At 40.9% G+C, this 53,339-nt stretch overlaps 1 protein-coding gene across 11 annotated transcripts; it reads left to right on the top strand.

Annotated features, from left to right (window-relative positions):
• Positions 1–11,719: 11,719 nt before the first annotated feature.
• LOC146260376 (plexin domain-containing protein 1-like) lies at positions 11,720–37,221 on the top strand. 11 transcript variants are annotated; one of them, XR_014729588.1, is made up of 15 exons: positions 11,720–12,167; positions 23,297–23,454; positions 25,652–25,795; positions 25,886–25,955; positions 31,531–31,653; positions 32,725–32,843; positions 32,994–33,093; positions 33,303–33,398; positions 33,506–33,587; positions 34,336–34,396; positions 34,525–34,651; positions 35,253–35,300; positions 35,730–35,890; positions 36,455–36,653; positions 36,762–37,221. XR_014729588.1 is itself a non-coding variant. In XM_084670831.1 (14 exons), exons 1-14 carry the CDS (start codon positions 12,092–12,094, stop codon positions 36,578–36,580), a joined length of 1,479 nt encoding a protein of 492 aa, XP_084526957.1. In that variant the 5' UTR covers positions 11,720–12,091; the 3' UTR covers positions 36,581–37,221. The 11 variants fall into 11 exon arrangements, 10 of the variants coding, with proteins under 10 accessions (XP_084526957.1, XP_084526956.1, XP_084526959.1 ...); XM_084670831.1 differs by having other exon boundaries at positions 35,253–35,288; positions 36,455–37,221; XM_084670830.1 differs by having other exon boundaries at positions 36,455–37,221.
• Positions 37,222–53,339: the final 16,118 nt, after the last annotated feature.

The following is a 53,339-nucleotide window of genomic DNA, read 5'->3' as shown; positions in this document are numbered from 1 at the left end:
ATACAAAAGGTATAAAGTCTAGCTAATACTAAGGGGATTTAGAATAAAATATAAACTAGCCATAATTTACTATGTAAAAATACACAAAATACAAATATTACAAAAGATACAAATAGTGTAATATTGTGCAAATTGTGGCAAGGTGTCATTGTGCAGATTATGATTAATGTCATTTGAGTCAGTGTGAGCCCTTAACCTTGTTGAAGAGGCCAACAGCGGATGGGAGTAAACTGTTTTTGTGGCGTGTGGTATTAGTCCTGATGGACCGCAGCCTTCTGCCGGAGGGGAGTGGCTGAAACAGAGTGTGTTCACAATCTTCCTTGCTCGCCCCAGGGTCCTCTCGGTGTGCAGGTCTTTGAGGGTAGGCAGATTGCAGCCGATCACCTTCTCAGCAGTGCGGATGATACGCTGCAGTCTGTTCTTGTCCTTGGCAGCAGCGTACCAGATGGTGATGGAGGAGGTGAGGATGGACTCAATGATGGCTGTGTAGAAGTGCACCATCATTGTCTTTGGCAGGTTTAATTTATTTTGCTGCTGTAGAAAGTACATCCACTGTTGTGCTTTCTTGGTGAGGGAGCTGATGTTCAGTTCCCACTTGAGGTCTTGGGAGAGGATATGTGCCCAGGAAGCGGAAGGACTCCACAATGTTCACTGGGGAGTCGCACAGGGTAATGGGGGTGAATGGGGCTGTATTCTTCCTGAAGTCCACAACCATCTCCGCTGTCTTAAGAGCATTGAGCTCTAAGTTGTTCTGGCTGCACCAGGTCACCAGTTTGTCAGCTTCCCAGCTGTAATCAGACTCGTTCCCGTCAGAGATTAGCCCAATGAGGGTGGTGTCGTCCGCCAACTTCGAGTTTGACGGATGGATGACTGGAAGTGCAGCTGTTGGTGTACAGGGAGAAGAGCAGAGGGGAAAGGACGCAGCCCTGAGGAGATCTGGTGCTGATGGACCAGGAGTCAGAGACGTGTGTTCCCAGTTTAACACACTGCTTCCTGTCAGACAGGAAGTCTGTGATCCACCTGCAGGTGAAATCAGGCACATTCAGCTGGGAGAGCTTGTCCTGAAGCAGGGCGGGGATGATGGTGTTGAAGGCAGAGCTGAAGTCCACAAACAGGATCCTGGCGTAGGATGCTGGGGAGTCCAAGTGCTGTAGGGTGAAGTGGAGAGCCATGTTAACTGCGTCATCCACAGACCTGTTGGCTCTGTAGGCAAACTACAGGGGGTCCAGGAGGGGGTCTGTGATGGTTTTGAGGTGTGCCAGCACCAGGCGCTCAAAATACTTCATTACCACACCATCCCATATCTTGGGAGTATAATATCTGACACACCCCCAAATAATTTTGATGGCTCCTCATGCCATGTACAGTGTGCCATAAAAGGCTTTTAATACTAGTTGCAAAAATGTAAAAGTTAGGAGGGGAGTAGGATTTTGGCAACATTGTTTTTCGAACCTGCCGAAATCCTCCCCCCCTCTTATCTTGGGACCGTAAGATCTGACACTACCCCAAATTATTTTGGTGGCTCCTCATGCCGTGTAAAGTGTGCCATAAAAAGCTTTTAATACTAGTTGCATAAATGTAAAAGTTAGAAGGGGAGTAGGATTTTGGCAACACTGTTTTTCGTACCTGCCGAAATCCTCCCCCCCTCTTATCTTGGGACCGTAAGATCTGACACTACCCCAAATTATTTTGGTGGCTCCTCATGCCCTGTAAAGTGTGCCATAAAAAGCTTTTAATACTAGTTGCATAAATGTAAAAGTTCGAAGGGGAGTAGGATTTTGGCAACACTGTTTTTCGTACCTGCCGAAATCCTCCTCCCCTCATGTTTTGGAATTGTAAGATCTGACACCCCGCCAAATTATTTTGGTAGCTCCTCATGCCCTGTAAAGTGTGCCATAAAAAGCTTTTAATACTAGTTGCATAAATGTAAAAGTTAGAAGGGGAGTAGGATTTTGGCAACACTGTTTTTCGTACCTGCCGAAATCCTCCCCCCCTCATATTTTGGAATTGTAAGATCTGACACCACCCAAATAATTTTGGTAGCTCCTCATGCCCTGTAGAGTGTGCCATAAAAATCTTTTGATACTGGTTGCAAAAATGTAAAAGTTAGAAGGGGAGTAGGATTTTGGCAACACTGTTTTTCGTACCTGCCGAAATCCTCCCCCCCTCATATCTTGGGACCGTAAGATCTGACACCCCCCAAAATTATTTTGGTGGCTCCTCATGCCCTGTAAAGTGTGCCATAAAAAGCTTTTAATACTAGTTGCATACTAGTCCCCCCTCCCCCATATCTTGGGGCTATAAGATCACACCCCAACTATATGGGGATGAGAACAACCTGGATGGTGACACTAACTGGGTGATAGCTTGTCAACTGGTATTGAATACAAAACTTTTTTCACTACTAGAAACATTTATAATGAAGCATTGGTATTTCTTTGTATAAGTGGTCATGTTATTATTGGTGACAGTGACAGTTTTTGCCATTCCTAATGTTTGATCATTCATTATCATTCCACAAATTAATCTTAATGTTTATCCAAAATCGCAGGTTGGCTGTGACAGCTGTCTCAGAAGGTTCCATCTCTGTTGTGCTAAAATTCAACTGAGAGGAATATGTCTGTGCTGCCTGCCGTATATCCCTGCTCGTTGTCATGGTCAAGCCTCAAACTTGTGAAAACTATTTTTTTCTACTTTTTGTTAAATATATCATTATAGTTTTTTGTTTGGAAATCAAATCACCAATCAAAATGTCATCATTTATTAGATGTTTTCCACTAGCCATTCACAAAGGGAAGGTCCAGGCTTTATCAGGTACTAGAACCAAGCACTGTACATTGCAAGTTAGAAGATACTATACAAGGCTGTGGGAAGCAGGGTCTATATAATGGATATGGTTGTAAACACAAAACAGTTGTGTGGCAAGTAGTTTACTGAGAGGGAAATAGGAGTTGAATTCTGGTATGAGGGACCCGTGAACAGGGTCCTTTTTATATACATTTGTAAAATAATGTAGGTATACTCATGTAACAGACGATTATATTACAATTGGCATATAGTGCATTTAGTAAGTAGCCTATAACAGCAAGTACAACGTAATCAAGAATCAGAAGTGAATAGTTCTACTAAAAGTGATGTGTACAAATGAATACAAAGAAGAATGCTCGCTTTAACCAGACAGTGACATAACAGCAGTCGCACATAATTCACATATTACCCTCATTCCGATAATAGGACACTATAGCACAACATCGACTTCAACATGGTTTTCAAGTGCAGCTCCAAACTACGTCTATTTTCGTGAGTGAATCATTCGGATTTTACGAGTAGAATGACATACAAATCGTATCGGCAAAAACGTATATTTTGATGAAACATGAATTAAATATTCTACTGACAGTTTCCTCAAAGTCTAAGACGAGGGAATTTAGGCTTGTAAAAATAGCATTGGTTCGTCAAACTACAACTAGCACGCTATGAAGGCAATGCGTGTTCACGCGTAGGGGAGTGGGATTCTGCGGGGGAGTGAGAATTCGGTCCAAAACAGGTGTTGTATCACCCGATGCATGACTCTCTGGATTGGCACCCCCTCGCAGGAGCGCGCGCGATTCAAAGAGTGAAGGATTTCGTCTTGATATCGCATCCAAAAGAAGGGGGGACAGAAGTGTCACATGATACCGTCTTTGTTGTTGAATTCAAGAGAAGGATGTCTGTTATCTGTGTAAATATCAGATGCTATTTTCAACACAAAATCCTTAAAATTCGTCATTCGAACGGTATAGTAACGAACGCGAACCAACATTCTTGCTCCACGACATTGCATTCTGAGGAAATATACCCCAGTATGATCATGATTATTGCCACACAAAATGTATTTTGTGTAGCAGGTTCAAAGTATTTCACATGGCATGGCTCTTCATACTAATGTATAGGTTCAAAGGCATGCGATTTTAATGCAGTTAGCCTCTGCATAGGGTGGGTTACTCAGACAGGTCGAAAACAACAGCCTTCTGATCCAGAATAGGCTATCAGCTGTCCTGAAAAGTGACCAAAGGTTCACATGCCTAGCCTACCAAAGACAAGTACTAAAAACAATGTATCAACGTCAAAAGAACCATCAAATCCTTTTTTAAGAGAGGAAATATTATTCTTATTGTTTAAGTCAATGAAATAAATGAAAAAATAAAATATAATAATCCCTCACCTACCATGGACTATTCTGTTTTCAGACCTGTCCACCCTATACATACACATGTATTGGTATTCAATTTATGCTATTAAATGTACATAATGCTGGCGTAGAAGGATAGAAACGTATGTGGGGGGAGAGCTTTTCATGGTAGGTTTTCCATTAGATGTAAGTGCAATGCACCCCCTGTTACAGTGTGACATGCCTGAAACTTACTGTGCTTACTCATACTAGTGCCCTCAGTGTACAGTAAGAATCATTTGATGCTGGGATATACAGAACAGACAATAGAGGGGGGGTGCATCTCACGACAGGCTTAATGCACCCCCTGCTAACACTGACTAGGAAAGTGTCACATGCCTGAAACTTCCTGTGGTTACTCATACTAGTGCCCTCAGTGTACAGTAAGAATCATTTGATGCTGGGATATACAGAACTGCCTTGACATAAAGAAGTACTTTGTGAAGATGTACCACAATAAACATTAGTAACAAAGAAAATAACACAAAAAGGAGTCACGTATTTATCATACACTAGATTGTATTGGTTATGCATATAACTACAACATGACAGTGGTTGTCCTGTCAGCTCATTTGTACTGTTTCCCAAAATCAAAATACCTACCAGCAGGTAATATGGGACAGCAACTGCATTACAAATAATAAAAGGTTTATATTATTATATGTTATTCAATATCTTTTATTTTACAGTGTCTATTATTCACAGAGTGTGTGCACAAGATGGGGCTAGTATGAGTAAGCACAGTAAGTTTCAGGCATGTAACACTTTCCTAGTCAGGGTTAGCAGGGGGTGCATTAAGCCTGTCGTGAGATGCACCCCCCCTCTATTGTCTGTTCTGTATATCCCAGCATCAAATGATTCTTACTGTACACTGAGGGCACTATAGTATGTTTCAGGCATGTCACACTGTCCTAGTCAGGGTTAACAGGGGGTGCATTGCACTTACATCTAATGGAAAACCTGCCATGAAATGCTCTCCCCCCACATACGTTTCTATCCTTCTACGCCAGCATTATGTACATTTAATAGCATAAATTGAATACCAATACATGTATGTATAGGGTGGACAGGTCTGAAAACAGAATAGTCCATGGTAGGTGAGGGATTATTATATTTATTTTTTCATTTATTTCATTGACTTAAACAATAAGAATAATATTTCCCCTCTTAAAAAAGGATTTGATGGTTTTTCTGATGTTGATACATAGTTGATACATTGTTTTTAGTACTTGTCTTTTGTAGGCTAGGCATGTGAACCTTTGGTCACTTTTCAGGACAGCTGATAGACTATTCTGGATCAGAAGGCTGTTGTTTTCGACCTGTCTGAGTAACCCACCCTATGCAGAGGCTAACTGCATTAAAATCGCATGCCTTTGAACTTATACATTAGTATGAAGAGCCATGCCATGTGAAATACTTTGAACCTGCTACACAAAATACATTTTGTGTGGCAATAATCATGATCATACTGGGGTATATTTCCTCAGAATGCGATGTCGTGGAGCAAGAATGTTGGTCCGCGTTCGTTACTATACCGTTCGAATGACGAATTTTAAGGATTTCGTGTTGAAAATAGCATCTGATATTTACACAGATAACAGACATCCTTCTCTTGAATTGAACAACAAAGACGGTATAATGTGAGACTTCTGTCTCCCCTTCTTTTGGATGCGATATCAAGACGAAATTCTTTACTCTTTGAATCGCGCGCGCTCCCGCGAGAGGCTGCCAATCCAGAGAGTCATGCATCGGGTGATATACAACACCGGCGCTTAACTCCGAGTTGATTTAACACATTCAAATCAGCTTTTCTGGAACTGAGTGTTCGGATATTCCCATTTTAGAGTAACTCAACTCAGAGTTCAGGGTTCGGCTCAGAGTTTGTTAAACCCGCTACCTGGAACACCCCCCTGCAATCTTCACTCGTGTTATTATTATTTCGATTTTTTATCTTCCTCTAAATAGGAGTTTCTTGTTTCGTGACGACAGGTTAATTCTATTAACAACAAAGATTAAAGCAAGTGCATCGTTCCTTGTGGTTTAGAGTGCAAGATTCAGTTTAACAACGTGCATGCGTCCCAGATTACGAAACAGCTGTGCTTTGCAGGGAACATGGCCAAGTGTTGTTAGTTGGTTTGGCTCTATAAAGGTGCTGCTGAAGAGTCGGGTAAGACTAGATTGTGTTTTTTTCGGGTTGGTAGATGTTCGGGGTCAGAAGAAAGTACAGGGTAAACGTCCCTGCCTGGTAACTGTGAATTAGTCTGCTCGAGCAACCATATGTCTATTCAATTCAAAACTACAATGACCACTCAAGTGGCTGAGAGTCATCAGAGACATCATAGGTGGAGGTCTCCTCACGGTTATCACAAGGGACGTTTACCCTTTACTTTCTTCTGACCCCAAACATCTATTCAACCTGACACATGGACACAATCTTATCAACAGCAAATTGGCATGAGAACAGACTAACCAGTATTCAATGACTAGTTATATTGATTAGGTAAAGCTATATTGATTAATGAATACTTAAGTACACAGTAAATCCTAATTTCCTCCACTGTCTACTACAAGTGTGTACATTTAATATCACAGCTGACAGTTCTAAACAGGGGCGGTCTTTCCTATAGGCGGTATAGGCGGTCGCCTAGGGCGCCCCCTTTTATATCTCCATAAAAAAATTAATAAAGAATTATTACTATGCTTAAATGATTGTGGGAATGGACAGGTGAATATTTGTGATAAAAAAAACTACTGTCTAGATGCTTATATTTGGCTAAAGTGTAATGAATAACCGCTGCAAAGATGCTCCTATTTGACCAGAGTGTATCAAGCAACTTTTGCATAAATGCTTATGCTTGGCAAGAGTTCTGTGGCGTGGTACACCTTGAGGGTTGGATGTCTGTGGGTGAGATAAACTGTGTGTGACCTCAGTCTTGCATTGTGTGTAGAGAAGACCGTCCATTCATGAAATTAAGGTCTGATAAAAGAGGTAAACAGGTAGAGTGTGAACAGGGCCGGCCCAAGCCTTTATGGGGCCTTAAGCAAAATTGATTTGGGGGCCCCTCGGTGTCGCTTATCATTGCCGATAAAAAAAGAAGAACATTTTAAATACATTACATAACTGTAATTTCATGTGCTCTTGGGGGCCCTCTGGTAGCCACAGGGGCCCTAAGCAGCTGCTTAGTTCACGTATGCCTTGGGCCAGCCCTGAGTGTAAACTTTGTGCTTAGATCACAATGTGAAACCTGAGCCAGAACCTCAATGTAAGGCAGGGGCTTCTGAAACTCAGGACTGCTTCTCTGTTCGTCTGTATCTGACTGACACCTTTCCTAGTTTATGTTATTTGTTAAATTGGAGAGCAGTGGAACTCTGACACAGACAGCTGCTGTCTCAGAACCTTTTTTGTAATCAATAAGTTCTTCACAATGTATGCTTCGTGTTTTGGCTGCTTGCAGTGTTTGGGACTACCTCGTTAAAAGCGTCTGCTAAATGCATAAATGTAAATGTAAATAAATCTGTTTGAACAAAGAAGCTTTTCCCTCATCACTTTGCCACCTTGACCAACACCACAACTACGAGGAAAAACATTATCACGTTGTTGAACATTTTATTATAATATAACCAACCTTTTAAGTTTGTTATTGCCAAAACCTGTAAAAGTATTTTTTGTAAAATAAATAGAGAAAAGCTATTGACATGCCCATATTATTTTGGCAAGAGTCACTGTGAAACAAACTCATACCAGTGAAACGTCAACCCCTGCAGCTACTGGTGCAGACTTTTGTGTTAGTTCTTTTAGATTTTATCGTTACACTTCTAAAAGAGGAAGTCAACACAACACCAGTCTTAACTGAGAGTATTAAATACTGTATGAAATCGGTCATGGCTGACTGTTACAACACATCAGGGAGCGTACTCTCCAGTGAACTCTACATTGCTGTCAAATCCAGGGCTGATGATTTAAAATCTTAAATTCTGTACTCAACACAATGAGAAATATTAAACAGGGTAAATTCTCTCTCATACAAAGAAGTATATATTCAAACTGAATATTTTTGCAGAATAGGGACAGGGACTCTTTAATGCAACACTCTTTGTGCCAGTAAGTCCAACCTCTTTGGAAATGATGATTTTGAGTGACAGGATCTCTTGCCTAGTCTGTAGCCTGGGCTATGTCTCCTTTCAGTGATCCTCTTTGAGGCATTCCCCTTTAGGGACTTAAAACACTGCATGCATTCACAAATCAGAACATACATGATCACACATCATGTGTTGCTATGCATATTGTGCAATTGCTGCCACCCTCCACCATCCACAACTCCTCCATACTGTTTTGCTGTGTCGTCACTACAGTATGTTGTTAATGCTGTAAAGAATTTGGACTTGCATGTTGAAAAATCTCCAAAGTTTGATTCCTGTCCACTGGGGATCTATATTCTATGCTCCATGCCTTGATATAGTATGTAGCCTACTACTTGTGCTATGCTAGCTGTTCCAAAGCCGGAAGATTCCCCCACACCCCCCAAAACAAACCTATATCCATTGGAATAAATAGTTTAGTTAATATGTGAGTGCTTTGACTGAACTGTATTCATTAATTAGGCTAGGGATGTAACCCCAGCAAACCCATTTCAGAGAAAATACCCCCTCCCTGTGATGTAAGACTACCTCAAAAAATATGTTGGAAACAAGACCGGGATTGATAAGTTTAGCAGCGCTGAGTATTTACAATTGACGTTTGACTCAAAAAGAGTGTTCAGCTACACTTTAACAACTAGGTACAAAAAGAGCTGGGATACACTTTAATGAATCATCCCAAAAATGTATACACATATTATGTGCATTGCATTTTATTTGCCTAGTTAAGTACTTCATTGTACATGCTATTATGTATAGCCACTCAAATGAGCTGGTACTGTAACTGTGTGGAGTGTTGTAATCACACCGGGAAATCTACTAAAATATCTAATGGTGGAGCTTGGTTGGCCAAGTTATTATTTTCTTTACCAAAAATTATAAACATCTAATTGGCCCCAAACTATCCACCCAGTTTTTGTACTTTTTCTCTCTCATTTTTACAAGACATACCCAGATAGGTGTTTTTCTCTTTTTTGTTTCCAGCCATAAAATTAAGGATGCCTATGTGTATGTTTGTGTTGTAGTGCGGGGAGACGTGTATGAGATCATTCATTGGGTAATGTTATTTAGTACCAAGTACGAATCTCATTGATATGCAACTGTGATGTTTTATAGCACTGACACAATAATCATGTTCCAAAACAAATTTTGTGTAGACCAAGGGCGCTAACAATTCCAACTGTTAAAATGGCTCATTAATACTTTACCTCCTTTGAAATATGCTTTGGAATATTGTACCCTAAAACAATTTCTAATGTTTATTAGATAAGGTAAGAATCCCATTAAGCATGTGTACATCTAATATTACACAGGTATTACACATTTAACAATAATTCCTACACTAGAAAATAATTGCAATACACCTTCAAAACAACTTGTATATGACCAAAAAACTAAACAAAGATGGTGCAAACCATATCTGAAACATATTTGTGTACATTTTATAGTAAAGATCTTACGTTATGAAAGACATCTAACAATACCCAAACTGTTCACAGTACAATATCCTTGTGAATTCGTATGGTTTATAATTTTGCCATATTAAGCTTATGCAATAATTCTGGTTCCATCAAAATGACTAAACTTTATATTAATTGTGTGAAGTTTAGTACTAAACTGTCCTTTGCTAATACATTTATAAGAAGGAAAACTGGGGTACTTAAACATGCTGTTGTGAGGACCTTATCACACAACTCAACACAAGTTATTTTTCTTTCTTTTTTTACATACGCATAGTTTGTTTCTTACAGTATATCCTCTTTTAGTGAAACACTTAGATGTTCAGATTGAATTTCTGGTAAGGCTTAAATCATGTTCTCTATAACCTGTTTCCAATTGGAACAAGGCAGAGGAGTGTGATTCCTATTATAATGGGAAACAGCCCTCTGTATATTGGGCGCCAGTTTGCACAGAGGACTAAAGGAAGAAAATAAAGGAAAGAAGAGGATTTAGAGCAAGGGTCAGTGTGGCCTCCACTCACCAATCATAGTACAGCCAGAAAGATTCAGGTCATTTGGTGATCAATCTGACTGTCCCAATAAACGCACATACGTACACAAGCACACACATACACACGCACACACACACAGACCACAGTGTTTGTGTTGTTTTAAAAGCACGTTTCCAATAAGTGATCTCTTTCTGATAGTGGTTCCTAATATAATGTAATTTGACGAGAATGTGCTGAGTAATCTAATAATGGGGCAATTCATTTCAGACAACACCATAGTAATAAACATTGTTGATTTAAAGATCTTGGTATGACATCAATAAAAATGAGTTTAGGCCGGTCAACTACAGGTTTGTATTGGTTCATTTACGGCTTGATCTACTAAATATACTGCTGTATGTAAACATCTTGTATTTGAAGCTTGTGGGACAATTAGTCCCAATAAAAAAGCATTATATGATATTACTTGTCCACTATATATACAGAGCAAACCAATTCTTCCTCAAAAGCAGCACAGATAAATGCACTAAAAAAGAAAGCTTTTAAAGAGTTTAAAAGTGTCTTCAAGTGCAAAGGATATTTATTAAACACGATTTGGATGTCTTCTGCAGCTGCTTGCAACAGTCAGGAATAAAAAAAAACGTCTGACAGTCTCTGAATCATTGTTTAAGTGTACGTAAAAAAAATACTAAAACAAGTATAATACATTATTTATTATGTTGTTGAAAAATGTTGGTTTGACTGGATGCCAAATATGTTTTAGGTTAAGTCATCCACTTTGCCAGTGCAGTTTTATCTTAAAAACTCCCTGCCACAGCCTTTGTTATCCTACCATTCCCAGACAGTACAGAATCTAATTTTTCCCCTTTACTTGCAAACTACAATTCCTTGACCTACGACAACCTCGGTTGAAAATGATCTTCCTGGATAAAAGATTACAACTATGTAGACAGATCATAATGGCATTTGTGATCCAAGTGAAGTCATGAGGCAGTAGTTGAAATTCAGGCTATTAATAGATACTGACTTGATTGACACATTGTTGGTAGAGAAGAATTGTTGAGCATCACATTTTTTTGTCAGCATCAAAAGGGTCATTTAGCAAAATACACAGTTACATGTCAATGTGTGCGTGTTTTGTGTGATTCTATTTGTGTCTCTGATTTGCTATTTGATTATGTGCATAATCGAGTGACTTGTTTTGGGATAATTTAATTCATTTTTTATTTGTCAGAAGGAGTCAGTGGGAGTATCGACATTGATGACTCATTGGTTCTGGTTTGACATGGCCACATGGAGGCGACATATTCCCCACAAGTTCAAACCTCTTTTGTTTTGAAGGAAGGAGATTTCAAAAATATATAAATATTTCCTATATGGGGTGGTCTCAAATCCAGAGCACTGAGCACTCCGAAGAGAAAGAGAGAGAGAGGAAGACAGAAGGGAAGTAAAAATAAGATGAGAGCAAGAGATAAGGAAAGGGAAAGAAAAGGTTTACATCATAATTTCATTAGCTGTTTGTCAAGTATTTCATCACAATGACTACTACTACAACATCCCATAATTGAAACTGACCAGAACAAGTTTGAGGGAGAAAGAGAGAAGAAAGAGAAGGGAGAGCAAGAAAAGCAAGAAGACTGCTGAAGTCGGGTAAGAAGCAGAAAGAGACAAAGTGAGGTGAAAGGTGGAGGAAAGAAGGAGTGTGTGCACCTCTTGTTAAAAGTGAGAGTACAGGGAGGGGAAAGGACAGAGCATAGTCAGAAACGGAGGGGTCATCAGTTGCTTTTGTGGACATGGGGTTGTGTGCGGTCCTGTTGATCTGTCTATCTCAGGCAGAGTTGGGGAGAGTTTGGGCACAGGAGCAAACAGGTAAGACCTCCATCGGTATTCATGATGGTAACTCGCAACACACACAAATAATCTACTGTACTGTTGTGCATAGTCCTTACAATATGTATGCCAACACACAATAACACATTCTCAGCACATATATTTGACTATAATAGCACAGCTATTGTTAATTAGCATTTTTTTCTGTTCCTTTTTCAGTCTTTGTGTATGTACATGACAAACATGTACATACACAAACACACAAACATATGATCACGAGTGCACATTACAGATGGTCTTTATAGTGTGTCCAGTCTGTAAACGTCTTCAGTTTGTAAAGCATCTTCTTCCGTGTATTTGTAGGATTTTTAGGGGAACCTTTTCTGACCTGAATTCCTCATCTCTAACTCTTGGCATTCACTTTGAAGACAGACGTGTGTGTGGTTGTGTGACTGTGTGTTGTGTTTGTGAAAGTTTGGGGTCTGTAATGCCAAGCCTGGGTAATGTGAACATCTGTGTGAAGTATGTCTGACATTAATCTCAGGGATGTATATTTGTACTATGGGCAAGTATGTTTGTGAGTATTGAGCATAATTGCACGGCTGAAATTGTGAATGTGTGCACTTGCTTGTCAATTCATGTGTATATGATCATCTGGCAGTGTATGTGCGTGTGTATTTCTGTACTCCTTGGAGATGTTGTATTTTTAGCAGCCCCCGTTCTTCTGCTGCTCCTCCTCCAACCATCAGTGCTGCTCTAGTTTCTATGCCCTCTCTTGTGGTCCCTATTACTCTGATCAAGGGCCCAACTGCAGTGGAGAGCCTTTAGTAGCTATCTGACTGAGTAGTGGGAGTCACTAGTAGTGATGGGGATTTAGTTGAAAACAGAATCAACCGAATTTGTGTGTTTAATAGCAATCTGCAGTTAAATGTCTGTGCACTGTATTACTGTAGAAATATTTAAATATATATATATCAATCAAAATATATATTTCAATGTATCTAAATATATCTATATATAATAGGTCATTTTTTATGGATCTGATGGAATTGCTACAATAGTATGTCAGTCATTTAATTTAGATTGGTTAGGGTTATTAAGGACATGAGTAGAGAAGATTATGCCAGAGAAGTCAGAGAAAAGCATCTCTTACTGTATGTCCATGAGGTTTTGAGAAACATTGTGACTTTGTAGCATTGTAGTGTGCTAGTAAGCAAGCATTGACTTGGCAGAACAAGCATGTTACCATTTTGCTGCAATTATTTTCAGAGTTTTGGACAGCTGAGTTGACCCATTTAGTTCAATGAAATGTGTTTATTCCAAAAAGAATTTACACGAAAGTAAATTGTTGGTCTGTTGGTATTTAAAGCAGTATTAGGCCCCTTATCATGGTTTGGCCAACCTCCCCAGTCTAGTCAGTCAAAATGTCAAGCCGTTAAATGTTCTGATTAATTCATATCTTCACATCCCCTTCCTGTATACTGGGTCCAGCTGCTTGTGTTTTTGATGGTGTGCTATGGTTACTGCTGTGATTGTTGTAGCAAGATGCCAAATGGTCAGCCTTTCTTCACTCCAAAGATTATTTAAATACAAGCCTCCCCACCACATAAATACTAGCTGGTATGTACTGAATACTGGATATACAGTATTTTTTCTCTAGAAGATCAAATAATGTGATCGATTTATGGTCAGTGTATCTTGTTCATTTTCTCTGGATACAAGAACCTTGACACCTTTCATGGACATGGAAACATGTTTTTGTTAAGTGAGTGTATCTGAGATAAGCACAAAGTAAGAGAGGTTAACATCCTTAAGTATGAAATGAAAAGTTAAAATACTTGCCTTAGCGTTATCTTCATGGCCACTTATTGGGTTCAGTGTGTTTGTTTATTAGTGTGTGTGTGTGTGTGTGTGTGTGTGAGCATGTATGTGTGTGCATGCTCCTTTGAAAGTCTTGCCACTAGTTGAGCACACTCAATATTGTATTCATTAAAACAGAAATGTCAACAGCAAATATAAATCAAATCGCAACTGTCTCGTCCCAGGATCTGACAGGATGGACATCACATTGTGTGCTACTTTTTGTTTAAGTGTGTGTGCAAGGAACCATTTTCTATAATGCAACCTATACATACACATTAGAATGTCTGCCCTACTTTGGCGTCTCTCGCAATGTGTTTCCAACACCCACCAGATTTGCAAGGTTGTTGCCGCAATGCAGGCATTCCAGAGGAAGCTCACATGGCTGACACATCTGGTACTGGTGTTGCCTTTCTAATATGTTGGTCTGTTCTATAGCCTCTCATCCCTCTGGTGGGGGGATGTGAGGAGGTAGTGGCTGATTTAGTTACTACAATATGTGTAACTATAGATAAGGACTCGTAGACCCTGGGCAGCTTGGAACTTGCTGCTGATTTTCGCACTTGTCATTTGGTTGGAGATTGAGGTGTTGGGGGGACTAGGGACTTTGTTTCCCTAATGCACTGTACAAGCTACATGTTTGTGTCACTGTTCTTCTCTTTCTACCCAGTTCTACCTCTTTTACCAATTCCTCCTCCTCAACCTGACACCCCCTCGGATCATGAGCAGAAAACTTGACCCATTTAGTCGGCTTTTATTGTGAGGTGGCAGAAATAGATCTAATTCCGCTTATTCAAGATCCCTTATTATAACCTATAAGAGATGTATTTATGAGGGAATCTCTCTATGTGTCTGTTCGTCTGTCTCACTCTATCCCTTATAACAATGACATTTTAATGGAACTCTTGACCATTGTAGCTAGTGTGCACTGTGCATAAAAAAATTACAATCCACAATTTGTATTTAGATGACAACCAACCCACCCTTACCTAACCCCTACACCACCTGCCTCCCCTTACCATCCAATCTAGCCAACCGTTACCTACAGTATATCCTGTATTTTGAAATAACTAGGAATCTCTTCCTCTTGCCTTTAGCTTAAGACGTCTATGCCAATGTTTGGTAACCCTATACAATCTACCTCAATCTACTGTCTAGGCTTACTGTCACAGTCTTTGCAAAATGCTTTGTGGCCCTTATGTAATTTTGTAGTTGTATGTTGTTTGAAAATAAGAAAACTGTGAAATTTCAAAATGTGTACATTTGTTATAGCTGATCTTGTGTCTTTCCAAATCTGACTGTAGTTAAAGATGCAGGAAATTCCCAGAGGCACTTGCATTCCTCCCTAAAGCAATGGTGAAAACAAACACCAGACTATAATGTGTTGAGCAGATGACATATTATGCAACGAGGAACAAACATACAGAAATATATGATTAACTAAATAACTCACTTTTAAATCCAATAATACAAACATGTACTATGGATTTTATTAAGAATCCAAAGTTGGTGAGCTGAAGCTTTTACCTAAAATTGACCGACAATTACATTGCAAACAACAATGCAATTTCACTGACTGAAGTATCCAGTTTCAAAGAAGTCATGAACAGGTGACTTTCCCTGACAGTCACTCCTAAGGGTATGAAGTGGGAGCAACATAGTTAATGGGTGAGGTTACTCAAATGATCATTAATCATTTAAATGTACAGCACAAAGGCGCAATACACAGGATATGAACGTTTTTTTCAAGAGAGATTCTCTGTCTCCCTTGCTGCAGTAAAGAGGCTCACTGTGTTCCTGAGTCCAGTTCCTTGCCAATGGCTTAGATGTGTTTACTTGAATTGTGACACTATGCAATACACACAGCAAACACACATGGAGGTTGCATTGTCTTGACAGATGCAGTTAGCTGTGTCCTTTTATGGTGGATATTCTAGCAGTGTATGTTGTTTTTTTCCTCTTTCAGACTTTGTGAGTTATAAGCTGACAGTAAAGAACTGATAAACATGAATCCATGTTTGTGTGTTTATGATCAAGATTGGTCATGAAAGTTAGAGACACTGTTAAAGAGACAAATGGTTCTGTGAAGGGTTTTCACAGTAAAAACAAACTAAATAGTTTCCCAGAAAACTAGTGATTTTGTCACAGCTTCGGCGGATTTTAAATACATAAAAAAAAATGTGTGCATGATTGTCCTTCTAGCTCAATTCCCAAATGTGAAACCTCCAAACACTTGCTACTCCAAGAGTCTCAAGCAAAGTGCTTTAAAGTGTGTAAAATAGAATTTCCTACACTGTAAAAAAAAATAATATATATATATTACCGCACTTTTTCAGTAAATTGTACGTGTTTTTTCTGTATTTCTGATTTACAGGAAATACAGATAGAAAGACAACGGCAAACTGTAAATGTATAATTTTACATAGGAACTAGAGAGGGTACAATTTCTGGGGAAATTGTAGGGTGCGCTTGCTTGCGTTGGTTGCAGGGGTCCGTATCTAAATTACAGTTCGTTCACACTGCAGCGACGCAATGCAAGCGATAACCTGTTTTCCATGAATTTTCTATGGAGCCAGGCGAATCGCTTGCGTGGTGCATTGTGGGTAGCGACGCGACAGAGTTGAGATTTTCTCAACGTTATGCAAATGAGGAGCGATTATCGCTAGCAATGGGCAATCGCAGTGTTTTCTTGTTTCTCGTAACGTAGCAACCATGGTAAACATTTCTAGCTTTCAGTTAAGATGGAGAAGCTAATCGCCTGTGTGGCTACATATCCAGTCCTGTACGATACGTCCCTGTATTTGTACAAAGACTTAATAAAAAGAATGAGGCCTGGCGCAGGTTTGCCGACGTTGTTGGTGCTCCTGGTGGGTTTTCTGTACTTTCAAATTCAGTCTCTCGTCACAGTATGTAACTTTGTTCTAGCTAGTTACTGTACAGTAGTAGCCCGGCTGGAACTCCCTGGTCGTATCGACAGATTAGCATAGACTTTGAGTAATATAATAAAACGTTTTTACACATGTCAACGTGTATGTTTATGAAACAGTTTTGTATTTTGAGTATAAGTTGTACTTTGATCGATGTTGCGAGTACGTAAACCCAAGTCTGCACAATTGACCATGACAACTACAACAGTGATTTTAGAGAACTACATTCTACATAATCAGTTTGAAACGTCCCCCCAGCGTGATGAACTGTGGGAAGGCAAGCGATGGCAAGCGATTCGCGTCGCTGCAGTGTGAACGCGGGGTTGACAACTGATATTTCTGTATATTTAATATAAAAATGAATAGCCTACTTATTTATAAAGATTACATCTATTTAAAAGCATATTTTTTTCTGCTCATTTACAACTCAAAAAACGAAGAGTGAAGAGTAGAATGAAATAGTTGTCTTTTCATTTCCCCTGCAAGAGGGAATGGTGATCAGCAACCTCATAGTTGAATGAAAACTAATACATTTGGCAGACCGGTGAGAAAATTGACCTAATCTCTATGACTTAAACGTCATTGTAAGTTTTTCCCTTCTCGTGATATTTTCAGGCATTTAGCCTACTCATATTGCATTCATTCATGAATAAAATAAAACCTTTTGAAGCTTATTTTAACAACCACGTTACCAGCAGTAGCTATCTCAGATGGAATCGCGATTCAAATAGTAGGCCTACTAGGCTAACTGAAAAAAATGCCCCCAAAAAACGTAAATAGGCCTAAGCTTGACATTTATTTAGGGGAAAACCACTCATTCATAAACATGTCAGTGGTAACAATCATTGTCAGTAACAAGGCAAAATGCGATATAGCCCTGCTGTGTGGAGAAGGTGCCCCTGTAAATTGTAGGCTACTACTACTACTAGACTGTCTCGGTAGCAATTGCGTTGGTTGAATTCAATTTAACGTTACTTCCGTTGTACGGTCTAGGCTGAAATGAATTATTTTCAGGAACAGATTGACAAAGTTTAGGCTGTGGCAATGGAGTTCAGGTTAGTAGTCACTAGTACTGTAAATAGCTGTGGAGATGTTTTTGTTAGCTGCTAGACTAGGCTACAACGTTGCAGTGAGCTACACTGGTTTGAAACCACAGGTAATGATAATTTCACCCACAAATCGTTTACTTGTAATCTAATGTCATAATAAATCCTACAACGAAAATGTATTTGTGAGGAATGTTAATTTTAACGATTGAAAACAGATGCATCATAGACCGCTGTAGTATGTGTTGCCCGGGCAACAGAGGCTAATGTCATGATGCTATTGCTTCAGTGAAATAGTAGACTACTGTTTCCAAAAGTAGATGTACTTCCTTTATATTATTTTGTACATTACACATGTACATTACACATTACAATTGTGTGGCATTTCTGCAGCCGCTTTGCAGTAAAGCAGTTATCTCCCAGAAGTTAACGAGCTGCAAAACTAATGTTCTGCTAGAGATAGTCACGCGAGTTTTCGTGACGTTAGTGGCGTCAGTGACTGCAAGTTAGCCACCGTTAGCTTCACTTTTTGCCACAAAAACGTAATTTCTACTCAAACCGTGCAACGGAACATCCCAATCCCAATACAAGCAACTCAATCGCTACCAAGACGAAACGTTTGACACCTAGGTTGTCTATGTAGTCCAAATATTAACAAAGTTTTATGGGGCCAAAAAGAATAATAATAATAATATATATGTGAGACTCTCACTGAGATAACAATGGTTGTGCCCTTGACGAAGGCAAAGCACACCCAATTACAGACAAATGTTGTTACTTAAAAATGTCATTTTTTACAAATATTTATAACATTTTCACCAAAATGTTCTGTTAAAACACATAACTTCACTTTATCAAAACTAGCTATTTTAACAGTTATTTTGCAGATTTTACTTTCATCCCACGGACAAATAACTTATTAACATAGACCAGAGCTACTGCTTTACGGCAAGCTCTAGTCACTTACTCTTTTCTCTCAGGTCATCGACAACACAGCTGACAGGTTAGGCTCTCCCTGTCAATACACATGCTAAAAAGAGTTTTGGCTTGCTAATGTTGTTGCTAATGCTCTGAAATTCTGATTCCGCTTCGGATGCCATCAAGCGGGAACTCTGGTCGTATCAGTCCTTCACTAACCAATCAGCATTCATTAGCAGAATGCTAGCGTGTTATGGGCACAAACGACCTATAATCCATGTTGAACATATAAGAACTACAATAAAATCTGAGATTTCTCAACGACAATCAGGTGAAAGAGACAAATTTAGCCGTTTAGCTCCATAGACTCCCATTAATTTTGCACTCGACCGCGATCACACCCAGTCTCTGGTGGAACTGCAACAAAATTCAGTACAATGGGGCTTCAGAATCAGCATGTCAGAGCATTAGCAACATTAGTAACAACATTAGCAACCCAAAACTCTGTCTAACATGTATATTGACAAGGAGAGCCTAACCTGTCAGCTGTGATTTCGATGACCTGAGAGAAAAGAGTAAGTGACTAGAGCTTGCCGTAAAGCAGTAGCTCTGGTCTATGTTAATAAGTTATTTGTCCGTGGGATGAAAGTAAATATCTGCAAAATAACTGTTAAAATAGCTAGTTTTGATAAAGTTAAGTTATGTGTTTTAACAGAACATTTTGGTGAAAATGTTATATTTGTAAAAAATGTCATTTTTAAGTGACAACATTTGTCTGTAATTCCTTTGTAAAATTATACATTTACAGTTTGCCATTGTCTTTCTATCTGTATTTCCTGTAAATCAGAAATACAGAAAAAAACACGTACAGTTTACTGAAAAAATGCGGTAATATTAACTACTTACTAACCGAGAGTGAGGTCATGCCGGGAAATATCAAACTGAGGCTGGAACGGCAAAGCCGAGGTTTGATATTTCCCGGCATGACCGAACGGTCGAGGTTAGTAAGTAGTTTATTATATGGCATTTTTAGGTTCTTTTCATTTTGTAAACGAAAATAAATGGTACCTCTAGGCTAATTGTAGCTAGCTCTCAAGTCTTCTCACGCTGTGTTTCATTTGTTGCCTAGCAACTCATTACTTTTGATAGAAAGCGTACAACATGGTTCTGCTAAAATGGCTTTAATTTCAACACAAAATAACGACACAAGTGATTAAAAGAGTCTAGTCTTCATCCTCAGTTTCGATGACAAATCTTTTCAGCATCATCTGGATAGTAAAACCAGAGAATGTCTAATATAGAGAGAACTGCCACTCTCTGGAAACTAGCTCCATAGACTCCCATTCAACATGCACTCGCTCGCGATCACTCCCAGTGGAACTCTGGTGGAACTGCAACCAAATTCGGTACAATGGGGCTTAATAGGGAGTGGCAAGACTCTCCTTAAACAGGCTCTGGTAAAACTCAGCAGCTGACTCGTCGCTCATTTTGAAGATGAGGTCAGAGGGCAATACGGAGCCGTATTGACCGCTGAGGAGGGCATACGCGTCTGGCATGACTACCCATTAGCCAATCAGAAAGCTCGTACCGTCGTTGCCATATAACATTTTACAGTGTAGGAAATTCTATTTTACACACTTTGGCTCTGTTCGAAAACTTAGACAGCTGTCTTAATCCTTGATGTCTTAATAGACAGGTGTCTAACGAGACAGCTCTCTTCGGGGTGAGGTATCTTAAAAACCGTTGTTTTCGAACAGCCTATAAAGACAGGATGTACGTCATCGTGCTGCGTGTACTTATCTGCTCGCACTAGCGCGCTTTGTCAGACGGCAGTCAATTGCGTGAGTTTATTGTCACACTAAGTCAAGTTAAGCTGTATTTAAACTTGTGTTAGATATAGGCTCAATAGCTCATAACATTTGTGTTTGTATTTCACTCATTTGATAGGATTATGATAAAACGCAGCAACTAGCTAGTGTCTGCACTGCACGGCGATGCTAGCTACTGTACGTTATCGAAAAGTCAGAGCAAATTTACAAATTAGGAGTGTCATCAATAAAATAAGTACATTTTCAGCAACTACACTGCCCACTCTCTCGATACATTTTTATTCAGATGCTGATTTACAAGTACCGTTTAGCTGAAATATGAATTGTAAAAACGTAGAGCAATGGCGGTCAAAGGATTCTGTTTAACTTGTTGCTCACGGTAACCCCGCACACAAAGTTATGGGTTATACGTGCCGCCATTAAGACAGCAAGGCAGCTTATATGCTCTCTTAAAAAATGACCGTTATGTGACGTATTTCAAGGTATCTTATTAGACAGGAAGAGAAGATTTAAGACATTTCGAACAGACCTCGCTGTCTTAAAAGGAAGGAAGGAAGGACGCATTTTAACAGTTTTCGAACAGAGCTTTTAAAGCAAAAAAGGAAGTGACCAGAGCTTGCCGTAAAACGATATCTCTGGTCGTAGGCCTATGATGTGTATGACGTCAATTACATTTTAATAGGCGTTTTAGAACAGAAAGGCGACTTCAAAAAAATCTAACACCCAGCAGTGTGTATTTGTTTTGCCTCCCCTTTCGAATTCAAAATTCAAATTACCTCCATCAGAGCCTGTTTAAGGAGAGCCTTGCCACTCCCCATTAAACCCCATTGTACCGAATTTGGCTGCAGTTCCACCACAGTTCCACTGGGGGTGATCGCGAGCGAGTGCATGTTGAATGGGAGTCTATGGAGCTAAACGGCTAAATTTGTCTCTTTCGCCTGATTGTCGTTGAAAAATCTCCGATTTGATTGTTGTTTGTGCATGTTCAACATGGATTATAGGTCGAAAATTTAATGAACGAGTACTTATGTCCTTTTGATTTCTTACATGGTGAGTCGTTGTTGCCCATAACATCGCTAGCATTCTGCTACTGAATGCTGATTGGTTAGTAAAGGACTGATACGACCAGAGCTCCCGCTTGATGGCATCCGAAGCGGAATCAGAATGTCGGAGCATTAGCAACATTAGCAACAACATTAGCAAGCCAAAACTCTTTCAAGCATGTGTATTGACAGGGAGAGGGTAACCTGTCAGCTGTGTTGTCGATGCCCTGAGAGAAAAAAGTAAGTGACCAGAGCTTGCCGTCAAGCAGTAGCTCTGGTCGTACGATGTGTATGACGTCAATTACATTTTCTAAAGCTTTTTAGAACAGAAAGGCGACTTTCAAAAAATCTAAAACCCGGCATTGTGTATTTTTTTGGCTTCCCCTTTCAAATTCAGAATTCAAATTACTGGACAAAAAATTATATCCTGAGAAAAGTGGATTTTGAGGGGTACCGCTCCATTGACCTCCATTCATTCTGCACTCGCTCGTTAGCGCCCTCACATGGAATTTCAACCAGTTCAGAACCCGGAAGTTTCCTGAGAGTGGCAGTTCTCTCTATATTAGACATTCTCTGCCTCCATTCATTCTGCACGCGACTGTTAGCGCCCTCATATGGAACGAGGGTGGAACTGCAACCAGTTCAGAACCCGGAAGTTTCCACGAGGACTGCAAAAGAAAAATCTCCTTGTTTATGATCATTGACCAACCAATGCACTTTTAGTAAAGCTCTCTCTTGTAAGTCGCTTTTGATAAAAGCGTCTGCTGAATGAATGAATGTAAAGACGCCAGAGTAGGACGAAGGAAAGTTGATTAGACAGTTTTGTAGCGGCAACGCTGCTGTTACCCAGAGTGCCCCACGGCAAGCTGAAAACCCACAGAGTTAAAGGTTCAAGCTTAGTTAAATAAGCATTGTTTGGAGTTTTGTTGTAGTGTTTGTTCTGTTTTGATATGTGTATTGTGATGGTCTGTAGTTTGGATACATAAAGTGTTCACCCTGAGTGTAAATGTTGTCCAGTTAGATAGGGCTCTAACCTGTTTCATTAAGTATAGAATGATAAAATGTATTTCTACTTCAGCATACAATCGGGGTCACATTAGTAAACTATAACGCCGGGAATGTCAGTAGTGTATAGATGCTGATTACAAGTCTTGGTTGATTGTTGTGCGGACGCGCCGGTTAGAATGAACTTATTGAGTCATTATTACTTATTGTTCCTTGTGTAGTAAAGAGCGCATTCAATTAAAGTCATATTTACCGGCAGAGAACAGTCTGTAATGAGATGTTATAGCCTATATCTCGTACATTTGGTACTGGAAAATTACAATTAATTTACGGTTAATTCATGTTAATGAAAAATACGTAATATAATGGGTGTAATCTGGAGTCCCAGCTGCCAGATTGTTCCTGTTTTTTTACACAGTTTTTACAGTGTACGTATCCTGACCTCTTAAATTCATATTATTATGTCCTTATATATACACAGTGCCAGAGATGTGTTTTAAGTTTATTCAAACTATAAGTGTACACCTATGCATTGTTCAGATTTGCTGCAAGGATCATCACTGCAGACAGATGGGGACTCATCGAAGATCTCCAGAACCCATAGAGAGAAGGAGCCACCCCAGAAGCGTGTAGTTCGAAACGTATCAGTGGGAGGTCTAGGAATTGATACCCTACCAGACAACATGACGTTCGTTGTGGTGAGATTTTCTCATTCTTTCATTTCAACTCAATAAGTAATAATGCCTGATGAAGTGTCCATCGGTTGCGTCTGCGGAGTCCATTATTTTATGATAATGCACACAACAAAGGACATTATCCCGCTTATAGAGGGGACTGGGGGAAAAAAGTGGCCCGGGAGTTACTTTCAGACCAGCTCACTCAATACACGGCGCGCGGCCCATTCAGTACACGGCGAGTTGCCTACTCAATGTGTCCCACGTATCGACCAATCAGTGGCCTACCGGGGAAAAAAACCATACACTTAACATTATTTTGGATGATTTCAAATAAATTACATCATATATATGGGGGGGGGGGGGGGGGGGTTCACGAGACAAATGCCAATTCTGATATTTTTTGTCCGCTCAGCTCATAACACCAACAGGGGGTATCCTTAGGCTGAGCTTGCTATAGGCTAAGCCAGAAATCTAGCCAACGTTATGCTAGCAAGATTCAAAGGCAATGAATGCCATTGCATATAGTGGATAAACAATAAATTTGACGGTATGTTTCACAAGAAGACTAGCTAGCTAACCATTAATAATTGTCCCCAAATCATTATCAAGATTTTCACGAACAAATTGTTGGCCATATGTAGAGGCTCGGCAGCAGCCTGAAGGAGCGAGTTGAATAGGCGAATGGGGTTTGATGATTGCATCAAAAGTTGACATATTCTCCAAAAAGTGAATAGAATTTGACAGTATGTTTAACAATAACACCAGCCAGTTGTCCAACCATATCATATGTCATTGTCACCAAATCAATCGAGATTTTCACAAAGAAAATTATCATCCATCCGTGTAGCCTATTGTGTTGGCCGCAGCCCAGCTGATGGAGATCGACGAGAGATGAATAGCAAATAGGATGTGAGATGATTGGTTTCTTATGTGACACTGACTGTAAATTTAGAAAATTAATATTCTCCAAATAAGTTGAAAGACATTTTTGAAGTCACTCATTGTATTAAGATGTTAGCTTGTTAAAGTCTTTCGACAGTTTTACTGGAATTACTTTATCAAATCATAAAATACTGTCATAAAATAATTAGAATCAGAAAGCATTCACCCAGACCATGGTATGAGGATAATTAAAACCCTTAGCTATGCTCCAAGTCCAAGCGCAATTTACAAACCTAACTCACCTCCTAAGTGCTGGTGACAATTGTGACACAATCATCATTAGCTTTTTTTCTTGGGCTAAAGTAGACATCAATATCCATTTTTTTTACCGAACTAGAAACAGGTGGAAGGCTTTTTGTGTCTTTGCAAGTTTCCATTGATTCTTCTTTTCCATTGTGTGTGCGTGTGTTCCAAGTGTGTTTTGCAAACTAGTCTCGTCTGTCTCTTTCAACCACGTAAGTAAAGTTTCCGCCAAATAAATTGTGTTGCACTTTTCTTTGCCCTGCAGGACAAATTGAAAACAGACCATTGCCCGCCCTGCCAACTTAGTGTTTGTTTAAGCATGGCTGTTTTGTGTGTCTTTTGTGCGTTTGCACTAAATTTGTTTGTTAGAGCCATAACGTATAGCCTGACCTTGTAAATAAGTAGCCTATTAGTTTTTCTGGAGGCCTTTTTTAGCTATACCTAGCACTCATCTGTTGCTCCTACCCAAATCAATTTCTTATAGCGGTGGGGATGCTTTGAGATCTCCACGCTCAGACGTAGAGATTCCACAGAAACAGTGACTTGTGTTGGGAGGGTGGAGATGGTAAGAAAGTGGGTCATTGGCTGTATATGGAGCAGCCAGAGAGGCAGTGAGAACACTGCATTTAACTGCTCCACTTTCTCATTCTACACCTAAACCCCTGTACCATTTCTCTCTGTCATCTTGAACCACAGCAACCATGAATAATTTTGTTGAGGTTTTGAGATCTGTCAGTCTGGCAATTCCAAACTGTAGAGACTGTACATCCCCTAGTAGATGTATAAGGAAGAAGGATGGCTATGAATTACTATACACCCCTCATCATGTTTGACAGATCCTCAAAGTGATGACTTCATAGCCAGTGCTTACTACAGTGGACTTCCTAACCCGTTAATTCAACACATAAAACATCTTAATTTTTTTTAAAGACAATAATTAATTATGCATTGATATTCTTCAGTATCTGCCCAGAGAATACTTGTATTATGACAAATTATTTAAGATAGCTCAATAGCGCTCTCTGTCTTTCAGGAGGACACCCAGAAGTACTACAGATGGCAGAGTTTTGGACCTGGCGAGAGACGGACAGAGGGCCTCTGGATAGACCTGAGTTCGCTCCAGCAGAGCCAAGTCAGAGTTCACGGCATCTTGTCCAATACACATCGGCAGGCGGCGGTGAGACACACACCAACACATACAGTCACATAAACATGATGTATTTTATCGTTACATGTACAAGTTGTACTGCTCTACTTCTCTCTTCAGCGGGTGGCTCTATCTTTCGACTTCCCTTTTTATGGACACTACCTGAGACAAATCACTATAGCAACAGGAGGTAAGCAAAATGTCTACCAATAGAATACTAATGACAAAGTAAGTTGAGGAAAAATAATTGTGCAGTACCACACAGATTTCAACAATGACAAAAAGCTATTCAGTTTCTAAATACCTCAAACGGACTTCTCCAAAACAAACATAGTTCAACAATGGATGACTCACACCTTACCTTACTGGACATGGACCCGCCTTTAAATGAAAGGGGTCATTGACTGATTTTATAGGGTATTTCAGTGTTCTTAAGGTCTCCGAATAGGGTATGTAACATTGGTTGGGATGAAAATGGCCCGAGTGCTATTCTATGCGCCCTAATGCAACTCTGTGAAATAGCCCTAGAATGAAATGAGAGGTTTTCTCCATTTTATGGTATGCTTTTATGGAATATTTAGATGAGCTGCGCGTTGATTGGTTGGTTTACAACAAGCGAAGCTGCGGAGCTAAGACGCAACGTAGGCAAACATGCATCGTGAATTGTAGATTTACATGACAACACAGGTTATTTATTCGAATGAAACACAGTCAGGAAAATGAAATAACGTTAGCCCCATTGCCAATAAACTAAATCATCACACCTTCTACCTATGCTAGATAACGGATATGTTAGCATTGATAATAACTGTTAGTGACAAAAACATACTTACAGCTTGCGGTTGTGATGAGCATATGGTTGGATGTGTATGTACATTTTGGGCCGTGAAAAGGTACAGACCAGAGCCGAAAAAGGTGGAGCCACTGAGCTGACGTCAATTCGGTGGCTTTTTGGAAACCGACCGTTTTACAGCGGCAGCTTCAAATTGTGAGATTTGCATAGGGAAGAGGTGTCAATGAGACTAGAGGTTTACTGTATGTCCATTTTACCCACCGATCTGTCGTTATTCAACTATGACAAGGTAAACTCCGTTTTGCAGTCAATGACCCCTTTAATGATGTTATCTATGATCTTAGAACTTGGAAATTCTTGGTCTACAGTGTCATTTCATAGGTTGAAAACATTTTGTGAAATAATAGATGTAAAATATAGCTGCAAGCGAGGATGCGGGTTCCTCCGCAATATGGCAAAATATTGTAAACATGTATACTGCAGAAGATCGAGACTTGGACAACAAGAGAGCAAATAGACTTCATGTTTGGCCAAAAACAATTCCAGACTCTCAGTCAATGCACAAATAACTAAAGTCATGTGGGCAACTGGGCTAGGGCAGCGTTCATATTCAGCTCCTTGCAAGAATAGCCTATGACGGTTTAATAGCCGACTTTCTGGTCTCATTAAACTACATACACATACACAAACAACATACACAATCATGGTGACCAACAAGATTATATTAAATAACCAACAATAACATTACAAACATCTAATTGAACGAACACAACAACTGAAATCCCTCGCAAGGCTGTTGTAACCAAACTATTTTCCACAAGTCTTTGCGTTTTTGGACATGCCGCACTGCATGCTGGGTACCCAAGGGATCTGACGCTGATTATCTAGCAGTGCTCCGACTGCGCGATATGAGTATTCGTTTTTTGTCAGCTTTGGGACAAAGGTTAAGAAACGGTTGACATTTCAAGGTTAAATTGCATGAAATTGTGCATGGTATTTCAGAATGACGTCTGCCAGTTCAAAACAAGTAATCAAAATTATGACAGGTCATACAACTGTGCTTGGATTCGAACCTGCGACCTTATACTTTGTAGTACAATGTTTCAACCCATTGAGCTACCCGCAAGGCTGAGAAATTCTTGACAGTTTCTGTCAAAAAAATAAACCTGTATATCCTGTAGCATGGCTTGTTCGATTCGGCCAAAGCTTAAACAGCTGTAATTCAATGATGTTTTGACATATCAAGGTGAAATTGCCCATGATACTTCAGAACAATGTCATCCTGTTTAACTAAACATATATTCAAATTTAAAACAGACTCAGTGTGGCTTTATTCGAACCTACGACCTAATACTTTGCAGGTCACCGTTCCAGTTCGTTGAGCTATTCTCAGTGTTGAGTATTGGCATGTTCAGTTACTGTACAAAAAAAAGATGTTTCTCCAATGGTGAGCATTGTCAGATTTGGTCCCAGTTCAAACAGCTGTAATTCAGTCGTATTTTGACATATCAAGGTGAAATTGTGTATGCTACGTCAGAGTGATGTCCTTATGCGAACCTTATGGGTCCTTGAGGCTTTTTTGTTCTTCATGAAAAATGAGGCATGCCCACCAAGTTTCAGAAGAATTGGAGCAATGGGGTGGAAATGCAATCACTCTGAAAAGTGGACATTTGGGCGTGGCCTGTGGCGCCCCCTATTGTCTGATGTGGGCCAGTCTGTGTTTGGGCCGTAGTTGTGGCATGTGTTATCAATATGCCAAATTTCAAAAAGATTTACCAATGTGTTCATGAGATAAATTACAAGAGTAATAATAAATATAGCTGCAAGCAGCATTCAAAGGGGCCAAGCATCATTCGATATGGAAATTCAGTAGCTAAAGCAGCAAAGCAAAACTTTTCATAAAAAACGTTCATGTCATTTTGAGACAAAATGCGCTGGCTACATGTAGCAGCGTTATATCTACAAAGCACAATATATCCGCTCCTTCTTGACTATAAATCCCCTGACAATGAAACATTATCGTTACCATTATGATTATATTGCCAGACAGCAACTGTGGAATACCTGGTTTCGCTAAACAGATAATCCAGTGCCACAACATGCCTGACGACTGTGGCTGGATTTGATCCTATGACCTTGCGTTGTAAAGCAGCACGTCTTATCCCAGTGAGCAATTCTCGCTGCTTGAAAGTGCTGTGTTCGGTTACGTTATTTAAAAAAGGAAGCCGTTTCTCTCGTGGCGAGCTTTGTCAGATTTGACCCAAGAATAAACTGCTTTAATTCAGTCATATTTTGACATATTAAAGTGATTGTGGTAGGAAGATGATTAGATGACATGCTCGTGATGACATTATCAAAGTTTCGTCTCCATACGGTAAACCGTCGCAGAGACAAGGCCTCACGTCCGCTTTGGCGTCCTCTTTGTCAAAATCGTTTGCGCGTTATTCGTGAACGGTTTGACTCATTGATAACATTTTGTCGGCATGGTCTGAAGATGATCTGTTGCAATTTTCATGAAAATCGGAGCACCGGCCTAGGACTAGTTTGAAAAAGTTGGCATTTCTTAAAATACAAATGACGTAAAAACCATCATGACGACAATGACGTCACAGGATTTAATCGAATCGTCTGCATCCAAGGAATGATACCTCACTTAAGAAAAACAGTCTCATGGTTCAACAGTTATGGGCGCATTTCCAACTTTGACGCCTTGGTGGCGCTATAGTGCTTCAGGGATCAACATGAAACTTGGTAACGATAGTCAGGAGACCGTTCCAAATCAGTGTGCCAAATTTCAGAACTTCGCACCAATCGGTTCTATGGGCTGCCATAGACTCCTAGTCCTAAGTATAATAATAATAAAACTAACAATTACAATAGGTGCCACAGCAGCTTCGCTGCTGCTTGGCCCGTAATAATAATAGGAATACCAACAATTACAATAGGGTCCTCCTGACGGAGGAACCCTAATAACTAGAGAGGGTACAATTTCTGGGGAAATTGTAGGGTGTGCTTGCTTACTTGCGTGGGTTGCAGGGGTCCGTATTTAAATTACATTTCTGTATATTTTATATTAAAATGCATAGCCTACTAATTATTTATAAAGATTACATATATTTAAAAGCATATTTTTTTCTCCTCATTTACAACTCAAAATACTAGGAGTGAAGAGTAGAATTAAATAGTTGTCTACTCATTTCCCCTGCAAGAGGGAATGGTGATCAGCAACCTCATAGTTGAATCAAAACGAATACATTTGGCAGACCGGTGTAAAAATGGACCTAATCTCTATGACTTAAACGTCATTGTAAGTTTTTCCCTTCTCTTAATATTTTCAGGCATTTAGCCTACTCATATTTTGCTTTCATTCAATAATAAAGAACCCCCTTTTAAGCTTATTTTAACAACGACGTTACCAGCAGCTATCTCAGAAGGAATCGTGATTCAAATAGTACCATCTGCTGACTGAAAATATGCCCCCAGAAATGTAAATAAGCTTGACATTTATTTTGGGGAAAATCACTCATTCATAAAAATGTCAGTGGTAGCGATCATTGTCAGTAAAAAGGCAAAATGCGATACAGCCCTGCTGTGTGGAGAAGCTGCCCTGGTAAATTGTAGGCTACAACGACTACTACAGTAGACTGTCTTGGTAGCAATTGCGTTGGTTGAATTCGATTTAACGTTACTTCCGTTGTACGTTGTAGGCTGAAATGAATTATTTTCATGAACAGATTGAAGTTTAGGCTGTGGCAATGAAGTTCAGGTTAGTAGTCACTAGTCACATAGTTTCACCTATTGAAAGACTTTTGATTTAAGTAATGGTAGTGCCGAACATGTGCCGTTTGACTTCCTACGTAGGCTACTGTACTGTAAACAGCTGTGGAGATGTTTTTTTTTATAGCTACTGTACTAGACTAGGCTACAGTACAGCGTTGCAGTGAGCTACAATGGTTTGAAACTACAGGTAATGATAATTTCACCAACAAATTGTTTACTTGTAATCTAATGTCATAATAAATCCTACAACGAAAATGTAATTGTGAGGAATGTTTATTTTAACGATTGAAAACAGATGCATCATAGACCGCTGTAGTATGTGTTGCCCGGACAACAGAGGCAAATGTGATGATACTAATGCTTCAGTGAAATAGTAGACTACTGTTTCCGAAAGTAGATATAACTACTTCCTTATATCAGCTTATATTGTTTTTCATATCACAAAGTAAAATTAGTAAATAGTTATCACCCTGTCCTATTTGCTTGTGGCGTTTCTGCAGCTCCCTTGCAGTAAAGCAGTTAGCCTCGCTATCTTCCAGAAGTTAACGAGCTGCTAAACTAATGTTCTGCTAGAGGTAGTTACGATATTTCGTGACGTCAGTAGCGTCAGTGACTGTGGCTAGCAAGTTAGCCACCGTTAGCTTCACTTTTTCCACAAAAACGTAATTAAAACCTAAACCGTGCAACGGTACATAAATCCCAATAGAACCAACGCAATCGCGACCAAGACGAACCTTTTGACATCGACGTTGTCTATGTAGTCCAAATATTGACTGAGCCTTAGGGGCGCGAAAATAAACAATAATAATAAATAATAAATATATATGTGAGATTACAATGGTTTGTGCTCGCCGAAGGCAAGCACACCCCAATAATAAGAATACCAACAATTACAATAGGGTCCTCCTGACGGAGGATCCCTAATGACAATCTTTTTCAGCCAAGTACAACAATCAAATGTGTCCTCACTATGCAGGACACACAAATCAATAACCACCTAAATTGATCTTCTGATGTTTTTGACCTTCAATGAACGTTGAAAATCTGGTATAAAATATTTGGTAGTATATATTTTCCCAGGTCTCTCTGTCATCAGATCATTCTTTTGGCAGGTTGATATCACAAGGACACTGAGGCACCACTTTAAGATAAAATGCAGTATCTTATTACCTTTTGATTTTTAACCTCTTAGGATTCATCTTTACTGGGGAAATCACTCATCGAATGCTCACAGCCACTCAGTACATCGCTCCTCTAATGGCAAACTTTGACCCAAGTTTTTCCAAAAACTCAACAGTGAGATATATGGATAATGGTGAGTGAATCGTTACAGTATGTTTTTTTTTTTTTGAACAAAAACAAAATGCTTCGTTTATGTCTTCGTTTGGAAATGTGTTCACCCTTTATGTATTTTATTATCTGGTACTGCTAAACATAAATTAAGCTTGTTCAGTTATGATTGGTTTGTTTGGTTTTGTATGGCTTGGGATTTTGTGCTCCACTTCATGGGTATCAATAATTCAGAATGTAGCAATTTATGATTTACATAACCTTACAAGCTAACAGCTGCTAGATTTGCATGCCTGTTGAGTAGACCATACTGGTGAGATGGAATAGCCATTCCCATTGTCTGTAGTTTTTGTAGTGGCACCTGTCATTTGAATGTCACTACAATTTCAGTAGGCTATGCAAAGAGAAGCGCTCACTTAAAAAAAAAAGTCCATAATAGTTTTTGCTCTACTTCTGTGTTACTCTGGGCTTGAGTAACTCACACTAAGCTCACCAAGACAACAATAGTGCAAGCATTCTTGATGATAAGCATTGCTTATCATCATCAAAAGGAGGAACAATCAATTTACTTTCTATAAAGTAGACTTTCTGCATGCCTTCATACCTTGGCAGCATAGTTTTACCAAAACTCTAAGAAGACAGAGCATTAACTGGGTCCCTCTCACATAGTTTCCTCTCCTTGTGTTTATTTTTGGGGCGTTACGCATAGCTCCTTGCATTATGGGCTTTCCCCTCATGTTAGGATCTGATTTATTATTGCCTGGGTCACCTGCGTACAAGTGCACAGCGCTGAAATATTGGAACCCCCATGACCTTTCGCACCCTTTGATCACTGATGATGTGTCCAGGAGCAGCAACAGGCGCACCAATGTAATAAATTGTGTATTTTTTTATGCAGCCCAGATTGAAGCCTATGACAAAACATGACATCCAGTAGTTTTTTGTTTCCCACCCATGGGGTCCAACTATAAAGCCTAATCTGCCAATTCCAGTGGCTAGCTGTGGTTTTGGACAGATATACAGTGTTTTTATTTGTATGGTATTGGAGATCATTAGTTTAACCTTTTAACATTCCTTTAATCTTGCCCTCTGCTAGGTGATTTGTTTGTGGTACAGTGGGACAAAGTGTGTCTTCAAGGGCTGGAACCTGACGGACCTTTCACCTTTCAGGCTGCTCTCTATATTAACGGAACCATTGTGTTCAACTACCAAGTTGTGAGTTTTCCAAATATTAAAAAAAAAGTGTTTTCCAAAAATAAAAAAACAGACAGGCAACTAAATATATTAAAAGTCAAGTTTACTTTCATTCTTAAATATCCAATAATTACTTTGGCCTCCTCTCTCCACCGTCTCTGCTTTTTCAAGGTTCCTTTGCCTTTAGAGAAGATTAACTCCACTGAACACCCAGTGAAGGTGGGACTATCCGATGCATTCATGGCCCTCCTACCGTCTTCACAGTCCTCAGGTCAGTGAAATCATGGTACTTGATACATATACAGTAGTTACAGCACGAGATGGGTCATTGTATGAGCAGTCAATTATACAAACTTTAATAGATTGGGTTGGTATGATCTTAATACTTGAGAAGTCTTCACATCTGGGTTAAGCATGCTAAGTGTCATACTTTGTGAATGAAACATGTATTTAATTTAATTTTATACTTCCCTTTTTCAGATCCACGACGGAGAACTATTTATGAGTATCATCGAGTCGAAATTGACATTACTAAAATTGTCAGTGGCTCTGCTTTTGAGTTTACACCACTGTCCAGTAAGATTACTATTTTATTGACAATACATAGCCAAATCCAGTTCCTTCTGCAACTGTTGAAGGGCATGGTAATGCTTATGGTAAACCATTTTTTCTGATTTTTCTAGCATGTCTTCAACACACCACTTGTGATCTATGCCTGACTTCCAACCTGACAGTTGGCTGTGGCTGGTGCAACACCCTTCAAAGGTAAGGAAAATGTTTATGTGTGTGGGGTGTGTGTTTTGTTTGTGTGCAGACGTGAATGTGCATGACAGCTGATGTACACTTTATGGGACAACCAACTGTATTGAATGTCTCAAACATTGTCCACAAATGTCCCCTCTCTCGCTCTAAAGGCCGATTTATACTTCTGCGTCTCCGTTAACGGACAGACGCACGCATGGAGCCGGATGGAGTCGGACGGATTGGTTGAATTTATACTACTCCTACGGCTCTGCGTGCTGAAAGCGATTCACTGCTTGAACAGTAGATGGCGCTGCACTGCAATGCTCGCTAGGTTATCGAAAAGTCGGAGCAAATGTACAAATTAGCCGCTTCATCAATAAAATAAGCACATTCTTAGCAACTACACTGCCCATTTCTCGTCACATTTTAATTCAAATGCTGATTTACATGTACTGTTTAGCTGAAATATAAATTGTAAAAACTTACAACAATGGCGGTCAAAGGATTCTGTTCTCTTGTTGGTCACGGCAACCCCGCCCCCGCCCCTGACGCAAGCGGTTCTTAATACGGACCAATCACAGCCAAGGGGTATCCGTAAAATGATTGACGGACAGACGGAGAGTCAGGAAAATCAGGAGGTACACGCAGAGCTCTGCGAGAGGCTCGGAGAGGACACGGAGAGGGCGTTTCTTGACGGAGAGGGCGTTCCCCGTGTGCATGTGCATAAAAACGCAGAAGTATAAATCAGCCTTTACACCTATGTTTTCAGGTGCTCGGATGGAATTGACCGTCACAGACAGGAGTGGCTTGACTACAACTGTCCTGAAGAGGTAGGGAAAAAACAAGATCTCCTGTTGCAATGAGAGTAAGAGGCAAATACTTAACAGCGCATTACATTAACACATTAAATTTATTCATTCATGTGGTTATCAACAATACCAATGATGGGGTTTTTCAGGCAAAACAAGCCACATGCGATGATTATAGCCAAGGGGCCACTGAGGGCTCTGTGGGGCCCTTCAATGAGTCAGCTTCTGAGCCCACGCTATCCCCATCAGTGCTCCCAGAAAGCCCAGTCACTGCAGGTAAGTAGGGCATTAGCTGAAGCAACTATCTTTGCCAGGATACCACAACAATGGTCCTAAAAGGTTCTAGATGGCACATCAGGGAACACTGTTGACTGCAACTCCAGCTTCAATACTAAAGACATCCAAAAATGGAACATGGCTCTCTGTCCCTGTACTCCAGCATTAATATTTTCAAGGCATCCCTGAAATAAAATCTGCATTCTAACTTCATCATTCTTCTATAGACCATACATGCAAAGAAGGCAAACATATTGAGAAAAATGGGACATGGTTGTATTCCTTTACTGTAGATGAATTAAATGAAACAATGATCATGATAAGAAGTGAAACAATGTTTACATTTATTTGAAAACATTCAGACAATGCTGCACACATACATTTCCACAGAGCATGGACAATACCACAAATTTACCATTGATTAAAGGAAATAAAAATATATATATTGATAGTGCACAGTCCAACAAACATTTTTCAGGGCTTTCCTTTTGTTTTAAGTGCTTTCTTGTGCATGCTCATGCTGCCAAAACACTGGTAACTGTCTGTGTGTCACCCTCCATGTGTCATTGTTCCATACAAATATGCTCTATTTTGTCCACAGATGACACTAAACTTCTCATTCACTACAATGGCGGTGGTGAGTTGGATGGTTGGTGAGCTATAGGGCTTGCAATTGCTAGCCCTCGTGAGGATGACTGTGACTTTCTTTGGGACTTAACTGATCTATCTCTTAGTTAATCTATATGTCTATATGGCTATGTCAGAAGCCTAATTATTGATGAAGGACACAACCATATTTTGACTACCCATATTTACATCAGGATTGCTGTCATCACATTGAATAAAATAGAGAACATAAAGTAGATAAGAACAAATCTGCTGTTCCTGTGGTGTGCTCATTGTGTTGTCCTATGTTGTTGTGTCTGGGATTGTTACTCATTCTTGCTTACTGCTACATACTGCATACTGCTTTTACTGAAAACTGCATTCCACTAGGCAAGACATTTGTTTACCTTCCACTAATTCAAATGTCAGTTGAAGATTCATATTATAAAACTTGTGCTTCCCTGGTTCTCAGATTTGCAGACAGGTCCTCCCAGCCAGATGGGGGCGACAGAAAACACTGCAATAATTGCAGGTGTGGTAGCTGCTCTCATTCTGCTGGTGGCCCTGACCCTTCTTGCTGTGTACTACATAAACACGCATCCCACTGTTGCCCCTCCATTCTACCTCATGCAGGTGAGAGACAAAAGAAACACCTGGTGATTTACATAATGTATCAAAAAAGTATTAATATTAGTAGTTTAGCCCACCACAGTTACAAGTATCTGGGTCATTTCTAAAAAAGTGACAGTACTATAAATACTTGTCTTCTTTCTCCAAGACAACATGTTTATGTTACCCTCTAAAATGTTTAAGATGCCATTCTTGTCCCCCACTGTAAACCAAATGTACACAAATAAATATGTGATATTACAAAGTCAAAACTCCTGATTAAAATCTAAATACAAAACCAAAATTGTTATTTTGACATTTACATTGGATCAATGTTACGTTGTATATTTTGTATTGTGCCTGTCAATGAAGTAAAGTAACAGTAGAAACACTGATGAAGACAATCTTTGCCCCAATCTTGCTCAATGTTGGATATATTTTGCTGAATCTTCCCATGTCCCATAACATTTTACATTTCTTCCTTGTGTAGGGGAAGATTCAAAAACCTTGTAATTCTCAGCCAGTGTGTGACCGATAAATTGACATTTAAAACTTAGTGCTAACATATTTGTCTTGCTGTGCCCATAGCGGCGCACCAACAACTACTGGCCATCGATGAAGTTCCGCAACCAGGGCTGCCATTCCAGTTACGCCGAGGTCGAGCTTGGAGGCCATGAGAAGGAGGGGTTTATTGAGGCTGAACAGTGCTGCTAAGGGGGCTGGACCTCCAGGGCACTATCAGACAAAGGAGTGGGCACCATTCAGGGGGATTCAAAAAGGAACATGAGTGAGCAAAAAAAGAACAAGAAGCAAATGATTGACACAAAATATTTCTATTTCCTGACTTGGATGGACAATGTGACTGCTTGTAGTAAACAGTTCTGTACTGTGTCAGCTTTCTCTGTGTCTTGCCAGGCCATTTGCAGGAGTTTATGTATTATCTGAAGAAATGGATGGAGGAATAGTCATCTATGAGAAAAGAGATACAGAAAATGCCTTGAGCCTATATGGAGGACAAAAAAGTATGCGCAAAAACATGGCACAAGAAGATAGGAGAGTGAGTGACACAGTAGCCTTCATTAGTGCAAAACTGTACAGTTCAACTTTATAATGCCCAGCTATTCCTTTTATCATTTTATTTAGGAAGATGTTTGTTTTTTAAAATGTTTCTGTGAACATTGATTGAGTTGTGTGTGCAATACTATAGCCACCTGGACTTCACTATATATGTTTTAGTGATTATGAGTATCATAATTACCATGGACCACTTCAGTTTTTAGCATCATAAAGAAAAAAATAGTTATTTTACATCATTGCTATTTGAAAAAAAAATTCTAATAAAACTTGTGGTAAGTTTTGATAGAAATTCCTCAATCATTTCAATTCAAATGCCTAGGAGGATGTGTCTTGATCTGAGATGTCATGATTTTGCTGGATTTGTCATGACTGCTCTCCAGACCACATTAATGTCAGATCCCTAGTTCTAGATATGAATAGCTATTATATCTATTGTATATTTGGTTAAATTGGAAATTGTTGTAAATGAACAAATGTAGCTTATTTTAAGCAGGCAGTGGCTACTAATGTAACTAAATGCATGTGTTTGTTGTATCAGCAAAGACCCTGATCTTGTCCATATTTGTGGAATATTGAGGGTACTGTTTTGAATTAGAATTTATTATATAAATACTGCTTATCAGTCAGCTGTTTTTGAAGGCATAACTTTACTTTAGTCTTCTAAAATACTAGTTTCTAGTACTGTTATCTATTTTAGTTTTACAATTAACAAATAATTAGATCTTAGTACCAATTTTTTTGTTAACCATTACAATAGTTAATAATAATATTAATACAACTTTATTTTCTACAGTGCCTTTAAAAGTTGCATCTCAAAGAGTTTTACAACATAATAAAAAAATACAATGAACATAAAGGAAGGCAAAACATGCAATAACTTAAATAAAATCACATAGTAATCACAGAAAAGCAATTTTAAGAAAACATTTTAAAAAATACTCAAAGATTCATCATACCTACCCCTAAAGGGAAGAGAGTTTGATGATTTTGGAGCAGAATAAGTTTAGTTTCTAGAGTATATTTTGTTTCAAGCAGGAAGACTCAAGTAGAAGTTAAATAATATTTATTGAAAATACACATATTGGTCTTGGCGATATGGTTCTGCTCGCACTGGCTCTTCGCCAGCCGGTAATGAGACACTGTCTTGACATGGTAGCAGAGAGCTCGATACACATTCCCCCATAGGAAGAGGGTACACAGAACCAAGGGTGGAGGCTACAATGGCGTATTAGGGCCAGTGGGTAAACAAAAATCGAAGCCGGAGGAGGGGGGGTTTCGAGATTTACGATTAAAGTCGTACATTTGCGTGAAAAAAATCGGAGATTCTCCGAGTTTACAGTCACAAATTTGCGACAACAAAGTCGAATTATACTTTTCAATAGGATTCAGCAAAAAGGAAATAGATTTGAGGCCAGAATCACCAGATTGTAATAAGCATTCGGACTTTGGAACGAGTCGTGCAACAACAAAAAAACGAGTCGTGCTAAGTTACCAAAAAAAGTCACTGAAATTCCAGTCGATTGTCGATGTGTGTATGTTTAATGCAGAACTACTTTCTTCAGATAATAAGGTAGCTGCTTTTTGTCAACATGGAAGGATATGTTTGGCAAATAGAGGACGGGACCTTGCACGTCACCTGGATGACCAGAAATTCGGCCCCTGACAGTGTTTTGCATGTGATACACTGCGGTTACAAAAGTGCCTGTGAGACAGGCAGATGTTCATGTTTTTCTGCAGAAGGAATTCAGAAGGAAACATACTTATTTGGATGAGGTGATAGCTTTTGTGCATCAGGAACTGCAATGGACAGATGCAACACATTTGTCAACACAAGCTCTTCTCCTGTCTCGCCCCCCAGTGGTGGAATCAACTCCCCACCTCCATCAGAGACACTGACTGTCTCTCCACCTTCAAGAAAAGGCTCAAGACGCACTTGTTCTGGGAGTACATTGGTACTTAAAATGGTTTGCTTGACCCGATGTTAGTTTCCTCAAGGATCTCAATGACTCTTGCTTAGAGACTTGTTGCTCTTGTGGTTAGTGGTAACTGATTTACATTTTTTTTGTACTCGCTGTGATATATTGTTTTTATTGTTGCTTGTTTTTCTACAGGTACACTTGCACTTGTAGCGGTTCATGTTGTTTAATTGTAACTTGTTTAACTACATGCTCTTATGGTTCTTCCCTTTGGCACTTATTTTGGTTGTTCACAATATTTGCTTCATGTTTTGGCTACTCGCAATGTTTTGGGGCAATCTTGTTGTTATTATCAGTGACCTATGCACTTTGTAAAGCTCTCTCTTGGAAGTCGCTTTGGATAAAAGCGTCTGCTAGATGAATAAATGTAAATGTAAATGCAAGGATATTGCTGGTTACATCTACGGGCAATTCAAATTCGATTTGTGGTTCAACAGGACTTTTTAACCCTGTGAATGCTGAATGTTGTGCATTAGCCGCTTCAGGGCTCCTATCAGAGAGCACGAGTTACCAGGTGGAGTTTATATTTTTACAATTGAAGAATAGCTTGAGCTGCGGTAACAATAGCTAGACATAAGGAGTCCAAACTTACATTGTCTCTGACTTCTGTACAGGCAACCGCCATAATGAAAAGAAAAAACACATACGTTCTTGTGGAACTGACGTCATTAGCATACGTCACTAACAACTAACTAACAACACACACACAGCAACCTACACAGTCTCCTTTAGTGAGGAATTCACAACAGCCGCCCCCACATTTGAGTAGCAAATGCAACCGAGGGAATTTTTTTAAGTGTCCTGGGTGTCATCCTTGAGAGCGGGGAGCTGGATCAGACATGCCTAGTACCTCTGCTGATCTGATACATCCGTCTTGACTTATCAGAGTCTTTGTGAGCCTACCGATGGGCCACTAAGCTCTGGGGAACTGTGGATTTGGAGAGTGGGCAGGTAATTACTTGTGAAATGGACCCAGAATTGATCCGCAAGGTTCTGGCTGTGTCGCCACCTCCGCCACCCCATGACAGCTGGGGCGTAAACTGCTTGAGTTAAAGATGCATCCCGCCGCCCCATGAAGGGGATGTTTGGAGTGATGGGGTTGGGATCAGCAACGTCTGCTGAGGCGTAGCCTAGCGGTTTAGAGTTCAGAATGCCATCTACCTGATCTAAGACTGTACAATACTTCTTTGGAGACAACCTGGCTCCCGACTGCCACCTGCAGGGCATTCTTTATCGAACAAACCTCCCTTTCCCAAAATGGGGGGCTCCTGGCGGGTTGAACTTGAAGAGGATTTGGTATTCTGCCATCTGCGATTTTAGTTGTGGCTCCAGACCCTCAAAGGCTACCTGAAGTCCCCGATTTGTCCCGCGGAAGTTTGTGCCACAGTCTGAAAATATCTCCTTTGGTCAACCTCTTCTAGCAATGAATCTACGTAAGGCGAGCAGGAAGGCATCCGAGTCCATGGAGTTTAGGAGTTCAATGTCAGATGAGTCAGATGGCTGAGCAGTGAGGGAGTCTGGCTAGTAATCAGAAGGTTGCCGGATCGATTCCCCGCTGCGCAAAATGACATTGTGTTCTTGACCCCCGATTTGTCCCGCGGAAGTTTGTGCCACAGTCTGAAAATATCTCCTTTGGTCAACCTCTTCTAGCAGGTCTAGCAGCAATGAATCTACGTAAGGCGAGCAGGAAGGCATCCGAGTCCATGGAGTTTAGGAGTTCAATGTCAGATGAGTCAGATGGCTGAGCGGTGAGGGAGTCTGGCTAGTTATCAGAAGGTTGCCAGATCGATTCCCCGCCGTGCCAAATGACTTTGTGTTCTTGGGCAAGGCACTTCACCCTACTTGCCTCGGGGGAATGTCCCTGTACTTACTGTAAATCCCTCTAGATAAGAGCGTCTGCTAATTGTAAATGTGGATGGTGCGAGTGGTGAGACATTTAAAAAGGACACCCCAACGCTTCTCGTTCCTCCTGCCAATCTTGACCAAGGTCGGCCCAAAACAATCAACACCTGTTGAATAAAAGGGCGGAGAGAGGAGTCTGAGGCGTTCCGGTGGAAAAAATATGCCATCTGTGGGACTTTAGGCTGGGATCTCCATCGCTGACAGGCTGGACAAGTGAGCTGGTGGTACTTGATATCTTGACGTGCTGACAGGATTCAGTACTGCCTCCAGAGCTCTGCATACTCGCTCCACTCCTGGGTGTAACAGCCGTTCATCAAATTCCTTAATGAGGAGCTTCGTGGTTGGGTGCTGTGGATCCAGTACGATAGGATGGATCTCTTCCGGGTTGGCGTTCTGTAGTCTCCGTAGTCTCCAAACAATCCTGTGGGTAGGATCTGATGAAGAAAGTGTTTTGTCCGTCTCTTCATAAACGGAGTGACTAAGTTCAGTTGAGTTCTGGATTTTAATAAGTATTTATCAATCTGCAGATTGGGAGAGAAAACCAGACCTCTGACAATAAATGACAACACAACACCAAGCTTAGGTCTCAATCAAGTCTCTCTCCGCTCTGAAGGACAGAGGACCATCTTTTATAGGGCACAAGAATGTAAACATAGATAGTGACAGTCAGGCAGAAATGACGTTACAACAGTCTCAGAGAAAGAGATTCACAGCTCCCAACACATAGTTGGAGCTCTCCTTGTAGTCATGACAAGGACCATTTAGCCAGTACTTTCTCCTGATCTCAAACATCTATTAACCCTGACACATAGACACAATCTACTCTTATTAATAGCAAGCTTACATGAGAACATACTAACTAGTATCCAATGACTAGTTCTCTTGATTAGTGAATAATGTAAGCACACAGGAAATCTAAATTTCTTCCACAGATCCCACTCAGGAGCAAGGCAAAATAGCTGACTGAGGGAGGACACAGGTGTATGCGCCTGGAGAGCAGCCACTTCTTCAGGGAAACTTTGGGCTTGGCACTCTTTTAGCAGTAAAGACTCTGCATCTTGATGACAAATGGCTGTTGGTCGGCAGGGTTCTTCGCTCTCTCCTGACATGCTCTCCGAGTTACTCCAACCAACTCCTTCCATGTGCTTAACCTGTTGGCGTCAGGGATTGTAGTGCCGGTGTCTACTGCTGTCAAGCAGCAGAAGGTAACCCTTATCCATTCAGATGAACCCACTGCGGGGGTCGGATCAGGTCTCTTAGGCAAGTATTCAGTGCCCTGTTAAGGGAAGGGTGGCCCTAGTCCCCATCGACCAAACTCAGCGAGAGCTAGGAGTGGTTTGCCCCGGGTTATGTCGTCAGCTGGGTTGTTCTGTGTGTCGACATAACCCCAAGCGCGTATATCCGACAACTCTTGGATTTCTGACACACCTGTTCCAACAAACACCTTGAAACGGCAGGAATTCGATTGGAGCCAATCAAGGACTGTTGTGGAATCAGTCCACAGTATAGTCCGGCGTAGGTTAAGAGTCATCTCTGTCTCCACAAACCTCCAGGCGGGAGATTGACTGCTGTTGTTTTGGGGCGACCCTTGACCTAGCCATCATGAAAGATGTGTCGACCATGCCTTCCCTTTGTAGGCAGTTGTCAGGTAGGCTACTGCGCCATAGGCCCGTTCTGATGCGTCGCAGAACACGTGGAGGTCGTACTCCAGATTTTTACTGTCATCAGTAGCAGGTAAGTAGCAGCGCGAGATGGATATTGTACTGAGGTGCCCTGGCTCAGACTCCCAGGCGCTCTATGCATTTAGGAGATCCAGAGGCAAGTCAGGATTATCCCAGTCTCTTTTCTTTGACCATAGCTGCTGAATTAGCACCTTAGCCCGTGTGGTAAACTTACATTTATGCATTTAGCAGACGGTTTTATCCAAAGCGACTTCCAAGAGAGAGCTTTACAAAAGAGCATAGGTCACTGATAATAACAACAAGGTAGTCCCAAACACTGCAAGCAGCCAAAACATGAAGCATACATTGTGAAAAACTAAACAAGTGCCAAGGGGAAGACCCATAAGAGCATGCAGTTATACAAAGTTACAAATGAAAACAACATGAACCCCAAAAAAGTGCAGGACTGTACCTGTAGAAGAATAATCAACAGTAAAATATTTCACAGCGAGTACAAGGGTTAACTTTATTTTAACTAATCTACAAGAGCAACAAGTCTCTCAATAAGAGTCATTGTGATCCTGGAGGAAACCAACATCAGGTACAATCAAGCAAGCATCACGAAGTGCTGTTATACTCCCGGAACAAGTGCATCTGGAGCCTTTTCTTGAAGGTGGGGAGACAGTCAGTGTCCCTGATGGAGGTCGGGAGCTGGTTCCACCATTGGGGGGCCAGGCAGGAGAAGAGCTTGTGTTGGGACCGGGCTGTCTTGACCGGTGGGACCACCAGGCGGTTGTCTGAAGAAGACCGCTGGTGACGGTTGGGGGTGTAAGGCTGCAGGAGAGACTTGATGTAGTCGGGTGCAGTCCCGTTTACTGCTCGGAAGGTCAGTACCAGGGTCTTGAATCTGATACGGGCGTTAATAGGTAGTGGAGAGAGATGAGGAGCGGGGTAACATGGGAGCGTCTGGGTAGATTGTAGACCAGGTGGGCTGCTGCGTTCTGAATCTTCTGAAGAGGGCAGGTTGAACATGCTGGGAGACCAGCAAGCAGTGAGTTGCAGTAGTCTAACTTGGAGAAGACCAGTGCTTGGACCAGCAGCTGGGTGGAGTGCTCAGACAGGTATCTCCTGATCTACCCGATGTTGTAGAGGGTGAATCTACACGACCGGGAGACTGCAGCAATGTGGGCCGTGAGGGAGAGCTCGTCATCCATGGTAACCCCAAGGTTCCTGGCAGAGAATGAAGGGGTCACCGTCGCAGATCCCAGGGTGATTGACAGATCGTGGGAGAAGGAGGATTTAGCCGGGAAGATGAGAAGTTCTGTTTTGGCAAGGTTCAGCTGGAGGTGGTGCTCGGTCATCCAGGCGGAGATGTCTGTGAGGCAGGCCTCAATCCTAGCTGAGATCCCCGAATCAGTCGGGGGAACGACAGGTACAGCTGCGTGTCGTCAGCGTAGCAGTTGTAGGAGAAGCCATGGGAGGCGATGATTGGTCCAAGTGAGGTGGTGTACAGAGAGAAGAGGAGGGGTCCATGAACGGAGCCCTGTGGGACACCAGTGGAGAGCTGGCGAGGGCCTGACAGTTTGCCTCCCCAGGAGATCCGGTAGGATCTTCCCGACAGGTAGGATGAGATCCACTGGAGTGCAGTGCCAATGATGCCCATATCAGAAAGTCTGGAGAGCAGGATCTGGTGGTTAACCGTATCAAACGCTGCAGAAAGGTCCAGCAGAATGATGACGGATGACCTGGAAGCCGCTCTGGCAGACTGGAGGGCAGTGGTGACTGAAAGGAGGGCAGTCTCTGTGGAGTGGCCAGTCTTGAAGCCCGATTGGTTGGGGTCAAGCAGGTTGTTCTGAGAGAGAAAGTTTGACAGTTGGTTAGATACAGCACGTTCAATTGTTTTTGAAAAGAAGGGTAACAATGATACCGGTCTGTAGTTCTGGAGGACGGCATGGTTAAGGGAGGGTTTTTTGAGTAGAGGGGTAACTCTGGACTGTTTGAAGACAGAAGGAAAGGTGCCGGAGGTAAGAGAGAAGTTTAGGACATGGAGAAGATGAGTTATGATGGAGGGGGAGATGGTTTGAAAGAGAGGGGAGGGGAAAGGATCAAGGGGACAGGAGGTGGGGCGATGAGAGAGAATGAGGTCAGAGATCTCTGCCTCGGACAGGGGAGAGAGAGTTTAGATATTTAGTTGGGTCAATCATGGAGGGTGAGAGGGTAGGAAAGGTGGGTTTAGGGAACCGATTGCTATTGTTGGCGGCTTTTTCTCAAAGAAGGAGGAGAAGTCGTCTGCTGTCAGGGTGGACGGAGGGGGGGGGGGAGGTGGGTTAAGAAGGGTGGAGAAGGTAGAGAAAAGTTTGTGGGGGTTTAAAGCAGAGTTAATTTTGTTCAGAAAGTAGAGGGTTTTAGCACCAGTTATGTGAGAAGAGAAGGATTTAAGGAGGGAGTGATACTTATCAAGGTCCAGACCGTCTTTGGACTTGCGCCATCTCCTCTAAGCTGCCCGAAGGGTGGACCGTTCTTCACGTATAACATCCGTAAGCCACGGGCAGGAGGGAGAAGATTGTGCAGGCCTGGTTGACAGGGAACAGAGAGAGACTGCCTTGTGGGTCGCCGGTGTGCTCAGCAGCGCCAGGTCAAAGGAAGTCAGGAGAGACAAGAAGTCGACGGCCTGCGTTCCTTGGAGGTGGATGTTGAAGTCCCCAAGAACTATCAGGGGGGTTCCATCATCCGGGAGGACGCCGAGGAGCATGTCCAGCTCCTCCACAGTTGGCTAGCGGTCCTGGTGGGCGATAAAGAACGATTAAGCATGCTTTGATAGGATCAGTTAGCATCACATAATGGTGTTCAAATGATTTGGCAGTAACAGAGTGGTGTGGATGTGTATTTAATATGTGGGGAAAGAAGCAAACCTGTCCCACCACCCCACCCGGTTGAGCGGGGTGAGTGAGTGAAGGAGTGGTTGACGGAGAGAACAGCTGGAGTTGCAGTGTTCTCTGGGCGGATTCATGTCTCTTGTCAGCGCAAGGGCATGAAGAGAAGCATGAGATGCAGTCTGCCTTGTTCACAGCAGACTGGCAGTTCCAGAGCCCTAATGAAAGAGAGTTCAGGGGGAGAAGATCGGGATAGGTAGTGAAGATTAGAAGTAGACCGTATATACTTTGTGACATATCTACGTCTACGGGTAGTGTAATGAACAGGAATGCTAAGGAAACACATGCTAGCTTTGAATAAGTTCTAGGTAGAATATAATATGAATAGGTTGATATAGGGCTGGGCGGTATGACGGTATATACCGTGCTACGGTAGAAATGGGAGAGATTTGGCTATACCGTTTCAACCGCAGTATACTTTTCAGTGTTTCCCACACATGGACTAATTTGTGGCGGGGCGTCACAGAATCAACACCGACTGCCACATATTGCGTTTCGTTCAAAACATTTTTTTATCACTATTTAGGTAGCCTGGCTGCCAGCCCAACTTCTCCCCGCCCACAAAAAATGTTGGTCGGGAAGTTGGGTCTGGAGGGTCTCTTATTAGGAAACAACTACAGAAAACCAGAATCTGGGCATACCTATGAAATTGCCACGGCGGGCTTTATACGATGATGGACATATGATCGACAGTAATGTAATCACCCACGTCACAAAAGAGCGCTTAAGTTGAATTCGTTTTGAACAAACAACATATTACGTTGCTCTGATTGGTTGTAGGTCTATCCAATTGAGCGAAGAGGCATTTGTTTTCCAGGCTCGTTTGAAACACGCCCCGTAGTCAAAGCCCAACGGAGAGTTCTCAGACTCATATTCTGACTAGAATTATGAGTATGACAACGTCAGGCTACTATTTAGGTTAAACACGCATCCAATTATTTCAGCTGCATATCCTTTCCCTGCTCTCCCTTCGTCTCTCTGTCACTTACGCGTCTTTCTCACATACAGTCACAACGTCACACATTAGCAACGATGCATACATACACCGTTCTAGTAAGAGAGACAGCTATATCAGCGAGCATTCAGCATTAGTGCCGTAGCTAAAGATCTAGGAAAGTTGAGGTTACTTTTTGCTAGGTACCTACGAACGTCTTAATCGAAGGTTCCCCTTCGTTCTTTTGGTGAGAAGTCTCGGGAGATAGCTACTTACCCGGCGTCATGGAGCCGACCAGTTAAATAGTTATTTAGCACTAGGGTTGCTACCTGCATATGCAGAAATTATTTGTTTGTGGTTGATTTTGTGAAGGTGTGAATCATTTTGGATGAATATTTAATATCATAAAGTTCTGTGTAACAAATTATTAACGAAGGAATTATTTTGAAACCCACGTTTGTCTGAGGGCATTACGGATATGGCGTGAAATTAGTGCCAGGAGAGCGAGCTCTGTAAAATCGATTTGTAACTTGCAAAAAAGATTTGTATCTGTAGAAAATGATTCGTGTACTTGCAAAAAAAAGTTGTGTCTCCGTAAAAGAAGGCAAGATTTGTGTACTTGCAAAAAAAGTTTTTTGTCTCCGTAGAAGAAAAAGATTAGTGTACTTGTAAAAAAAAAAAAAGTTTTGTGCCTTCTAGAGGAAAAAAATTTGTGTCTCCGTAGAAGAAGGCGGGAACACTGCTCCCAAAACCATCTAAGCCAATACAAAATAGCAATTTCTGTGTGTTGTATCATAGAGGGTTTTCACGGCGCGTCATCATACCGGAAGTCGCCATATTGGAGGCACTCCGCATCACAACAAAGCACAGGCACTGAAGTAAATACCGAACGTCTTCAAGGAAAAGGGTTAATTATTGCCTTGTTTCAGGTTGTACTATTAGGACAGATCGAGAAAAACATTTGCGATATTATCGACTTCCAAAAGTTATTAAAAACATGCAGGGAAAGGAATGTCAGAGATTATTCATCGTTTGGCTACACCTTGAATATCGCAATGATATATACTATATTTGCATTATATATTGTCTAGACAAATGTACCATTTAATTGAACGTTTTGTTATTTTACAACGTTTTATTCACAATTCACAAAGTGTCCAATGAACAATTTCACAATTTTTGACCCAACAACTGGGTCAACCTTTAAATACTTTTCACGTTATTCACATTATATTGTCCTCCACAAGCGTTCACTACATGTTACCTTTCTAAAAATCCTCTGTTGCTATGAGGAATTAACACAGCTACTGAGCAGGTACACATTTGAACAGCAGGTGGCGTAGTTTTGCCAATTTAGTGGAATGTAATCTGAACCCAGATAATTATGTTACACTGGCAGTAGCTAAATAATACATTTCGAATGAAAAACACTATATTTTGCGCCAGTTCCCTGCCATTTAGCTGCACATTGTCCAACTAATGGTAGGTTTAATGACTGGTTGTCTAATTAAATATCCGTATACATATTTACATTACAAACTATTAAATTTACTACGACCTAGGTCATGTGTGAGAGACAGATGAAAATGTCCAATGATACTAGACACAGAAATGGCAATATTTGATGGGCTGCCTTCGATGCTTTTGGGAGCAGTGTTCCCGCCTTCTTCTACAGAGACACAAAACTTTTTTTTACAAGTACACAAATCTTTTTCTTTTACGGAGACACAACTTTTTTTTACAAGTACACAAATCTTTTTCTTCTACGGAGACACAACTTTTTTTTACAAGTACACAAATCTTTTTCTTCTACGGAGACACAAAACTTTTTTTACAAGTACACAAATCTTTTTTGCAAGTTACAAATCTTTTTTGCAAGTACACAAATCTTGCCTTCTACGGAGACACAAAACTTTTTTTTGCAAATACATGAATCATTTTCTACAGAGACACATCTTTTTTGCAAGTTACAAATCGTTTTTACAGAGCTCCCTCTCCTGGCACTAACTTCACGCCATAATACGGATCCGTATTGCGCTGTGAGTACTAGGTCACCACGCGGATGGCATGACTGCGCATCAGCCAATCGGAACGCTTGTACTATTAATTTTTTTGAGTCTTGTTTTTAACTCAAGTGTTGTCTCATGTGAGGCAGTTGTTTTTGTTTGTAATAAATCATCAAGTGTGATGATGAAGTACGGTATGGTTATTTTTTACCATTTCTTAATTGAATTTACTATATCAATTACTATACCGTGATATATACCGTAACCGTAATATAAAATTACTCATACCGTGATAGGAGATTTTTGCCATATCGCCCACCCTTAGGTTGATACTTATCAGAAGAGGTGATCCGCCTCGTCGGCCTTCCTCGGTGGACTCCCGCAGGTAGACTCCCCGTCTTTGTTCGACTGAGTCTTCGTGGGCCGAGGCTGCCTCTGTAGTGCTAGCGGCCTTAAATATGCAAGGCGCAGCTGACAATGACCCTAATTATGTAAACAAAGCCAGGGTCTCACGCAGCGGTGATCACCCTAACAGTCGATCCCTAGTTAGCTACTTAGCGGCCTGGATAGCGGCTATCCCTCAGCTCTACTCAGACACAAGATTTAGCAGAAACACAACAAAAACTACAAGTTTAAAGTCACTTACTTGGTCAGGAGACAGTCACAATGCACATTCAGTAAAACACTATTCGTTCTGAATCTGTTTACAGAAGTCAGGGCTATTTAGCTACTTTCTACAATGACCCTAATTATGTAAACAAAGTCAGGGTCTCACGTGGCGATCAGCCTAACAATCGATCTCTAAATGGCGCCATAGACCCCATAAGGATCATACTGACAAAAACTTGGTAGGCCTTTCTCATTGTCAGTGCTGAAGGCTCCATGGGCCGGTGATGTTAACTAAGAGTGTCTTCTGCTCAGTTCCACCTGAAACCTAGAGCAGGTTCCAGTGGATCGGTTATCTTCTGAACTAGCAATTGGTCTGTTGCAACTGACCTTGCCTCTGTAGGTAGATGAGCTACTACCTCTGTTCGGTTACTGGCCCACTACCTTAGCTCAAAACCTCCCTGTGCCAGTAGGCTGCACAGTTGGTCCACTTGATCCTTAGCGGCAGGTTTGTTGGGAAGACTCTTGAGGCAGTTGTCCACGTAGAAGCCTTGTTCCACTGAGGATGGAATGTCTGGATTACTGTCCTGGTAATGACGAGCATGCATCTGCAAAGCAAAAATGGCACAGCAGGGACTACATGTTGTACCGAATGGCAACACCTGGCATTGATACACATCAGGTGGGTCCTCGCTACACAGGTCTCTCCAGATAAATCTGAGAAGGGGTTTTTCCTCAGGCCGCAGACGGACCTGGTGAAACATTCCCCAGATATCCCCACTTATAGCAACCTTGTGCTGTCGGAATTGCAGGAGGACTCCTAGTAGGGATGGGCCCAAGGTGGGCCCCGGCAGCAGTTGCTCATTTGGCTACATTCCCTGGTGTTGGAATGAGCAGTGGAGACCAGTCTTGGTTTGCTATTGTGGTGTACTAAGTGATGAGGAAGGTACCAGAACTCCTCTGACTGATCTACCTCCTCAGTCTGTAGCTTGGTGACATAGCCTGCTTGGCAATCTCTGCAGAATAGACAGCTGCCTTTTCTGGGTCTTTCTTGAGTCTGTTTTCTGTGCTAGTCAAGTCAGCTGTGACCAACTGGATGGCACCTTTCAGCTTGGTTGCACCTGGAATTTTTCGCAGATGAGAGTGCCGTCTCTGTAGCGTCTGGACTGGGTAGTTCTGCTCCACCAAGTCTAGGCCTAAAGAGGTGAAGGCTCCCTGAACCTTATAGCGCTTCCCTGGATTGAACCTGGGATCCAGGTTCAATCCAGAATTTTCTGTACTACGACAGTGGATCACTTGTTACCGGGATGGATCGCCATGGTAACACATGCTGAACGGGTAACCTGTTTGGGAGCAGGTTAAGTTGGAGATCATAGATCAGCCGGTATGAAAGCCCCGCCCACTAACTCATTCTTGAGGATAATGTTGTCACCGTTCATAGAAGATCCTGTGGAGCTTGGTGCGCGGAGAGTGAGAGGTGTGCTCAGAAGAGCCAGAACATTTAGAGACAGACAAAAACCTTTCGCATTCCCTCATGAGTATCTTTATGAAAGATGTATATACTCAGCAGAGGGAATTACGTATCTTTTCCAGCTTCTTGAGCCATATGTTGCCAATGCGACACATCGAAGCCGTGCGCTCACTGTCCCACAGACTAGATAGGTTATAGCGTTTTGTTATTTCGCTATACCTACTTTTACAGTCCGGAGAGCGTAAGCGGTAGATGACGAGACGAGTGATCCGGAGAACCTGAGCAAGAAAACGGTCTTCCCCACAATTTGCAAAGGATTTTCTTCAATGGCTGTTGCCACCATATTCTGATTAATGGAGTAATGAAAAAGAGATATCCAAAGTGCCCTTTGGACTATAATATGTTGACAAAATGAAACAAGAATTTTCATTCTGTCTTCATGCAATGTTCTGATTTCCGTTTTGGAAATGTATGCAAATTATATCATATTTTAAAACTTAATGCATTATTTGCTCATTTAAACATACATTTACAGGAAACTAGTAATGAAAACAATATTTGTCAAAATATTAGTTATCAACTGGGAAGGTTTCAGGTTGATATGTCATCCCTATTCACTGGGGTGTCTCCCCTTAACCCATTCTGCTGTCCTTGGGTTGCTTTGAGCCTTTTACTAATAATTTCCATATCAGAAATGTGTGTTTCTTTCAACCAAAACATTTAAAACCAAAAAGAACAATGTGTATGGTACCATACAATGCTTTTCACAAGTTAAATAAATGATCATTTCACTACTTTCATTGAATTTAGATGTTTCATTCACTTTTATAGCATGACTTTCACTGTCATGAAATGACAGTTTACGGTTAGCTAGCTAGCTTAGTCTGACTTAGCCTAGCAGTTACATTTAGCTAGCAATTTAAGTCGACATAAAATCCTAAATGTCTTGCATTACGCTAACAGAATTACAATAATATCTCATATTTATATTTTATTTAGCTATATCAATATCATAGCTTTGTTATCTTAACCGTTAGACCAAGGGAAGAAAGTGCTACTTACAGAAGGACTCTCACGTACAGTAACATTGAAACTGGTTGTCTTGAGAATGAGCGCGTCCCCCATTCTCAAGACAACCAGTTTGAATGTTACTGTACATGAGAGTCCTTCTGTAAGTACAGTAGCACTTTCTAGGGTCCTGAGAAAAATCTACAGTAATGCTGCAGAATGTTGTCGCCGCAAAAGGCCAATTCAGCAATAAAAACTGCGCTATCTGGGGAATGTGCGATTTAAATAATATTGTATAAATACAATTCATGTATCCTCTGTACACACACCATCAAAACCTACCTCATTTTACGCTGTCCACAGAGTTAGGGAAAGCGGGAATATATGGCTTCTGTCATGTTCTGTCCAGGCAATTATTTCTTATTAAGATTGACATCATTCAGAGCCAATGAAAATAGGCTTGGTTGAAAATTGGTTGCTAAGCTGTAGCCTAACGTTCTACCCACCTTAGTCAATCCAGTTTGCTTCAACAACAGAAGTGGAAACAAGTAATGTTATAATTTCAAATGATATATAGTCAATCTGTTGAAAACAGTGTTGTGTAGACACAATAGATTTATTTGCACGTTTTTATTTCAAGTCTCCAACTTCGGTGTTTCAGCAAGTGCTGCTGTTGGCCGTGTTGCGTTTTTGCTCCCAGCTTCACTCGTTGATAACCAACCTATCAGCGCGCAGCTTTTCTAAAGATTAATGAGCATACCATAAAAGGAGAAAAGCTAGTGTTTTTTCCCGGAGACATTTCAGAGGATCTGTCAGAGGGCATAGAACAGCACCCGGGCCATTTTCAACCAATCCAATGTTACATACCCTATTCGGAGACCTTAAGGAACAGTGTGAAATCCCCCCAAAACCCATTCAATTGCCCCTTTAGTTCAATATTGATTTATACAGAACTGTTTGACTAATTTACAGTATGTAACGCAAGTATATGACAAGTAACTGTAATAAAATTACCTAAAAATGAACAGTAATCCCTTACTTTACTTTTTCAGTGGATAAGTAATTTAATTACAGTAACGCGTTACTTAGTCACACCCAACACTGGTCCTACGCCATCGTAAATCTCACCCCAAACTTTATTTATTTGAGAGCCCTGTGCATGTTAAAGAATGCATAATAGGAATCACAGTACAATTCATGAACTGTCATCACCAGCTGCATCACGGGCACTGCACTTTCCATAATTCCAGACATCTGTGTGTCACCAATTCTATCAAGGGCTATCATTATCTATAGGCTAGTTCAAGTTATCAATATTTGTGGCATCTTAATCACTGAATGCATCACGGGCACTGTGCACTAGTGAATGTAGCAACAGGAACAATGTTCGTACGACTCTATAAAGAATGCATGTCTTAGAGAATATATTGTGTCTATTAAAATTATGTAGGGGGGTAAATATTGTCCAAACAACCTAAACTAATTCCCCTATGGTTTAAAGGAAGATGGGAAACTGAACAGTGTATTAGCATGAACCAAATAATGCCAATACCAATAGAATTCCAGGTATTTGACTCTATGGGTTAAATCAGAGCAAGAATGGTCAAAGTACGGTTAAATGAAATACGCATTTAATAACTTTGCAAATGAATGAAATCAATTACAAGGCAAACATATTACAATATGAACGTTTTCAATCTTACCTACTCTACCATGATCATTGTAAATCAGAGAGAAAGCAAGAGGTGAGGAAGGAGTTGGACAGTAGGACAAGGCAGAACTGAGGAGAAGGTCTCAGGAGACGAAGAATCCAAAGAACAATGCATTACAATTCCCTTTATACACAAGAACAACCAATCAGACCAAATCTTCATTGGGGTGTGAGAGCCATCAAGTTGA

The sequence above is a fragment of the Hypomesus nipponensis genome, chromosome 13, assembly GCF_054491055.1.
Source record: "Hypomesus nipponensis isolate SF chromosome 13, ASM5449105v1, whole genome shotgun sequence".
Taxonomy (NCBI): Eukaryota; Metazoa; Chordata; class Actinopteri; order Osmeriformes; family Osmeridae; genus Hypomesus; species Hypomesus nipponensis.
The sequence above is the reverse complement of the archived record's forward strand: the minus strand, read 5'-3'. Positions and strand labels throughout refer to the sequence as shown.

Bases quoted from the DNA above. Each gene is read 5' to 3' on its own strand.
- LOC146260376 (XM_084670830.1), top strand. From the start codon at position 12,092: ATGGGGTTGTGTGCGGTCCTGTTGATCTGTCTATCTCAGGCAGAGTTG. The intron at 32,844-32,993 runs GTGAGTTTTCCA...TGCTTTTTCAAG, and splicing joins TTGTGTTCAACTACCAAGTT to GTTCCTTTGCCTTTAGAGAA. The intron at 33,588-34,335 runs GTAAGGAAAATG...CTATGTTTTCAG, and splicing joins TGGTGCAACACCCTTCAAAG to GTGCTCGGATGGAATTGACC.